The sequence below is a fragment of the Saccopteryx bilineata genome, chromosome 2, assembly GCF_036850765.1.
Source record: "Saccopteryx bilineata isolate mSacBil1 chromosome 2, mSacBil1_pri_phased_curated, whole genome shotgun sequence".
Taxonomy (NCBI): Eukaryota; Metazoa; Chordata; class Mammalia; order Chiroptera; family Emballonuridae; genus Saccopteryx; species Saccopteryx bilineata.
The window spans coordinates 322,254,070-322,326,158 of NC_089491.1; the positions used below are offsets into that span (position 1 = coordinate 322,254,070).

Sequence of the window (72,089 nt, forward strand, 5' to 3'; positions counted from 1 at the left end):
GACTGGTATCTTTATGAGAAAATGGAAAGAAAGATTCAGACACAGACACACACACATAAAATAGCCCTGTGAAGGGCTCATGAGAACTGTATTTCCTGAGTTCTGACTTGATGAAACTTTGCCTGTGCCTTTTTTCTTGAAAGTCACTTCGTATAAAATCCTAGGCTCACACTAGCTTTCTTGAATATCCTTAATATGTTACTCTTCTTTCTTCTGATCTAAAGGATTACTGTAGAAAAAGTCTGATGATAATATAATTTTCTTTCCCTTATAAGTCATATTCCTCCCTGAAGCTGGAGGAATGTCCAAAGGATTTTTTTCCCCTATTCTTCAGAGTTTAGTAATTTTATGAGAATATGTCTTCCGTTGGTTATTTTGAGTCAATATTCTCAAGTATGCAGTGTGATCTTTCAATACGAAGTTTCATATAACTTTTTTAAATTCAGGAACGTTGTCTTGACTGACAGTTTTAGTATTTATTTGTTCTTTTGGTTTGATTTTTGTCTTCAGGGACCCCTGTCATCCATTTTTTTTTATCTTTTTATCATTTTTTTAAATAATAATAAAAATATTTTACTAAAACATAAGCTTTACAGAATTTTCTAGACAAGCCATAGAAAATGGTCACAAGCTTTTTCTTGAGGGAAGGATTCCTACATTTGACAGAAAAGTCACAGCATTATTAGTCAGGGTCATGACATATGCTTTAGTTCCCATTTTGGTTCAATCAAGCAAGTTTGTCCATCTACAACATACAAATAAAGTTAGAATTGGCAAGGAAACATATTCTAAAGAACTGGTCAGCTGCTTTTAACCAATGCAATTAGATCTCCATAAAAGGGGAGAAGGAGCTTATAACATTAAAATAAATCTACCTCCCCTCTCAAAAAAAAATAATAAAGAAAAACACCCACATCCCTGCAGCTAACCCTGACAACCACCTTCATTCACAGAGCTATATACTTAATCATGATGGGGAATGAATAAAGCAGAGGGTCTACTGCTTGTAGGCGTTTCACAGCATTCCAAGTGATGCTTCTTGTCACTGCTCATGCTTTGTAAGAGTGAATCAGGACAAGACACATATTTGCTGATGTGTATATAATCACCAAAGAACTGAAGATTTTGGGGCTTTTATCCTGCCATGTTTCTCAGAACAGTCTGTGTCCATTAAATGTAAACAAAAAAGGAAGCAGTCGTAGCAGAATAGATCAGATCAATGTAAACATCATTCACGGCATATAGCCTCGCCCATGCTCTAGCTGCTTCTAGGCTTGGGTTGCATTGGTCTTCCAGCCTCACTACATCATTTGCTAATGGATTATCTAGACTGGGAGCACTTAACAAAACCTGGATGGGTAGCAGAACCATGCGGATCTGAAGTGCTGGGGACCTCCTGTCTTTCAAAATATCTAAACACGTTCTTCCCAGCTGCCTACATTAAGGGAATAAATTTTGGTCATGAACCACACTTTAGGTGCAGGTATTTTTTGGAAGGAATAGTTCAAGTTTAAAGTCCCTCTCTCAAAGGGGGACTTCTGGGGGCCATCAATGACCACCTGAAAATAATGGGTGTTGCACTCATCTGGTGCTGTTTTATTTTTTTATTTTATTTTATTTTTTTAAAGATTTTATTTATTCAATTTTCAGAGAGGAGAGAGAGAGAGAGAGAGAGAGAGAGGAGCAGAAAGCATCAACTCCCATATGTGCCTTGACCAGGCAAGCCCAGGGTACCAAACAGGCGATCTCAGCGTTCCAGGTTGATGCTTTATCCCACTGTGCCACCACAGGTCAGGCCTGGTGCTGTTTTAAAGCCAGGACTTCCTGCTTGCAAACCTGCAAACTCTGCGCTTCCTGGGTAAGCAGCCAGGCCATTGGCTCCTGCCTCAGCGCGAGTCATCCTATTGGCAATATTTGTTACTTTATCTTCTTTTCTTCATTTTTTAAAAAATTTCTTCTTTTTTGCCTTTCATTTTTCTTAAGCATTACCGGTATTCACACTTGTGCTCTTTTAGTTTATTTATCTATTTATGTATTGATAATATGTTTCTTCATTTCTAAAGTCTTTTTCTTGAAGTCTATCATCTCACTGCTAAGTTTTTAATATTCTACTTTTTATGGTTTCTTTCTGGCATGTATTATCTTTTTAATGTCTTTTAGCTTGTTTAAAAATACTAGCTTACAGTTTTGTTCTGTTTTATGGACACATCTTTCAGGTGTTCTTTCGGCATCTGTAGGGAAGTTATTCTGTTCTATTTTCTCTTTTTTCTTATGATAATTTTGTATTGAATTTGACCTGGACAATTTAATGTTGCCCCCACTTTTATGTGATATTAATTTCCTGAACTTTTATAACAAGGCAGGTTTCAGAAAATCATGTGCCAATTCAGAGAGCTCCATCTTCCCTTGTTTTTATAAAGTATTAAAGAATATAGCATATTTGGGGGATTTTTCTCTCTTCTCCTTTCTGGCTGTGAGCACTTGAAATATGGCTAGAGTGGCTGAGCAGCTAAATTTTAAATTTTAATTAATGTTATTAAATTTAATTAATTCATTAAAATTTAAATAACTGCATGTTATTACTGGCTACCATATTAAAGAGTGTTTCTTTAGCTCAGGGGTCGGGAACCTTTTCGGCTCAGAGAGCCATGAACGCCACATATTTTAAAATGTAATTCCATGAGAGCCATACAACGACCCGTGTATGTTATGCATTATCCAATAAAAATTTGGTGTTGTCCCAGAGGACAGCTGTGATTGGTTCCAGCCACCCGCAACCATGAACATGAGCAGTAGGAAATGAATGAATTGTAATACATGAGAATGTTTTATATTTTTAACGTGTTTTTTTCTATTAAAGATTTGTCTGCGAGCCAGATGCAGCCATCAAAAGAGCCACATCTGGCTCGCGAGCCATAGGTTCCCGACCCCTGCTCTAGCTACTCACTTTCCACCGCCTCTTCTGCCCCTTCCTACTCCATTTTGATTTCCCTCCATGTAGTTCCTTGCTGTGGGACCCTCTCCTAGGAGGGAGCTCTGGAGTGTTAGTTTTTAGATATCACAAGGATAGGATTGGTGTAACCCCTTCAATCATTCTTATTGTTTCAGTTTTAGAAAACATCTTGAGTTCTCCTATCCATCAGACACTGCCTTATTGTTTTCTCCCCCCCACCCCGGCCCGCATGAACTTGTTTATACATATATGTCGTGTGGCTTTTGGTGTTTTGTCTTCATGCCTTGTGTTTTGTCACCTAGTTTTATTGTAAAGGTTGTCTGTGGGTTTTTGGTTTTGTTAACTAGCTGATCTGTTTTCTGTTTTGTCTTGTGTTTTGTTTTTAATTTTCATGTGGATTTTGAAAGAGATTGAAAATTATACTGCCATTGTCTCATCTTCCTACTAAGCTTTGAATAATATATTTTTAGATAAGTTTTTTTCCATTAAAAATATGTCATGATCATCATAGAAGTTTTTTTAAAAGAAAGAAGGAATCCCCATCAACCCACTAATCAAAGGGTGACATTTTAGTGTATTTTCTCATGTTCTTCTTCTATGCAAGGCATTTTGCAGCGTGGTGAGTATAATGCATGTAAAATTCTATATTCTATTTTCTTCCCATAACATTAGAATTGTTTATTACAACAAAAATTCTTAAGTATTATTGTTAAAACTTTATTGTAAGTCTAGCATACAGATCATCCATTATTTACTTAGTCAATTTCTAATGTTTGGTTAATTAAAAAAATTATGGGTAGTTTGCTCTAAGATATGTTGGTGTATTTCTATAGAGCAATGTGTAATCCTATACAAGCTGCTAATAAGCAATAATAGCTATATTAATAGCATAAGTGTTCCTTCAACAGGAAAATACTAAATGAATAACAGCTTTAAAGAGGACTCTTGGGACCACATTAATAAATGAGACAGGTATAGTGGTGTCTATCCCAAAAATTTACCTTGCCTGGTGTAGGAAACTTTCCTGTTGGTGTTTCCTTTCCCTTGTGTTTTTAGTGTGTTTCCTGTGTCTGCGTACACATGTACATATACATTTGTGTCTATATGTATGTCAGTTTGTTTTTATCATCAACTATCTGTCTCTAGTCCAGATCTTTCTCATGATTACCAAGCGCAGATCCAATTGCCCTAGCAAAATTGATACATACGCCAACACTAGACCCACTAATCTTTCTCAATCTTCCTTCTTTTCTGTTTCATACCTTGAGTGAGATGATATATCTACTCTATCAGTCTCCCTGATAGATTCCTGAAAGTCATTCTAGATTTCTTACCTTCCCTCCCTTCAGATCAATAAACTCCAATATTTTTCTATCTCTTTAATATCACTTGTTACTCCTTCTAACTCTCCATACCCATTGCTACTACCTTACTTTGGCCATCATCCTATTACATGTAGGATATACTAGCTAGCATTTCTCAAGTTTACTAATGACTTCCGTTTTGTTAAATCCAGTGGGTACTTGATCCTCCTCCATAGTTTGACATTGTTGATTACTTTTTGAATTTCCTCTCTTGTTCTCTGGGACTCTATTCCAGTTTTTCTTTTTCTTTTTTTCTTACCCTCTGACTAGCCTCATCTCCATTCTGTGCTTCTCCGGCTGTTTTACTCACTTGTAGTTCTGATATTCTCTTATTTTGCAATCTCCCATGCTCATCGTATTTCACCCATGGTTTTCAATTATTTAACTATGTAAGCCTGACCTGTGGTGGCGCAGTGTATAAAATGTCCATCTAGAACGCTGAAGTCGCTGGTTTGAAACTCTGGGCTTGTCTGGTCAAGGCACATATGGAAATTGATGCTTCCTGTTGCCCCCCTCCAAATAAATAAATAAATAAATAAATAAAATTTAACTATGTAGATTGTTGACTCCTAACTCCCCATTACAGTCAGATTCCATCTCTAAGACTGATACTTAGATTCTTCACTTCAATACCCCAACCTGAAACCCAATAGTTTTAAAACTGTATGTACTCTTTATCTCTACCATCTCCCCCCAAAAAGCAAAACTAAACAAAATCTTGTCCCTCATCCTATATTATTTTCTTTTCTTATGCAGGTCAGTATCTACATATGGGATCAAGCCAGAAACAGTTTGCCACCATCTATTCACTCCCCTCTCATCAACTATATCTAATCACCAAGTAGTGCCATAATATCTAGCTTAACACTCGAATAGCTAAGCCTCCTAATAGAGCACTTATATACCTCAATTTTAGTTTCTATATAATTGGTATAGTAATGATCCAGAGAGAAAAAACTGAATTTCAACTTCCATCCTTGCCAGTGACACACACACACACACACAGTGTGATGATGATGAGAGAGTGGGTGGGGAAGAGAGGAAGGGCAGAATTTGATGGTTAACATGTATCCAGATCTTTTTCTTAGTGTAATCCCACCAACCAAACCTAAAATTTATGTTACAACATTTGTTGGATGCCTTATTTAAACTGTTTTACTAGACAGTTTCCATCTACTAATCTCCCTGAAAGAGAACAGATTGCCTTGTCATAAACCTCATGTTCATTGGATGAACTTTAGAGGAGCCCAAAGTGTTAGGATGGTTTGGAGAAATGAGATTGAAAAGTTTTTCTTCAACTGAGTGAAAAAAAAAAATCATGATCCATTTTGGTCATTCCACTTTTAGTTTATTACTAGGATAAAAAAAAACACGTGTATCATAAATCAATATTATGTTGAATAATGTTAACGAATAGCCAAGTAAGCAAAGGGTTGAAAGTATTGGCTATAATAAATTTTGGATATTTTCAGTTGCCAAATTTCCAGAGGCAAAGAGGAAAAATCCTGGACCCAAACATCTACTTTATTTGGACTTTTCCATTTTAAAAGTAGGTGCCAGATTAGGAAATCACCTGCTATCCACCCATTCTTTTTGTTTGTTTGTTTGGTCATAGCATCAAACTGAAAAAAAAAACACTGGACTTTCCTCTTCTACTGAGTGAGAATGCTGTGTTTACATTCCCAAACATGCTGGAGACACTCTTCAAAGACTTAAGAGCATTAACTCATTAACTCTGCCCCAAGAGACTCAGAAATCGAACAGGTCTCTGCACCTCTGGTGCCCTTAGTTTCCTGTAAAATGAGAAATCCAGACTCAATAATCTCTAGGATCCCTTTCAGACCCACCAATCAGATGGTATTCACTCAATTGTTCCTGAATGAGGCCGTGAAAGGGATCCTGAGCTGGTGCTTCAAGTGCTGCTTTTTAGACCCGTGGCACTGCTTCATCAAAGCATGAGACAAATGAGCAGCCTCACATGTCCCAGAGCAGGGACAAAGAACAAGCTTCTACTTCCAAAGGAACGGCACAACCTGTCCCTGAAGTGATTCACACTATACTCACTTTGGAACAATTTCTTTTTTTTCTTTTTCTTTTTTTTTTTTCTTTTTTTTTTAACCATACTTCCAGGTTCCCACTTAGAACTCTAAGGCTTTCAAACCACCCTAGAATCAAATCCCAAGTCCTTATGTTCATTTATTGAATTTATTGGGGGTGACATTGGTTAATAAAATTATATAGGTTTCAGGTGTATACGGTAATTCTTTAATAGATACCTTGCAAGTGTTTGAGACTATGGACAAAAGCTTTTGAAAAAAGGCTATATCTACAATTCAAAGGTGGAATTGGGGTGCAGTGCCCATCACAGGATCCCTAAGAATCTCGGCAATATCTTGTACTTTCTCTTTGCCCTAAAAATAAACCAAGAAGCTAGCCATAAGGTAAATACTCTTCAGGCCACAGGTAGACGGCAAACACAAGTACAAGCCGCCAGAACGGAAAAGGCTCCTCCGGATGCTCATGGGAGGCCGGCTGGGCCCCTAGACGTTACAAGTGGGCGGGCAGACCTCCAACGCCTCCGCGGAGGCGCCAGCCCCTCCACAGGCAGCGCTTCCCTCGGGCCCCGCCCCGAACGCGGCCCCGCCCCTCACCTTGACGGCACCGCAATCGGGCCGCTAAGGTGCGTGCGGCGCGTGGTGATTGGCGGCCGCCCGGCGCTGCGCTGCTGCCATTGGCTGCCGGGGCCTCTTTGTTCCCGTCCCATTCGCAGGACCGCTGCCGCGGACGGGGCGGCGGAAGTTTGACGGCCCTGGGCGAGTGGCCGCGCAGTGGCGCTGGTCCCGCAGGTCGCCCACCACTCCCCGCGGCGCAGCCGGAGGCCAGGCGAGCCCAGGCGTGAGACCCTGGACGGGAGAGGGAGCCGCTCGGACACGCAGACATGGAGCTGGAGCCGAAAGTGAAGAAGGTAGGGGCGCGGGAGGCGGCCGCTTCACCTGGCCGCCGGCAGTGGGAGGGGCGCCCGGGCGTCCGGCGCGAGCCGCCCGGGCAGCGGCGTCGCGGGCACGGCGACCGGTCCCGGGGGCGGATGCCCGACCCCGTTAACTCCTGAACTCCGGGAGCGGCGTCGGCAGCGCGAGCGGGGCGGGCGCGGGGCCTCTGCCCATGTCCGACGGTTGGAAGCGCCGGAAACTTTCCTTAAGGTGTCCGGCAGACCTGGCCTTCCGGAAAGCAGTGGACGAGGTTCGGGACAGCTCGGGCGGACCGCGACGCCACTTCTTCCTGTCCCGGGAAGTCCGGCGGGTTCCGCCCTGGGCCGCGCGCGGTGCGGCTTTGACAGCGCAGACCGGCCCCTCCCCGCGGGCAGCCGCCGGCCCCGGAGCCCGTGCTGATCGAATGCGCGTCCTGCACACTCGGGCTGCCCGTAACGTGAAATGTGATGTTTTTTTCCCCCTTTGTCATTCATTTCTTTTTTCCCCAAAGCACTGCCTCCCTTATCGGACGTTATTTCTCGGAGGAAACGTGCTCCCTGGTGGGCAGCTAGCCCCAGACGGCGGTGTCCCCGGTGCGGTTAGCGCCGCAGGCACTCCCGTCCGGCTGCCCGGGGCGTCAGGACGCACGGCGCCCGCAGCCCGAGCTGCTCCCCAGTCACCTGAGGCTCTCGTCTCCCGGGAGAGAGGGGTGGGGACCAGACTGGGACTCCAAAGGAATTCTGATGTTACATTCTGGTACTGTTCTGTGTGTGAGGTCTCAGTCCAAAGCATTGCTCATGGTTATTTTGCAGTAAATTTAAGCCAGCTGCGCTTTGTCAAACAGGGAAGAAAGTTTTGCAGAAAGAAGAGAACCTAATTTTCTTCTCTTGCCCACTATAGTTGCCAACGTTGCTATTATTTTTATCTCCTAAAGACAGAATTCGTGACTTGAACATAAATTCTGTTCAAGCCCCAAATTGTATTTTTGAAAATGTACAAAAATACAAAATATTAGGTTAAGAAGCTGTTGAAAAACAAAAACTTACAGTGGAAACACAGTTCATCTTTTTATTAGAAGCAGCGCTCAGAGGGAATCCAAGGGCAGGAAAAGATCATGTAAATTTTAATAGTATTGTGATTGCAGTTTAGTCTTTTTCTACTTGGTTGCTTAATTTTTTTATTTGCATTTAAATGACACTGATTTTTTTGTTAATCTTGCTTGTCCCTAAGAAAACGTTTTGGTTGCTTAAGACCTTCTGTTGATGAACACTATTTTTTAAGTGAGTGACAGTTACCGAATTTAGTAGTCCAAAATTTGGGGGGTGGGGTCTTCTTCATGCTTATAATATATGGATTCAAAAACTACTTTTAAAAGTCAGCATCCTTTGGTGGAGGAAACAAAGAATTTTTACTAGGTTAGTGAAATTATTTTGTATGCAGCTGATAATGGGTACGGTACATGTTGTATATTTGTGAAAACCTGTAGACTAAATAACACCAAGAATGAACCCTAAGAAAAGCAGTGGACCTTGGAGGATAAGTTTGTGTCAATGTAGGTTCATCAGTTGTGCCACTCTGGGGCAGGATATTGGTACCCGGGAAAGCCGAGTATGGGACGACAGATGTATGGCAGCTCTGTGACTTCTGCTCAATTTTCCTGCTCTGAACAATAAAATCTACTTAAAAAAAAAATCAACTTCCAAAAGTGATTTTGAAAGTATGTTTGAATATGGTGATGGAAGAAGATTTCACTTTGGGTGGTGGGCACACAATGCAGTGTACAGATGATGTGTTGTAGAATTGTACACTTGACAGGTACATAATTTGGTTAAGCAGTGTCACTTCAATAAACTTAATTTAAAAAGAAAAAAAGTATTTGAGACAAGAAGTAATTCCTAGGGGGGATTCCAAAGTTAAATTAAGAATTAACTTTGCACTTACAATGGAAAAACACAGACATTTTGTATAAACAATTTCCTTATTTTCAAAATTTGGATTATGGTAAGTAATGCCCTTGCTGTATGGTATAATTATTCTCCATCTCTCCTTTACTTTAAAAGGTTATCTTTTTGACTGAGAATCTGATCCTTCTGTCTAATCCTCCTCCTTTCCTTCCATAAGAAAAAAGATCCCATAAATTTAAAACTTTTACAGATAATCCCATGACAATAACAAATCCTTGTTTCACTACCTTGTCCTCAACCAGTAGTTGGTAAAACTGATAAAAGACCCCAAAGATGTCCCATCTGACTGCTAAACATGCCCTCTCTCTTCCTTTGTGGGACCCTTGAAAAGTCTGGTGCTCTGTGGATTCCACAAAAAGGTTCCCAGCCCACAGGTTGAAAATTGCAGGAACACATTTTATAGCCTTAGCTGTAACTAAAAACAAACACAACAACAAAAGAAAACTTTCTGTTCCCCTTAGAAGTTGTTCTTTAACACATTAGGGGAAGGAAGCATTACAAGATTATATCTGATCTACTGGGCAGAACCTTCTCTCCCTGTGTTGGTACCTCGATAGGTTTCAGGTCTCCCTTCTTTTTGACTGGGATATACAAGAAATATAGTTTGAATGTCACTTTTAGAAAGCCAAGTCGGACGTTGGAACAAAGACACAGCCAATCATTTAAATAAAACTAAATTTGACTTCTGTTTAAAGATATGTGGCATTTTTTTTCTTCTAAAACACATATTGTTGATTTCATAAGGAATTTTCCCCAGGTGGATAAAATAAATTATTTTTGTTTCCATTAGCATTTTGTGTAAGAAGAATTAGAGTTGTCTTTATTCCACAACAATATAGGTGGATGATCTTATTATAGGATTCTTGGTTTCTAAAAGGTGAGGTTGGTGTCCACATCATTTGCACACATTTAGATTAATTACCAGTAAAAACCCACTGTCACAAAGACAAGGGGTTTTTATAGTTAGATTTTACTATATTTTGTTTTGTTTGAAGTAAGTGAGCTGTTGCTAGGATATGAGAGCTAGTTTGGTTATACAGAGTTTTTGTTTTAATAATATTTTAGACTAGAACTTGACTTTTATGTCTTTGCACTGTCTTCTGAATTATGCATGTAGATCTCTTCCTTATGTCTTCAGTCTCTTCATTATAATTGACTTTATGTAAGTAGAGCCTCTGTCTACTTGAAGAAAAATAATGGCCTTTGAAAAACAGAAACAGTCTCATTTTGGGGGGAATGATAAATCATTGCCCACAGCCAGCTGTTCTCTTTCATTTCTGTGTTACTCTCCCATGAGAACCACTTTTTTTTTCTTTAAAAATATACCAAGGAAGGAGAACCATAGCAGAAAGAAAGAGAACCTCAGTAATTTCCATATGCTGCCTGAAATAGCTGCAAGGCTTTTAATTTCTTGCCTTATTCATTCTGCCTTCTAACTTCTGTCTTTTGATTCTTTCTAACTTATTGCACTTCTGTCTGATACTCTTTGATTCTTTTACTCTTATTTTTAAAAGATGAAATGCATTTTAAAGATTACAGGTCACTAAAAAGACCCTTGGCTCAGCATACAAACTTGTTTACAAGCTTCTGTCATTAGCCAAAAACAAACAAATAAGCAAAAAACACACATAGGGAAAACGGGATTGCAGTTGGAAAGAGAAGGAACCATAGATATTATTTCTATTAGAAATCAGAGTAAACATTTTCTCTTACGTGGACCTGGACTGAAGTGAAAAAGGCAAGTGTATAGTGACCTTGATGCTCAAATGTAAAGATTTCAGCTCGAAGCCATTATTGGGGTGAGCATCATTGGCAAGGCTGGGGGTGGGGATGGGAAGGCAGGGCAAAGGACTTCTAGGGCCTTGGAGGTGGTTACTTTGTCACACAGAGCAAGTACAGGAGAAAATAAAGTGATACTCAGCTTTTCTCTGTTCTAATCAATAATGTGATTCATTCCATTAATTGGATATGAAAAGTCACTTTCTCTAACTTGCCCTGAATATTATTTTTAAATAGAACTGTAGTAGGTTTGCTATTGATTTTATTCCATTATACTGTACTGTGATGTAGAATTGAGGATTTATGTCTCAGTTGGCTATTAGCTGCTTACCATCACCTCACCTCTTGACTTTGCTTGCCCATCTACACTACTAATCATACTCATCCTTCAAGACACACCTCCACCATACACTATTTTTCATGAAATCTTTCTTATTTCTAAGTTAGATGCAAAATCTTCTACTGATTCCCAAACGTGTTACCTGTAACTCTTAGTACACTTACAATTTCTTTCTCTAGATCAGCGATTTTCAACCTCTTTCATCTCATGATACAAGTAAACTAATTACTGGGCCTGGCTGGTCCGCTCAGTAAATGGAGCGTCAGCCTAGCGTATGGACATCCCAGGTTTGATTCCCATTCAGGGCACACAGGAGAAGTGACCATCTGCTTCTTTCCCTCTCCTTCTCCCATTTCTCTCTCTCTTTCCCTCCCGCAGCCAGTGGCTCATTTGCATCAGCCTCAGATGAAGATTCCTGGGTGGATCATGGTCTGGGCGAATGTGTCACTATCTCCCTCCTCTGTCTCACTGTCTCCCTCCTCTGTCTCATTATCTCCCCTCCTCTCATTTAAAAAAAGAAAAAACAAAAAAGTAATTACTAAAATTCTGTGGCACACCAACAAATACATTTTTGGCTGATCTGACAAAAAGAAATAGATATAATTTTGATTCATTGACGCCAAGTGGCTATTTTTGTGTTGGCTGTTGTCATTTTTTTTTTATTGGATAATGTAAGGGAAAAGAGGTCGGTGTCCTTGACTACATAGTCAGATATTGCACATTTTAAAACTTCTGTGGTACAACTGTTGAAAATTGCCTCTTTATAGTTTTCTTCTTCCTAGATTATAACCTTATTGAGAAGTGGATTCATATCCTATTTATACTTGCATAGTTACTTTGTTTGCTGTTCAAAGCAATCTTATGAAGTAAACTTTATTCTCATTTTAAGGATAAGGGAACAGGCTTAGATTGATTCATCCAAAACCCACAGCACCTATGAACTTGAACCATAATCTTTAGAATTCTCCTTCCATCATACCACCTAGCCTTAATCTCAGTCCTCTCTGACCCTGCCTTGCTCACTAAATATATGGTAGATGAATTATCTTAATATAAAAAGAGAAATAGCATAAGATACATTTTAACATTTTTATTTGTTTAAAAGAATTAGAGGAAGTAGTTTTTATTCCAACAGTTACCACCCTACTGGTGTTTTCTATTTTATTTATACTTTACCCATGCCCTTTTGTATGAGTTGCCATTGACCTCTTTGGACAGAGACAGTCTACATAAAGTAAAAGTATTATGAAAAGGAAGTTTGGGGAGAGTTTTACAGGCAAATAAATTTTGTAAGCTTTAATAATATTCTGGACCACATCTTCTAAGATTCTCCCAACTTTTGTTGGGAGCTGTGGTAGTGTTGACGACTTCTACATACTCAATATGGTCTTGAATAGTAGTGACCCTGCATTTGGCTCTGCACTTTGGGATTTTAACCAGTGACACCGAAACTGTGTATAGACACTCATGGTTGGGCTGCAGAAGAGTCTGTTCTACCTGCTGAACTCCCCAGTTGACAGAAAGCCTTTCACGTGGGCTCGTACGCAACACCTCTCCTGTCTCTAGCAGCATAGTGCTCAGTGCACCACTGGAGTGGCAGACCACACAGCCAAGACTAGTTAAAAAAAGAATTCCATGCTGGGTGGGAGGAGGACTGGTTTGTGGTGGTGTCATGGTTTTAAATTTCTCACTCTTTATACAAAAGCATCTGTTGAGAATCAGTAGAAACAACATGGTCAGTTCTAGCCCGAGGCTCTCACGGAGCTCTAGGATTCCACCACATTGTAAGTATGGAGCTCACACTGCGGACCACCAGAGAGCAACAGGGGTACTCTGAGGAGTCTACTTAGTAGGAAGAGGTTAAGAAGTTGGTGGCCATTCTCCACAAATTCTTATTGAGTGGTAAACTATAAAAGATGACTGTTTTCTTTGTTCTTTTTCTGAGAACTAGAAGTAGGAATACAATGTGGCCTGATGCTAATTTGAGTATAAGTTTTTATAAACCAAATCACCACAATGTGTTAAATTAGAAAAGGCCAGAAAGTGCCCAGTATATGTAAAGAGCTGTGAATATGGAGAGTTCTGTGGTACATCAGTTTTCTCACTTCTGTTTATCAACATATTGTTCAAATCACTCTGGACTGAGAATTGATATGTCTGGTGTAATGTTGGCTATTTTAGATCTGTTTCCATATCTATAAAAATCAGCCCTGGCCAGTTGGTTCAGTGGTAGAGCATCAGCCCATTGTGTGGAAGTCTCCGGTTTCCAAGTCAGGGCACACGGGAGAAGCAACCATATACTTCTCCACCCCTCCTCTTCTCTCTCTCTCTCTCCCTCTCTCACTCACTCTCTCTTCTCCTGCAGCTTGAGTGGTTCGAATATTGGCCCCAGGCACTGAGTGGCTCCATAGCCTTGGTGCTGAAATAGCTCAGTTGCAGAGCAATGGAGCAGTGACCTCAGATGGGTTTGTTGGGTGGATCTCGGTTGGGGCGCTTGCGGGAGTCTCTCTGCCTCCCTACCTCCCCACTTCTCACTTAATAAAAAAAAATCACTAGGAGAACCAAGTGATTTCTAAAGTTTCTCCATATCCTATGACTTTTTCACTGTGGAAAATATTATCAGTCATCTCTGAAAATAATAAAGTTCCACTGCTTAGAAATCACACAAGCCAAGGATATATAAAATGTGTGATTTTAATGAAATGTCATAGTGTACTGAACTTAATATTTTTTTCATAAATCTTAGCTATTTTTTCAACTTGTTTTTACTTAATTAGTTCACCTTTTTAATATTTATAGGGTATTTGAAGATGATAAGTTTAATATAAATCTGTCGTGTTAAGCTTCAAAGGTATAAGGTCTACCGGAAAGTTCTGTCCGTTTCTATCATAACAAGTTTCGACACGTAAGTACATGTTTATTTGGCACATGTGTGCCTCTCTATTTTTATCACTTAATGTATACATACTGATGTAGCAAATTAACTAAAACAAAGTTGATTCACGTTAGTCTTATGTGTGAAGCCATAGTGTACCCATGGCTACTGATAAAGTTTATTTACACCACTGTAATTTTTATGAATTTCAACAAGGAAGAAATGCTACAGAAGCATGTCTGTCGCATCCACCATATTTCCCAGACTTAGCACCCTCCGACTATCACTTATTTTTGTCATTACAAAATTTTTTGAAGGGCAAAAAATTCAAAAATGAAGAAGATATCAAACAAGCACTGGTTCAATTTTTTGCATCAAAAGATAAAACATTTTTCAAAAATGGGATATACAAATTGCCCTCACGCTGGCAAGAAATCATTAATAATAATGGCAATTGTATTATTTAATAAAGTTTATTGATGGTAAGAAAAATTTGTATTTTGTTTTATTCCAAAAACGGACAGAACTTTCCGGTAGACCTTATATATAGACAGATCCATTAGCCCAGGTCAGATAAGCCTGGAAGTGATAAATTACTTTCCTTGATATTTACTTACAGGAAAATGAACAATAATGGAGGGAATTTTTTCTTTAAAAGTTATTGCTGTCCAAATACAATGATTCATTTAAAAACTATGTGCGTACTGTGTGGCAAGCACTGGTGTAGACTCTTGGGTATGGTGTGAACACAAAGGACATAATACCTTGTAACACAGAACTTAATGCTGAGAGGAATGCTAGAGCAAAAGAGTAAATGAGAGTAAATGGTAGAAAGTAAGCACAACTTGAACTCTTCACACGTCAGAGTGTACTAGACTCCAACACAGAGAGAGCACGGGTAGTTTAATGGTGATTCTTATCATCGGTTACTGGTTTTGCAAGCTTTGTAATTAGGGATTCTTATTCTGTTTATGTTAAACAATGGCAAATGGAAAAGAAATGAGAAAGCAGCTTTTATATACTAAAATGCAAAAAAGCTCATAAATGAATAAGACTACATTAATTACAAACTTACAGCTATATGTATACAAGTAAGTCTTCTTCCTGATTAAATATGTATGGAAGAGTCTTTCTTGAGTTGTGTTTCCTGTTTGCAGTCATTACTAATTTTTGTTTGGTATTCACTGCCTTATTAACTGAAACTATGATTTTTAAAAAACTTTTTAGATCATTCATATACAGTACATACAGGAAATTATTTTGCTTTTAACAAATGGTGATGTTCAGAAGATATTATGTAAATTACAAATTATGAAATCAACCTTTTTGACGAGAGGAAAATAGAAAAAAGACTAACCAAGTTGAAATAGGTTTCAAAATATCATAGATTTTCAAGATATTAGGAACAATAATTTGGTCATTGATAGTTCACCCCTGTTCTTTGAATGAATATTCGTGTATTAAATGTTTTCTTAAGCACTGTTAGTTGAGAATTAAATTTAGAGGTTATGCTTTTCAGCTCTCCAGCTCCAATCTTTGACTCTTCTGTAAGAGAGTTCCAATCAGATTTATAGTAGTTTTCTGAACAGGCAGTGGTGCAGTGGATAGAGCCCCGGACTGGGATGGGATGCGGAGATTTATAGTAGTTTGACTTGTTTGTTTTAAATATTTCTAAGCGCCCGATCTATGCAGCTCTCTACTTATGTACTGCTGAATTAAAGAAGTAAGGGTATGTATAAATATTATATAATTTTCTAAGGCAAGTTTATGCCATGATCCTAAAATGACTTTTTAATTGCTTTTCTCTTCTTTCTCAACCAGCCAGTATAATAACTGTTTATTACCAAAAATATTAGGAAAGAACAGAAGGTGGTAGAGGAAAAAGCCACAAGAAACTCACTAGGTGTAATCAGGACAGTGCTGTGGAAGTATTTCTGCTTCTGTCACACTGAGTACATAGTTTTACAAATTGGTTGATTCCTGGAATCACTGCCTTTATTTTAGATGTATCAGGGAGTCTGCTAAGAATGGGAGACTGCTCAGGTTTGAGCCAAGTGTGAAGGAGGCGCTGTATGAGGAGTCAGGCAGTGAGAACTGCTGAGATCTTATCGCTAAATGACAGCAAGGCTACTGCTATGTACATAGAGTTAATCTCTGAATCATGAATGATTTAGCTTGTATTTATTACAGTGGCATTCTGACCACTGGCAGGATTGTAAAAAGGGGTTTTGTATGTCCATTGCATAGCTTTTTATCTGACCAATGAGCCTAGCAAAACACAGGCTGAAAGCCTTAGACAGATGCCTTGGTGCTGAGTCTGTAAGTTTGTAGCCGCAGTAAACTTTCCCTTGCTTTGTTTGAAGATAAAGTGATATCATGTTTCATTGCTAAATGATCATGCAGATGCTGGGTGGATTTTGTGTTGCTATGAGTAACATCATAAAAGCCTGACAGAGTGAGTCACAAAGTAAAGGTAAAAAATCTGTTGGATTTTTTTTTTGTCCATTTCCTTATGGGGTGCTGGCCTACAATAGAGATAGCTGTGGGCTTAACAGAAGAAAGGTAGCCTTTGTTTTTCATAAAGAATATTAAGACGGACAGTTTAAAAGTAAGACCAGAGAGGAAACTCAATTCAGTTTCTATCAACGTCGCCTGTTGAGCTTTTATCCCCCCAAGAGACTGTGGTATCAGCTTTGGCAGAGTAAAAGAAAAAAAGCTGGGTAGAAGCTAGCTGGTGGGCAAGACAGACATGTAAACTAATCACAATGCTGGATAGACAGAACTAGATGCTGTAATATGGTGTTTCTCAAACTATCTGTGGTACGTAATCATTTTAAAAAACCCGAATCTGTCATAGGCCTGTATTTTTAAAAACAATAAGAAATAATTTACTAAAAAAGACAAATACAAGGCTAATTAAAAGAATATATTAAGTGCATCACATTGCCTAATCATTCCTAACTGCTTACTCTCATTCCTTCGTGTCCCATCTGTATTGCCCCACTTCGAGTAGTGCTGCCATAACAGGAATGCAGACTGCTGTTAGGAGTCTCAGAAGCAGGAGTAATTAACTTTACTTGTGTAGTTTGGGAGTATTTTATGGAGGAAACAACAATCAAACTAACTCCTATAAGATAAATTCAGTTTCATTAGGCCAAAAAAAAAAGAAAAGGCATTCCAGGAAAAAGCAATAGCGTGAGCCAAAGAGCAGGGCTGCGAAAAGTCAGTCAACTTGTTGCTCTTCTTACTGTTATATTTGCAGTTTTGACTCTTCTAAAAGCCGAGATCCATGATCAGCAGTACTTTGTCATTTTTCCAGGTCACAGGTTTGAAAAAAGGAAGTGTGTCACAGCTAGTACAGGAGTTGGGCCTACGGTTGAGGGTCTACACCTCTCTCCTAATTTTGATTCTTGTTTAATACACTATGTCAGGGTTGGGGAACCTTTTTGACTGAGAGAGCCATGAACGTCACATATTTTAAAATGTAATTCTGTGAGAGCCATACAACGACCCGTGTACATTACGCATTATCCAATAAAAATTTGGTGTTGTCCCGGAGGACAGCTGTGATTGGTTCCAGCCACCTGCAACCATGAACATGAGCAGTAGGAAATGAATGGATTATAATACATGAGAACATATTCTATTTTTAATGTTATTATTTTTTTTATTAAAGATTTGTCTGCAAGCCAGATGCAGCCATCAAAAGAGCCTCATCTGGCTCATGAGCCATAGGTTCCCGACCCCTGCACTATGTCATCTCTTGAGGTAGAAGGGGGAATATCACACCGGGTTTAGCTAATGCAGGCTGTGCATTGCTCCCCTTGTGAGTTGGGATCCTGTTGACTCAACATATCTTCTATCCCCCTTAGAGCATTGGTCACCTTAAGCTACAGGTTGGAGCACTAGAGGGCATTGCAGGAAGGTTGATTGTCAGCTCTACAATCCTGGGCTCAGTTCTCAGTCCTGGAACTTACTGGCTTTGTGAATTTAGCAAAGTTACTTAACTCTCGAAATCACAGGATCCTTATCTGAAAATCTGTCTTACCAGAGGGATAAAGGTAATGGAGATTGTTGGACAAATAAATTTGTAAAATTTGTGTTATTTGATTTTGCTCACTTTTATTGTTAAAAATGGCGCTGCCTGCATGAATGATGCTGCCCAGGTGATACTGCTAATTACCTTCCTGCTTGGGAGGGGGTTTTGTTATGCTAATGTGTGCTGGAGGAGGGATTTTCACACCAAAATGTTTTAAGAAGAAGGAAGAAGGAGGAGGCCGGAGATCCTATTTTCAGAGTGAGAGAAGGCAGCCAAGATTGTGGGGTGCTGAAGGAGAAGCCAGTTTGTGCAGAGAAAAGGAGATGGGGATCTAGAAGTGACTGAACTAGTGGGGGCCTTTGATTCTAGGAAAACTCGGATGTGTCAGTAGCTTGTGAGCACTGAATGAGTGGGTTTTGGTACCCAGTGTGTTTGTGTTTACTCGCTGGCTGGATGTAAGGCTTGAATAAAAGGTGTGGCCCACCAGTTTTTGCTCTGCTGTTTCTCTACTGTCTGTCCGAATCTAATGGGAAACCTGCACGTGCCTGGCTGTGATGGTCGTGACTACTGGCCTTACAGAGGTGAAGGTTTTAAAGTACCAAGTACAGTGTCTACATATTGACAGTAAATAGACACATCATAATCATTATCAGGAAATCCTAGGTAGAGAGAGGAAAATCCGTTGTAGATCTCCAAACCATTTAGTAGGGCATGTGAATATATTAATTATCAAGCATTTCATGACAACATGTTTTCCAGGAAACTATTGATACTTGGTGCTTTGTGGAGCATAAAGAAATGTTTTTTTAAAGTTGAATGGTTTGGATGTATTCAATTATTGGATTTAACTTTTTCCCTTTTTATAATTTGCAAATCATTTTGATTTTAGTTTTTAAATCATTTATAAGTAATTGTTTCCAGTACTTGTCTGAGTGCATACCAAAGTATTAACTAGGTTCTCTGGAGTAGGGGCATCTAATTTAACATTACCAGGTATTCTGGTCCAGTATTGGGAACAGGTACATTTTTCTGAACAGAATCTTCCTCAGAGTTTTTATGCTAAATTGCAAAAATGGCCACAATTCTTTACAGGACCTCCCATTGAGAAATGAAGTCTATTTTCCTACCCTTTGAATTGGGACTGCTAATAGACATGGTGGAAGTGATGTTATGTGCACTGCAAGCTTGGACCTCAGGAGACCTTTTGCTTCTAACTACTTTCTTGGAGCCCTGCGGCTGCCATGTGAAGCAGCCTCGCGCACCATATTGAAGGATGGCAGGCCACAGGAATAGATGCAACACCTCGGCCAAGGCGCCTCTGGGTCAGCTGTCCCAAGTCCACTGCACCTGCAGTGAGTCCGCTGAACTCAGCCCAAGGCTCCAAACAGCAAAAGCAGGAGTGGAATATCATGATCTGAGACTACAGAATAAACAGCTGAAACAAGCCACTATGTTTAAAGATGATTTTTTAAGCAAAAAATCATAACTTCATACCCATTCTATACTAGCACGCAAGTCTTCTCAACCTCTCACAATGAGCTGTAGAAAGGGTTTTTCCATTCTGAAATATGCTCATAGCCCTCTGTGCATATGAAAGAATCAAGAATCAGGGCACTGTAGCTTCTATGACATCATTGGTCACTTGAGAATGGGCCCACTTTCTAATCTAGTCAAATTGAATTTTGATTTATTTGCTTGTTGTTCCTCAAGATGAAGGAAAATTAAATTAACATGCAACTGAAATTTGATCCTAGTTGTAAAAAGGTGGTGTAGGCATGTTTTGAAAGTTGTCTATTTTCCCTAAATTTTGACAAATCTAAAATGACATCTAGCCTGACCTGTGGTGGCGCAGTGGGATAAAGCATCAACCTGGAACACTGAGGTTGCTGGTTCAAAACCCTGGGCTTGCCTGGTCAAGGCAATAAATGGGAGTTGATGCTTCCTGCTCCTCCCCTTCTCTCTCTCTCTCTCTCTCTCTCTCTCTCTCTCTCTATCCCCTCTCTCTAAAAATCAATAAAATATTAAAAAAATAAAAATAAAAAATAAAAAAATAAACTAAAAAAAATAAAATGACATCTATGTACCTTTTGTGGTGGGGAAGTCTGTGGGCTATAGTCTAAACATTTAACGAAAAACATATGAAATCATACCATTTCTCTAATAGGTGAAAAATCAAAAGATGGTCAAAAAGCAATTAAAGTGCTTATGCTTACACACCACACCGTGCAAACACAATTCAAATTTTTGCAGGAGGGGATGTGTGAAAGGCTAGGCATGAAGTAAGAGCTAAGGCGTCACTCAGGAGAGTCCCTGAGGCTTCCCCTCTTTCTCTCCTTGTACAAGACCCCCCTGTCTGTGCTGTAAGATTTCGTTTTTGTTCTAATTGCCCCTGATGCCAATCCAAGGTAAAAGTGGGAAACAGGACTGTATTTTTGCATACCACACCCCTCCTCCAGTCCTTGTTTCCTGTGCCTTCTCTGCATGGGGTTTTATTCTCCAGGTTCCCTTGGGTCCTCCTAACCCCTCCTGCCCCCCGCAGCCTCTTTGGGTGGCTCTCTCAGCCAGAGCCCGAGCCCTTGTCTTCATTCTTTGCTCTGTGAAAACCACACCTGTACTGTCCTCTTTTCTTGCATGTGCTTTTATTCGATAGAGAATTAGTGGCAATAAGTCACATAATTGAACAGTCACCCACCCCTTGCCCTCACTCACCTGTTATAACAGGTTACTCCTAATGACACTACAGCCCTTAGGTCTGGCACAAATGATGCAAATATTCAAGTTTGGGATATGCAGAATTCTAACACTGGCCTCTCAGTATTCAGCTGTTAGGTCTTCTCTGTGGAGCCAGTTGGAGGTAATGACACAAGATGAAATTAGGATTGTTTGTCACGATTAAAGTCTTCTAAAGGACTCCTACAGATGTCTTTTGTAATCAGTTCTTTAACACCCCTTTTATAGCTAATAATGGTAGGTTTGGAGGGCTTGTCTGTGCTGCAGCTGTCCTTCCGTGGGGCCAGAGCTGGCCAGTCCTCACTGAGCAGCAGTTTCAGCACAGGAGGGGTGTTTGTTGAACATTACAAGCAATTTCCTTTAAGCAATAGTTTATTTTTATTTATTTATTTTGTGTGTGTGTGTGGCAGAGACAGAGTCAGAGAGAAAGACAGATGGACAAGAAGGGAGAGAGATGAGAAACATCAATTCTTCGTTGCGGTTCCTTAGTTGTTCATTGATTGATTTCTCATATGTGCCCTGACCAGGGGGCTACAGCAGACCGAGTAACCCCTTGCTCGAGCCAGCGACCTTGGGCTCAAGCTGGTGAGCCTTGCTCAAACCAGATGAGCCTGCACTCAAGCTGGCGAACCTGGGTCCTCTGAGTCCAAGACCGACACTCTATCCACTGTACCACTGCACCACCGCCTGGTCAGGTTAAGCAATAGTTTAAAAATAATTTGATAGTACTCAATTTGGAACTTGATTATAAGGAACCACCATAAACTGAACAGATAGTATACATTTCTTTTTATCATTCGCTTACCCAAAGTGCAGATCTTTTAAAAAAAATTGAAATGATTTTGCCCCTAATAATACTGTAAAGATACATTATAAGTAGGCAGTAGAAGAAAAGTAGTTATGAACTGCTGACAGTCTTGAGTCAAGTAATTTGCATCTGGATATCACTGAGTGGAGCTATATTTTATTTTACTTAATTCTGTCACCAGCTAGATGTGCGTAATAGCGTAAAGTTTATGTCAGTTTTTTCCATTTTACTTTTACTATGTGTTCATTAAGGAGGACTAGGAATGTATTCTATATTATAAAAATTGTGACATTTTTCTCAAATATATTTCTAGAAATTTCTTACTAGTTAAACCTGATATTTTGCATTCTGACTTGTGATTGAGTTCTATAACACAGGTATGTTTATATATAAGTGTACGCACAAGTGTGTGTGTATATATATTTATATATATGTATAATATATCTATATCTATCTATCTATCTATCTATATATATATGTATTGTCATGTATGAATATAAGGCTTAGAGACTAAAAATCACATTCTACCCTTTCTTTTGGAAGGCAGTTTCCTGGTCCTGAGTGATTACCAAATTGAAGGGAGTAGGGATATTTATAAGAAAAGTGGAAAATTATGTTTTACTATGCCCGTTTGGATGAAGAGCTATATTAATATTTGAAATGGAAAAATAAAGGTGCAGTGGTCAGGAGCGGATTTAATGGCGGGATCACCAGGCACGAGCCCTGGGCCCCGACTTCTGAAGGGCCCTGCAAAACCCCAACTTGACACTTTTTTCTAATGACATCAAGTTCAGTTTCAAATGTGCAATTTTAACATTAATAGTTCATAATATTTTTTATTTATTTAAAAATGTGGTTAACATGTATTTTTCTTTACCTGTCTCTCTTTTTTTTTTAAGGGGCCCAATATTTTCTTCTGCACCTGGGGCCTCAACTGGCCTTAATCCGCCTCTGGCAATGGTGATAGAAAATTACCCCTTGCACTTCCTCCTCCCTTTGTAATATGTCTCATAACAAATCCCTTGGTCTTTGGATTTGAAGTCAAATGGTAAAGAAGTTATAGTAGGCAGCCTCTGAGATGCCCCACTGGTTCCCACCTGCTAGATTTTATTCCTATGTGTTTCCCTGCCCTGAATGAGGGTGAGACCTGGGCAGTTGCTACCAGAGTGTAACATAGCAGAAGTGATGGGATGTCACTTCTGATATTAAAGACATTGGCTTCCCTCTTGGGTGCTCTCAGTCTCCGAGGTCACTCTCCTGGGCTAACCAGTGGCCTTATGAGATACCATGCAAGGGAGCTTAAAAGTGGGTCTCCCTCGTGGTTGAGCCTTGCAATGATTGCAGTCCTAGCTGACCCCTTATTGCAGCCTTGCAAGACACCCTGAGCCAGCCCACTTAGTGAAGCCACTCCCATCTGCCTGACCCACAGACGCTGTGAGATGATAATTGTTATTTTCAGCCACCAAGTTTTGGGGTGATTTGTAACTAATACAGAAGTTTTGCATTGTAAATGTAGAAATTAATGATTTTTAAAAACTGGAAATACTGATATTTCAGTGTTTGCCTCATTATATTATCCCTGGCCACTGCTCACAAAAATTAGAGGATATTTATAACTTCATATTCATTTTGAAATATTCCCTACTTTTGTTAGCTGTATATATAATATCACAAATTGTTCTCAGTACTAGTGATAAGTCTACATTTTTTTTTTTTCTGAAGCTGGAAACCGGGAGAGACAGACAGTCAGACTCCCGCATGCTCCCGACCGGGATCCACCCGGCACGCCCATCAGGGGGCGATGCTCTGCCCCTCCGGGGCGTCGCTCTGTTGTGACCAGAGCCACTCTAGCGCCTGGGGCAGAGGCCAAGGAGCCATCCCCAGCTCCCGGGCCATCTTTGCTCCAGTGGAGCCTCACTGCGGGAGGGGAAGAGAGAGACAAAGAGGAAGGAGAGGGGGAGGGGTGGAGAAGCAGATGGGCACTTCTCCTGTGTGCCCTGGCTGGTAATCGAACCCGGGACTTCTGCATGCCAGGCCGACGCTCTACCACTGAGCCAACCGGCCAGGGCCAAGTCTACATTTTGAATAGATCTTTAACTCGAGATTTAATTTGTTCATATTTGAGTATTTCTTTTTCTCTTACTATAACATTGGATGAGACTTGTTTTGCATCAGGACCCTGGATCTTCCTTGACTCACACCCCATTATTTTGAAGGCCCGTGTGTGTGAGTGTGTGTGTGTGAATTAATCACTCCAGGTCTTCAGTGTTAGTACAGCTGGTATGCACACATTCTGGTTTCTTATAATAATAATCAGTTCTCAGATTTTTCTGGGAAGGAGGAACTCCTAGATAGTGACAAACAGATAGTCTTTCAGATCAAAACCTATTGTTCCAGGAAAGGTACAGATGAGAAATATCACTCCGTTAAATTATTACTTAGCTTCATAGTCTCATTTTGTATAAAAAGACACTATAACTTTATAGTTAAGAACCCTGGATTAGGAGTTAGAAATGCCTGGATTCAGATCTCAGCTCTGCTTCTTGCCTGCTGGGCAGTCTTGCACAATTACTTAATGTGTACATGTCTAAGTTTCCTTGTTTGTGAATACGGATAACAGTTTCCCACAGGTTGCTTTGAGAAGTGAATGAGATGACATATATATATATATATATATATATATATATATATGGTGCCTGGCAGGTAGTAACAGCTTAACAGATGGTGGTTGAGGTATTTCTACTACTACCTGCACCCTCAAAGCCACCAGTACTCATTAAGAAAAAGTATAATCATGCCCTGGCCAGATAGCTTGGTTGGTTAAGAGTGTCGTCTTAAAGCACCGAGGTTGCCTGTTCGATCCCTGGTCAGGGCACAGACAGGAACAGATGTTGTCTCTCTCCTGCTCTCTCCCTTTCTCTCTCTAACATCAATAAAATAAAAATAAAAAAGTATAATCAGAAGTGCTTAAAAATATTCTACCAAACTAAAATTAATTAATGTTCCCTATGAAGAAATTCACACCAGGATCTACTCTGATCTTTTTTTTTTTTTTTTTTACTTTTTTAGATTTTATTTATTCATTTTTATTAGAGAGAGAGAGAGAGAGAGAGAGAGAGCGGGAGAGATAGAGAACAGGGGGAGGAGCAGGAAGCATCAACTCCCATATGTGCCTTGACCAGGCAAGCCCAGGGTTTTGAACCGGCGACCTCAGCATTCCAGGTCGACACTTTATCCACTGCGCCACCACAGGTCAGGCATACTCTGATCTTTGTCAGATATGTTATCATATTTACTGAGGTTGCTTAGATGTCTTAGCTAACCTGCTTATGTCTCAGATTGTAGTATAGACAGTTTGCCTTTGTGATGGTCCTTATGTCACTACACAGCCTTAAGAGATTTAGGGGAAGATGGGGTGGGAGTCATCTATTTCATTTGTTAACATTCCAGAAAGGCTGACCCAGTGCCTTCAGAATAGAATTTTTATAAAGTACTATTAAGAATGAAAGATCACTATTTCCTTTTCCTCCATAACAGAATAGTCTATCTACTAGTGTGTGTGAACAAAAAGATGTCAGTTCATTTGGCTCACTGTGAATTTGGTGACATAGATTCCTATTAGGTTCTGGCTTTGTACAGTACTTCACACACTGAAAAGCTGGAGGGAGGTGGAAATGAACCCTGGAATCTGCAATAAAGTTTTGTTCCCATTTGTTTCTGAATAAGTGGTATTGACGACTAAAGATCTTAAGTGATTATTCTTAAGTTAAAAATTCTGTTTTTTTCTATTTTTAAAAAGACTGATTTATTAAATGTTTTTCTAAACCAAGGTGTTTCCATGTTCATGGCCTGTGTTTAGGCACTAGTGGTTAAGCATAGGTATTTGCAGTACAGTCACCTTGGGCAAGCTAAAAAGGCTTTGCTGTAATTTCTTCATCTGGATGAATGTGGATAATAATAATACCTCAGACTATCATAGGATTATTATGAGGGTAAAATATGATGGTCCGCGTAAAAAACTTAGAACCATGCCTGGAAGTATAAGTGCTCAATAAATAATATTGTTTTGCATATTTGAAAATTGCTTAAGAGAGTAGATTTTAAAAGTTCTCATCACAGGAAAAACATTTGTGTATATTTAAGGTGACAGATGGTAAGTAGGTTTATTGTGGTGCCCATTTCTCAGTGTATACAAATATTGAATCGTTTTATATTTTAAACTAGTCTGATGTTATATGCCAATTATACTTCAATTTAATAAAAGAAAAATAAATGTTTTCTGCTGCATTTATTATTATCACCATCCTTGCCCAGAGCCTTTGTGTATGTGCTTGGAAGCGGGGATTCCTTGGGGTAAAGGTGTGCTATGTTAAAGATCATTTGTAATTAAAACAGCTAATAAATAAAATTCATTATTTCTATAAATCTCAGGCTCTATAGAAATAGAATTTGTATCAAGACCAAATAAGAATTCAGAAGAACATTTTGGTGAATAGATGAAGAAAGGTATCACAGAGTAACTGACTTTCAGATCGGTTCTGTAGAGAGTGGAATTTTGCCAGATGTGGGACGAGGGAGGGAGGTCCAGGCAGGGGGAGCCCCTGGAAGCAGAGCCTGCTGGAGGGGGCGTGAGGAAAGTGTGGTGGGCGCCAGGATGATGCCAGCTTGAAAGGCCCTTTCGTGGCTGTGCTGACCTGAAATTCACGAGCTCATTAAAATACCTAACAAGGAGATTGTTGTGATTATCTTTAGGTTTTACTGAAGTATTTTGGGAGCAGCAATATGACTTCATACAAAGGGAGTAGTCAATTAGGAGGCAGTGGTCCCAGGTTGACATGACAGAAGTTTGAACATGAACAGTGTAGTGGACAGGAGGGACCAAACTGCCATTTTTTAAATTAATTTTAATTTATTGTGTTAACATGGATTCAAGCATCCCACTGAATACAACACCCTTCCCCCCTCCCCCATGTCCCTACCTATATCCCCTTTGTCTGCCTCCCCCAACTCCCACCCCTCTTCCCTCTGGGACCTGCTGTCCTGTTATCTCTATCTATGTGTCATGTATATATAATTGCACTAATCCCTTCACCTTCTCTGATCCCATCCCCTCTGACAGCTGTCTCTCTGGTCCTTGTGACCCCACCTCTGCCTCTATTTCATTCTTCAGTTCATTTTGTTCCTTAGATTCCACTGTATAAGTGGATTCCACTGTATACTGTATAAGTGAGATCACATGATATGTCTTTCTCTGCCTGGCTTATTTCACTTAGCATAATAGTCTCTGGCTCCATCCATGCCATCGTAAAAGGTAAGATTTCCTTCTTGTCACGGCCGCATAGTATTCCATTGTGTATATATACTATAGCTTTTTAATCCACTCATCCACTGAGGGACACCTGGGCTGTTTCCAGATCTTGGCTATTGTAAACAATGCTGCCATAAACATGGGGGTGCACATCTTCTTTTGAATCAGTGATTTGGTGTTCTTGGGATATATTCCTAATAGTGGGATAGCTGGGTCAAAAGGCAGTTTCATTTTTAATATTTTGAGGAAAGACCATACTGTTTTCCACAGTGGCTGCACCAGGCTGCATTCCCACCAGCAGTGCAGGAGAGTTCCCTTTCTCCACACCCTAGCTCCATAGGCAAGTGAAATATAAAGGACGGGATAAACAAATGGGACTATATGAAACTAAAAAGCTTTTGCACAGCTAAAGACAATATGAACAAAATAAAAATACAACCCACACAATGGGAGAATATATTCACCAGTACGTCTGATAAGAGGTTAATAACTAAAATTTATAAAGAACTTCTAAAATTCAACACCAGGAAGGTAAACAATCCAATTTAAAAAAATGAGCAAAAGAACTGAACATACAGTTCTCCAAAGAGAACATAGGGCAATAGGCATATGAAAAAAATGTTCAACATCACTAATCATCAGAGAAATGCAAATTAAAACCACAATTAGATTCCACCTCACTCCTGTCAGTAGGGCGCTCATTAACAAACTGTGTCATTTTTAGAGAAGAGACCAGCAGCATGGGAACATATAGCCCGGCCACACAGCATGAGGAGTGCTGGGCTCGTTCTCCATTCTTCCTCATGAGTTTCAGACTTGAGTATGCGAGGGCAATGGTGAATTTTATTCTTGTAAGTAAAGGATATAGTAATTTTATTAAGAATAATTAATAGGAGTTCTTTTTTTTTTTTTTTTTTTGTATTTTTCTGAAGCTGGAAACGGGGAGAGACAGTCAGACAGACTCCCGCATGAGCCCGACTGGGATCCACCCGGCACGCCCACCAGGGGCGATGCTCTGCCCACCAGGGGGCGATGCTCTGCCCCTCCGGGGCCTCGCTCTGCCGAGACCAGAGCCACTCTAGCGCCTGGGGCAGAGGCCAAGGAGCCATCCCCAGGGCCCGGGCCATCTTTGCTCCAATGGAGCCTTGGCTGCGGGAGGGGAAGAGAGAGACAGAGAGGAAGGAGGGGAGGTGGAGAAGCAAATGGGTGCTTCTCCTATGTGCCCTGGCTGGGAATCAAACCCGGGTTCCCCGCACGCCAGGCCGATGCTCTACCGCTGAGCCAACCCACCAGGGCTAATAGGAGTTCTTAATCACAATAGTTTTTATTTTTGCTTAGGAAAGTTGCCAAATTGTATAAAACTTAAAGGGTACCTCTTTGTTTAAGTGTGGTTTTCTCTATAACCTTTCCTGCTTTGGCACTGTAAGTCTTGGTAAAGATTGGAAAACAGGCAATGAAGTTAAAATCTAAAACAATTTGAAATCTTGAGTCAGAGATGATTAATCAAAATATATTGATTCATGGGAGGGGATTTCATTAATTCTACTAGATTTTTAAGAACCGTGTGCTGAGAGGAATTATTTCTTTAGAAATGTAGTTCCATAGTGCAGAATGTTCATTCATGTGAACAGGGTCTAAAATGCTCTTTAAGAGTATAATAATATGAAAATATATACATACATAATCAAGTGTATGTATATGATAGGCTGATAAATAGAGATGTACACACACAAAGAGAGAGAAGGGTAATATATATAAATTATATATGTATATTTAATCTACTTTGGTCATCTTCATTCCAAGATGATTAAAGAAGTCTTAGTAACACTAGCTTGCTTAGTAACAACATATGACTCCTTGCTCCAGAAAGAAATTTGGTTATGAAAACAGCATGATCGAATGATCTCACCCTGAATTGCTGCATAATATCTTCCAGATCCAAACTGTCTGCAGATCGACTCAGACCACCTTTGAAATACCATATGTACCCTACCCTTCTTTTCTTTTAAAGTATCTGATATACAATACCCTTTTCTGGGTCAGAAGGGTCACTTGAAATGTTGCCAGCCTATCTGGTTGAGTAAAAATTATGACTATGGAGAAACTGATTCCATTCCCATTTCCTGTCCCAAAATAAGCTGGCAAAAGAAGGTGGGTGTAAGTTCTGTCTCTGGAGCCTATAGTTAAGGATATTTAAAAACTTATTTTTTTGTGGCTAGTGTTTCAGGATAAATATTATGATAATTTTTTCAAAGAACCTTGATAAGTATTCCCAAAGCCTGACTGTAGGTTTTCCAAATAAAGTTGATCCAAAGGATCTCTTTTTTTTTTTTTTTTTTGACACTGAAAAAGAAAAACTGATCAGTATGTCCTTGTATTGATGCTGGCCAGAGTATGTTACTAAAAGTAAATGAAGTAGACAGCTTTGGTACTTGTGGTGTTAGGAAAAAACCTGTGCTTTTGGGCACCAAGTGTTAACTCTACAGGAGATACTGTATCACACTTGCTGTCGAAATAATTATTCAATACATTCAACAGAAGGGAATCTTATCCCTCAGAAATTAAATTGTTTTTGTTTCCTTTGTGTATTTCATAAACTATTCTTCCAAGCTAACTTTAGAAGGTCAGAGCCAACAATATATTTGCTTTCTCGAATAATTATTTTCTATTTAGTGTTTAAAACATTGAGCAGATGGTCATGTTGAATAACAAACTAAGGTGAAGTTATTTGAAACATGGTTTGCAGTCATAATTACAGAATTAAGAGTTGTCTTGGAGTTGATCTTGTTAATTCATCATCTAGATGAAGCCCAGAGAAGAAGAAAATGACTTATAAAATCACTGCACTTGGCAATGGCATTTTGGGACCAGGTCCCGGTTTTTCTGAATCTCCTACAAGGACCCGTCTATATTTCCCCAGTTCTCGGATTTGTTCTCTAGTATCTATAACCATGTGATACTTTAATTAAGACATGATTGGCATGCTGCCATGTGATTGTCTGTCATGCCACATCCTAACAGTCGGGATGCTGTGGCTGAGGAGCCTTCCCGGCTCCCCTTCCTCCCCACCAGCCCACCCATGTACCTTCCCTGTTCTTCCCCCTCATCCAGAATTCGTGAGCCCAGACACCTGGCAGAGTCTCACTTAGGAGTTCTAGATGTCCAGGAACAGTCCTGGCTCTTGAGGAAAGGCGAAGGACCATGACCAGAAGGGGTGGTTTATGTTGAGGATAAAGAGAAGGGAGGACACACAGTGAGAAGAATTCTGAGTCCTGAACTGGAGGGAATCCTGACCGCAGTGTGAAGGTGGGAGGGAAATTGGCTGAGCTCTTGGGGCAGGCGAGATGAGGCTGGGAAAAGTGAGTGAATCCCAGCTCCTGGGAACCCCTGCCCCCAAAGGTCTGGGGATCAACCTGAAGAAAATGTGCCTGGGGCAGCTCTGGCTCTGAAACCCACTGTATTGTGAAGTAGAATTAGTGTTTCCCTTTATCTCATGTGTGTGATGTGAAGGGGAGAATGGCAGATGCCTAGATGCCTAAATTGGGGTGGGAACAGAAGCAGAAGAAATTTGCTTCACCCTAATAGAGATTTTTGCTCTGGTGCAGTTTTATAACAGAAATTGGATTTAACAGGATTAGAGAACACAATAGGGCCCTGGCTGGTTGGCTCAGCAGTAAAGTGTTGGCCCGGTATGTGGAAGTCCCAGATTCAATTCCCAGTCAGGGCACACAGCAGAAGTGACCATCTGCTTCTCTCCCCATCTCTCTTCCCCCTTCTCCCTCTCTTCCCTTCCTGCAGCCATGGCTCGAAAGGTTTGAGCAAGTTGGCCCCAGCCACTGGTGATGGTTCCATGGCCTCGCCTCAGGTGCTAAAATAGCTCAGTTGCCGAGCAATGCACCAGCAGCCCCAGATGGGCAGAGCATTGCCTGGTAGGGGACTTGCTGTATGGATCCTGTTTGGATGCATGTGAGAGTCTGTCTGCCTCCCTGCCTCTCACTTAATTAAAAGAGAGAGAGAGAGAGAGAACACAATAGTAGTCTAGATTATAATTCAGTCTGGAACATGTACTGTAGTAAACAGAGAAGACATGAACCACATGTCTTTGTTGAGTGGCCTTGTGCTTTTTTTTATCCTAACAGGTTGATAAAGAGGGTAAGAATGTTGAAGAAGTTCCCACCCAGCGCTGCAGTGATGTGGCATTAGAGACCCTCAGTGGTGGGCGTCAGGTTGAAGTGTTACAGCTGTGTGCCTATAGGGATAAAATAATTTCTCTAAATGAAACTCCCCAAGGGAAGTAAGTATATTACCAGTCTAATAGTCTAGTTGCTTTAGCTACTGACAGTGGCTTTGGAAACTAGGTGTCTTTTTTGTTTGTGTGTATTTATTTTTAATTAGAACTATTTCCATCAGGATATCACAGGAGAGAGGGTACCATATTGTCATGACCTCATTTCACTCTTTCATTTGCTTGTTCCCTCTTTGGGACAGATATATTCAGAGTGCTTTCGCGCCTTATGTCCGAGGATTTGAAGAAGATGAAAGGGAGGGATGTGTGCTTTTCTTAGGGGTCACAGCAGAGCCGGAAGGAGCCCATGTGGAGATTGAGTTGGCCCTCCGGGCAAGCCAGCGGGGCTGAAACAACACTGAGCGAGGTTTCTGCGCTTCCCAGGGTTGGAGATAGAGCCATTTCTCAAATGTCTGCTTTCCTCAATCAGGTCTCCCAGTCTTCCTGGGCCCTCTGAGGCTCCAGCACAGCCGTGAGAGGGGCTCTTGTCCTCTGACACTCAGCTCCACTGCCTGGCTGTTTTCTTTTTCTTTTTTAATTTTTTTTATTAAATTTTTATTCATCTTAGAGAGGAGAGAGAGAGAGAGAGAGAGAGAGAGAGAGAAAGAAAGAAAGGAAGGGGGAAGAGAAGGAAGCATCAACTCCCATATGTGCCTTGACCAGGCAAGCCCAGAGTTTCAAACCAGCGACCTCAGCATTCCAGGTCTAGGCTTTATCCACTGCGCCACCACAGGTCAGGCTACTGCCTGACTGTTTTCTAGCACTTTCTCCTTTACAGTCTCATCCTGTCTCTGGAAATAAATACCTTTTCCTGTTAAACCCGGGCCCAGGACATGGTGCCAGATGTTTGAAATGTATTTCTTCCTTGGGAAAAGGAAAAGGAAAAGGAAAAGGGAGGAAAGGCCCACTCTGCCTGTGACAAGGCCACTCTCCACTTTCAGGCGTCCTGAGATGTTGTTGGCTCCTACCACACCACCCTCGCCACAGCCTGTCCGCTCTGCCCTGAGTCTGCTCCCCTCCTCTCCTGACCTCGCTGCGGCCCCTCCTTTTGATCACAGTTCAAGCATCACTTGTTTAGAAGAGCTTTCCCAACCTCCTGCCAGATTCAGGTCTTCCCTCTGTAAAGTTCTCTGAAGGTCTAATACATGGGGAGGCCTGTGGTCCTTCTGGAAGCAGAGTCGACAGGGTGTCTGCTTGGAAGACTGACGGGCTCCCATCGGACGATGTAAGGTCTCCTGCTGCAGCCCTGGCGAGCGGGAGTCAGGCGCCCAGTTTCGGTCAGCCTGCCGTTGACTGGTGACCAGGAGCAGGTCGCGTCCTCTGGACTTGAGCTTCCCGATCTCTCACCCCAGGGCGCCTCAGCCTGCACAGCACTGGGAGGTGGTGGGCACCTGAACAAGCACATGTTCATGGAACACGACCACTTTTAATAATTCTAATAAATAATTCGGCAACATTTTTAAGAAGCTAAAATGGTAGGAAAGGAACAATTTACTCCTTTCCAAGGCTGACTGACTAAATCAGCAGTGAGCTGCGCCAAGGCCTTCGTGTTAAGTGTCTGCTGAGTGTTGGAGGGTCTGGTGATATTAGCTGAGCTTCCAAGTTTTATTCAGAAACAGAAGCGCGATGGTGTTCCAGTATGTTTGTGGTACTAGAGTACTGAGCCCAATGTTGCTCAGTACTCTAAAGTCAGATTTAAAAGCAGGCAAGAATTTATTTAGGTGGCCACTTAATTTAGAGGCAGAAGTCACCCAGTCCCAGTATTGTCTAGGACAGGCCAGTAAGTCTTTGTTTCAAGATTTACACATGCTTACACACATATAAGTGTGTGTGTGTGTGTGTGTATGTGTATGTTCTGTGTTGCAAGATAGAACATTTCTTAATGTGAATTCCATGTAAGAGAATATAAAAGCAATTGATTTTAACTGATTATGTGATTGAGCCTTAATAATATAATCCTAATTTTCATTTGGGGTCATAGTTTAGCAGGAGAGTCAGGGAACACAGCAGGAAGCAAATCCGCACTCCAGGTGAGTCCAGGATTGGTAAAGCTTCTTATTGCAAGACTAGGAAAGGCTTGGAGAAGAATACACCCATTTAGATGTGCTGTTCATTTTACTGTGGGAGTCACAATGGATGAAACTCTGTAACTGCACAACTCGTTACAGAAGACCTGAAAACTCAAATGGCCAGCTCTCTGGGTCTTGCTCAGCCCCTTTTATCTGTGCACTGTGGTCATCTGGGAAGCAGTTTGATTCCTCACAAGAAAAAAAAGTGTATTCTAGTGTTAAAGTTAAATATACAATTTGGAGAATTATAATTCTTTTGAACATTGGTAACATAGATATGGCAGAAGGGATGCAATTCACTTACTGTTGCTCAGTTCTTGTCACCATTAGAGAGCATGCTTGAGATAGTCTGACTTCAAATGGCGTAAATGGCATGGCCTCTTCTAAGCAGCTGAGTGGACCAGCCTGTTTTGAATATACCCTTAGTTATGGTCAGAGGATGTGGTGAGTTTCTTCAGAAAAACAAGGAAGGCTTTTCTGTATTTAAAAAAAGAAAGAGGGGTTTCCTGTTAATTTAATTATTCAACTTCAGGTTGTGGTCAAGCTGATCTTTCAAGGAACAAGTTAAAGTGTGGTTTTGAATGCTTGGTGACAACCCAGCTTGGTAAGGTTACAGGAGAGCCTGTGAGAAGCAGCTGTCACTTTTTCCAGGCACTAGCAGATAGTGAATGTTTCAGTAGTCACTGATGTGATAGTTAAAACACAAAATAAGCTATTTGTTTTCAAATGTGCTGATGCAAAGCTGGCTGATCATTTTTACTGTAATATCAGGAGTTGGTAAAAGAGCTTATGCTGCTTTCCTGTGTCCTTCCCTCATGTCCTCCCCCGCCCTCAGGTCATGTATGAGCAAGTTCCTGAGAATCGGTATTTAATTTGGTAAAGAAAAACATAATATGGGCAATAGTAATTGCCCACCACCACCTGAGTCTAAAACCACAGACCTCAGGGTTGTCCAGACCCGGACTTAATCACATTTGATCCTAAGCAAGTTCCATAACCTCTCTGAATTTCTTTTGTTCATCTCTAATATGGACAATAATGTCACCTACTTTATAAGCATTTTATAAGGTTATGAGCTAAATGCTTATCTCAGTTCCTTGGCATTCAATATGTTTGTTACTGTTTTTATCATGATATAAAATTCTATTTTTATTGCAATGCCTAAAACCTTTCACACATTTCTTATTTGCTGGAAAATATGTCATCTGGGACCAGGCTTACTTTTTAACTCCTTGTACCTGTTATATACAGGGCGTGTAGTGGCCAAAGGTATCGATTCATGACTTTTTGTAAATTGCAGTATTTGTAGTCTTCTACATAGTTTTATTCTGGTGCTTTGCTTTTCATGAAAAAAGCAATCGGAATGTTATGTTTGTGCTTAGAGTCACCATATACATGCCTGGGTGTCATTGTCGACTAAACAACGTGATACTCGTAAAAGATTTGTTTGAAAGTTTTATAAGCAGGAGTGGTAAGTGGAATTAAAAGAGTGTTTTGTTGAAATTTTTAGGTTTTTAAAATATGGAATAATAAATCCACATTGTTTTCTTTTTAACAGATGGGCTTGGGTCATGAGCAAGGATTTGGAGCCCCCTGTTTAAAATGCAAAGAAAAATGTGAAGGATTTGAACTGCACTTCTGGAGGTAATATTTTCAAAACAACAACCACATTAGGAATTTTGGTCGCTGGCAGTGCTTCCTCAGACAGTGGGCCTCGTACAAGTTCTCTGTCCTCGTTGCAGAACTGCACATCTGTTACATTCTTTTCTAAGAAGTGAATAAAAATAAAACTATCCTGTCTTCCTGTCTTAAGTTTGAGCTAATTGGGCCATAGTGACTATAATTACAATTGTTTGATTTATTTGCTGTTCTTCAGTCTCCCTGGGAGTTTAGAATACTGAGTGTGTCTCTTCTCTGAGTAACAAATAAGTTGGTGGTAGTCTCCAAGGACTGTTTATTAATTTAATTATTAGTCTTTCTATAATTATTGCTAACTTTGCACATTTTGTTCGTATATTTGCAATAAACAATAAAGATGCACGATAATTGAGTATCCAGGTTCAGGTTGTCAGGAAACTTGAATCCGGGCCTCTTCAAAATTTTCAGTTACAAATTCACTGCTGAAGAACTTGGAAGCACTTGAATTTATGATAATAAAATAAATCATTGCCAGTTCTTGATTGGAACCAAATGCCTATTTATGGAGGACAAATGTTAGTAGGTCAAAAATGTAGATTTGACTTGGATGTTTTTGTTTGTTTTGCAACAGAGACAGAGAAAGACAGAGAGAGGGTCAAACAGGAAGGAGATGAGAAGCATCAATTCTTTGATGCGGCACTTTAGTTATTCATTGATTGCTTTCTTATATGTGCCTTGACCAGGGGGCTACAGCAGATCGAGTGACCCCTTGCTCAAACCAGCAACATTGGGCTCAAGCTGGTGAGCTTTGCTCAAACCAGATGAGCCCGTGCTCAAGCTGGTGACCTCAGGGGTTTGAACCTGGGTCCTCCGCGTCCCAATTCGACGCTCTATCCACTGCCCTATCGCTGGTCAGGCCTGACTTGCATGTTTTTAAAAGTAATGTTGTGTACATATAAACCCCAAATTGTATTTAAAACCTGTACTTATGAAGAATATAAGTGTTGTTCATTAATGACTGTCAGGACCATAATGGTAGTTCATAAGTCTGTTCAAAGCTAGAATCAGCACAGTATTATTAGAAGGAAAAAACCAAAAATAATCATTTTACATTATTAGGATGCAGCTGCCTGTTAGAATGAATCATACTTGGAAACTACTTCTGTATTGCCTATTTCTATAGGAAACTATCTAAAGTAAAAATTTCATCAGCTATTGGGGCTGTGTACAGCATAAATTAAAGAAGAATGTAAAAAAAATAGTTGGGATATTAGGCTCTTTTATAATCTAGCTTATTTAGTAAGTTATAGGAAACAAAGGCAGTTGTTTTAAATAGTGAAGACAACAGAAACCCCATTCCTCCCAGAAATGATGAACAGTTCTTTATTTGTAAGGAGTTAAGATTTTCTAGGGAGTTTTTGAATTATAAGACTTTAATAGCTCACTCTCATATTACCTTTTCAAGGGACAGAGAAGTTAGGCCATATGTCTGACATGTTTCAGAAATGTAAACTCACTAGACACCACGTAGTTTTCCTGGATTAGAACATTTCAGCTCAGTCTATGCGCACCATCTCTGGTGTGCTGATAAGGTTTTGTGGAGAGCTGCACTGCCCTCTGCTGGGCATAGTTCTTACCTTAGAATCTTAAAATAGTCTTTACTTCTGCTGTACAGTTGTCAAAACTGCCATGAGATTTTCCAAGCTCATTTCTAAGCACTAGCATTTTTTCTCTAAACCAGAAGATTCGTTTATAGTAATTTTTGTTTGCTTTATATTAGTTTTCTATTGCACATCACTATTATCTGATAGTTTGAGATAAAAATACGTCAGACCATAGTAGATTTCTGTGGTATGAAAATTACTTAAGAAAAATTTGTTTCCCTGCAGAATTGTTTACTTGTCTGGGTGGAGCCTGAGAAAGTTAAGAGACATGAAGACCAGGGCTTTGGCATGACCTGCAGTCAGCATGGCCCGTCCACGTGGTACTCATTCTGTCTTCTTCCTGGCAGGGGTCCAGGCACTTTTTTTCTTAGAATTCTTGATAATTCTCTGACTTTGCCACCACAACTAAAAGGCTTTGAGGGCAGTGCCTTTGACCTCCAGATGAGGCATTGTTCAGTAGTCTCTGAAGTGTAGGCTGGCTCTTCTGAGTGTAGCGAGGATTCCAGGTCTAGACTGAGGCCACAGAAATGCTGTGATTAAGGTGGCGTGGGGTCCCAGAACCCTGCCTCCTGAGCTGCCCTCTCCATTTCCATGGTGACCCTTGACTTCCAGGACCCTTGGGGCTTCATGAGGCACAATGCGAAAGTTAGATCTAAATTATTCTCTACTTTTCACCATCTGTTCTTCCACACAGTGACAGAGATGGTCTTCTGAAGGGAGTGCTATTTTATACTTCCCAATAGCTTGAGAACCTTTGGTGCTATCCTGCTGAACTTGATCCTTGAGGCCAAGCCCTTGGTGTTTGATGCTAAACCTCAGTGTCGGCCTCGGCTTGCTCTCTCAGCCTCCTCTCCCGCTTCCCTTCCAAGCCCTGTGCCCCAGCAGCTTGGACAGCTGCTGCTCCCTGAAGTTCCTGGGCCTTGTAGCATGTCTCCTTTGCCTGGAAAGACCCTACATCTCACCACCAGGAAACAAAAGTGCTTCCTGTTCTTCACGTTCAGCTCAAACACTGCCTCTGAGAAGCCCTTCTTGCCCCAGTGTTAGTCTGCTCAGGTTTCCGTAACAAAGTACAATAGATGGTGTGGTTTAAAGAACAGATATTTCTTTTCTTTAATTCTGGAGGCTAGAAGTCCAGACTGAGGATGCCAGCATGGGTCTGGTGAGGATCCTCTTCCTGGTTTGTAGACGGCCACCTTCTTGCTGTGTCCTCATATGGCCTTTCTTCAGTGTGTGTCCTTGTTAGAAGGCCACCAGTTCTGTTAGATTGACCCCCTACCCTTATGACCTCATATAACTTTAATCTCCAAATCCAGGCACATTGGGGGTTAGGACCTGAACATAAGAATTTGAGGTATGCAGTTCAGTCCGTAGCACCCTCTTCCCCTGCCTTCACCCCCCCCCCCCCACATAAGGGATCATTTTTCCCCTTAGTATGTTGTACACTTGTAGGAAGCCAGGAGCAAAATATACCTAACCATTCATCACTCACATATCCTGCTGGCCCCTTCCATTGCGGGAAGAAGGTAGCCCACTGCCTCCAGGGGCACAGCGCAGGGTAATGAAGGGTGTGGACTGGATCTGTGGAGTGCATGGAAGAAAGCCAGCCGGCCTGAGCATGGTTGTAAAGAGCTAAAAGTGAATTCTTAGTTCATAGAAGTTTAGTGGAACCTGTCACATAACTACGAGCCACACCTCATTTTATGTATCAAAGAACTAAACGCCAAGGCTGTTAAAATGACTTATTTGAGCTATGAGTTATTAATAAAAAATATAATTTATGAACATTTGCTATGTGCTGCACACCAGTAAGCACGTGTAATAACTTTCTATTGCTGCACAACAATTTGTACAAATTTAGCAGGTTAAAACAACACCTACTTTTAATTCAACATCAGAAGTCTGGTCAGGCTTATCTGGATTCTCTGCTAGGGTCTCAAAAGGCTAAAATCAAAGTGTTGGCCAGGTTGGGCTCTTATTTGGAAACTCTGGTAGAAGAATCTGCCCCCAGACTCAGTGCTGATGTTGGCAGAGTGATTACCGCGTGGTTGTAGGTGAGGTTCCTGTTTTCTGCTGGCTGCCAGCCAGGGGCTACTCTCAGGTTTAGAAGCCACTCACTTTCCTCTGCCCAGAGCCACCTCCATTCTCAGCCAACAGTAGTGCTTAGGGTCCTTCCTGCCCCTCAAGCCTCTTTGACTTCCTCTTCTCTCAGCCGAGAAAACTCATTGCTTTTTAGGGTTCATGTGATTAGATTAGATTGGCATGAATAACCTCCCTTTTGCCATATAAAGTAAATAGTAATGGAAGTAACACCAGGGGTTAAAGGTGATAGGGACCATCTTAAAATTCAGCTTACCATAACATTTTATGTACCTTTTTATGGTACATTTTATGTACCTGATTGTACCTTTGAGATAAGTGGTAGTTTTCCCGTTTTATATGTGAGAAATCAAGGACATAGGAAAGTCAAATAATTTGCCAAAGACATGGTTTAAAGATGGCAAAGCTGGAATTTGGACCCAAAGCTTGCTGAAAACTTCCTTATCACCACCACCTTTGTATATGGCAGAGCGGAAGTTAGAACCCAGCTTAAGCTCTCATGAGTAGTGCCTGTCAGACGAGGCCAGGCTGTCTTCTCTGATGTGTGCCACTTGTGTGGCATAGACATCTCCGTGGACAGTGAGCTCTCCCGTCTTCAGTGCACCAGTGATTACAAGATGAGAAGAGAGGAAAAGATTGACAATGCCTGACACTAAATGAGAACTATGACCTTCTGGGCACACTTTCAAGTAATATTTAGACATAACAAATATTTATGAAATGTAATACATAAATGCAACATTTCAGGAAGTTTGTAGCAAGTTATTTTATATTGAAAGCACAGTGACATCATTTAAACCATAGATCATTTATCATATGCATAACAGAATTATTCTTCTTATTGATAAATTCTTCCAATTAAACAGTTGTGTTTTCATTTGAATATAGCATACATCTGTTCAGAGAATTTCTGATTGGTGTAGAGCTGACTGAAACTAAAAATTCCCTACCATAAATGGATTAATGTCTGTGTTGAATTCTACAACAGAGGCCCACGCTTAAGTCCATATATGTGTATCCCTGTTATAAAAGGGCAGCTTCCAGGCCTTCTGAAGTTATGGTTTGTAGCAGAGCCATGAACATCTCTTTAAACCACTGTGAATGCTGGCAGCATGTCAGAGCACTCCAGTTGCCACTGCTTGCCTTGGTATAATATTAAATTTTACAACTTGGGATATAAAAATCATTTCTTTTTGGGGGGAGAATGTGGGGGTAGTTTGAATGCCTTCAGTTTGAAACTATTTTTTGAAGCAATGCTTTTGTAAATTTTGAAACTCTTACAAAAACTCTGAAGTTGTAATGTAAAACTGTGAGTATACAGTTTTGACTTGTCTTGCGTATGTGTCTGTGTTAATGTGCTGCACTTTTTGGTATGATAAACCTTTTAGTACAAATAACCCTCCTTGCCTAACACCTTAGAACTTCCCAGTCTACCAGTCTTCCTTTGCATCTTTTAAAGTCATAGAGGTTACTCGGTCTGCCGTAGCCCCACAGTCAAGGCACATATGAGAAAGCAATCAATGAACAACTAAAGTGTTGCAACAAACAAACAAAAATTGATGCTTCTCATCTCTCACCCTTCCTGTCTGTCTGTCTCTATCTATCCCTCTCTCTGACTCTCTCTCTCTGTCAAAAAACAAACAAACAAACTAATCTGCAGTGGCACATTGGATAAAGCGTCGATCTGGAATGCTGAGGTCACCAGTTCAAAACCCCGGGCTTGCCTGGTCAAGGCAGTTATGGGGGTTAATGCTTCCTGCTCCTCCCCCCTTCTCTTTCTCTTGCTCTCTCTTTCTCTCCTCTGTAAAGTGAATAAAGTTATAGAAAAGGCTACTTTCTACTATATCCTGAATCTCCCCTCACCCTTCTCTTTTCCCCTCTGTAACTTTTATTAACATCCCATGGAGAGTTTGGAGAGAATTGCTCTACAGGACAATTCAGAAGATTCAGAGATTTGGCAACTGTGCTTGAGTATGGGAGTTGATTCATATGCTACTGAAAACCGGCTCTCAAATTATTGTAACTCAACTGAATTTAATAAACATGTACTATGTAAGTTTACATAAATCAATAAGAAATTATCTGTGACTCATATGAGGAAAGATCCTATACTAACCTTACAGACAGCCTCTAGTGCATGAGCACTGTGCTCTCCCATGTCCTGTTTCTGCTTTGTTTCCATTTGGCATAAACTCACCTTTTAAAACGCCTTCATTTTCTTTTTTTTTTTTTTTTTTTTTTTTTTTTATAATTTTTATTTATTTATTCATTTTAGAGAGGGGGGAGAAAGAAAGAGAAAGAGAGAGAGAGAAGGGGGAGGAGCAGGAAGCATCAACTCCCATATGTGCCTTGACCAGGCAAGCCAGGGTTTTGAACCAGCAACCTCAGTGTTTCCAGGTTGACGCTTTATCCACTGTGCCACCACAGGTCAGGCTCATTTTCTTAAGAAGGATGAAATCTGAGTTATATAGACAGGAATTAAGTATGTGGTAAATGCTGTACTTTCTCATGCCTTTTGGACACTAAGATCACAGTATCCTTTTCTTCCCCAGTTCCTCAGTAAGGTTTTCCTTTTAATAAGTTTATTGGATAGCTTTTATTTCTAAAAATAACACTTCCCAATTTAAATATGGGAGATTCAAATATAAAACACTGTTGTAAAGGATTTAAAGTAAGTTTTAAAACTAGATTAGGAGTAATACCACAAGTTTGCACAATGTTTAGCTCTTGGCCCCGGCTCACATTTTATAGGTTTCTTTCTTGCATAACAGGTTGTAGCTGTCCCTTTTTATTTCATACATGAAGCTTTAGTGTCCAGGTCTGGAAGTCATGTGGTCACTCCAGCGGCTTCAGTGATGACAGCTCCGGCCAGAAAAACCCTTCTAACCTTCCTGAGTCCCGTTCCTGCCGGGTGTTCTGTTCCTGCGGGTCACCTGTTAGAGCGAGGATGCAGATGAGCTTTATAATATATTTGTGATTTTACATACTAGAACTAATCAATCATGCATTTCTCCACTCAGAATACTGATCATGAAGCATAGTGTGACTTCTTTAGCTACTTCTTGTCCCTCATCACTGCTGCTGTCGGAGCTCTATGTCCATCTGATTTGTACTTGCATAATAGAGGCATGCTGGGTAGGTGAAGGGGGTCGGCAGGGAAGACAGAATTCCTGAGAGTGAAAGTCTTCCAATAATGGCCGAGACAAATAATAAGAGAAAGTATACAGGTGGCCCTTCCATCACTGGTAAATATACCTTTTTATATAAAACACTTGTAAATATGATTTATTTAACCATGCCACAGTTTGTCACAGTTCCTGCTTTAGAAACCAGCAAGCTTTATTTCACTTACTCTTTTACTGTTTATCTTAGGATTTCTAAAAATCCAACTCTCCATATTTGGTGGTGTACATACATGTTATACAGCTGTAGAACTACACGATAAACATTCCAAAGGAAGCCTGGTATTCATCACATATTCTTGTAACATTATTCTTTAATTAGACACTCCACTAATTATAATACTATGATGCATACCATAATTCACAGCCACATAAGAATCTCTTTATATTAAGAACCAAATTCCCATCCCACCTCTTTCCCCTGAGGATTGTATGATTTTAAACACTCCAGAAGCAGTGTGATCATTTTATGACTAATTATATTTCTGTGAACCAAAGAATGAGAATAAAGAGAACATACTGTGACAGAATAGTGTGCTCATTTCCACTAGGTGAGGGTGTGAGATAATCGGACTGAAGAGTCTTTCAGGGAGTATGCAGACTTTCAGCAGCTTTTTTCCCAATAAAGATTCTGACCAAGGTGTGTTCACGAGAGGCAGCCCCTCCCCCCATATATCTGCATCTGTGTCTCTGTTTCTGTCCGTTTCTGTCTCTCACCTTCTGGAACTGTACAAGTCAGATCGAATAACTTCAAGTTTGCAAAACTCACCTCAAGAAATATCAGAACACAAAAATCTATAATTTTTTTTTAAAATTTTCAGAGATATTTAAGAGTTTTTGTTTGTTCTAACTTTCTGGTGTAGAGAAATCCAATTTTTATGAATTTTAAATCTAGAAAATTTATTAAATTCTTATTGATGCTAATACATTGCAGTTGGATATGATTAGTCACAGCATCTGTGAATAATGATAGTTTCTTTCTAATGACTCCTTGTAACTTCTATTTCCTCAATTTTTTTAATGCTCTGATTAATACCCACAGGACAATATGAATGAAGTGCTAATAGCAAGGTTGTTTTCTTCAGGTCCTAAAATGAATGTACTAAGTATGATGAATGCTGTTTGTTGGGTTTTTTCCCCAGAAAGTGTTTTTAAAATTCTTTCAAGTTCTCTTCTTTAACATTTACTTTATTAGTTTTGCTGTTATTTTTGTCTTTTTTCCTTGTATTTTAGACTTATTTTGCATTTTCCTATTGTCTTGACTTGAACATGTAGCTTATTATCATTGCTTCTTTCTAATTAGAGCATTTAAGCTGTACATTTCCTTCTAAGCATTCCTTTAGATTTGTTCTACAAGTTTCAAGAAGGTTTTTTCTGAAAATATTTTTGTTTTAATTTCTATTGTGATTATTTCTTTCAACATTAAGGGTTTTTTTTTTTGGTTTTTTTGACAGAGTCAGAAACAGGGACAGATAGGGACAGACAGACAGGAAGGGAGAGAGATGAGAAGCATCAATTTTTCACATCAAAGGATAAAACATTGTTCAAAGAATGGGATATACAAATTGCCCTCACGCTGGCAAAATATCAATAATAATGGCAATTATATTATTTAATAAAGTTTATTGACGGTAAGAAAAATTTGTATTTTATTCCAAAAATGGACAGAACTTTCCGGTAGACCATATACATATACATATATTTTTTTTCTTTTTTCTTTTTTTTACAGAGACAGAGTCAGAGAGAAGGGTAGATAGGGACAGACAGACAGGAACAGAGAACGATGAGAAGCATCAATCATTAGTTTTTCATTGCAATACCTTAGTTATTCATTGATTGCTTTCTCATATATGCCTTGACCATGGGGCTACATCAGACCGAGTAACCCCTTGCTCGAGCCAGCGGCCTTGGGTCCAAGCTGGTAAGCTTTTGCTCAAGCTGGCGACCTTGGGGTCTTGAAACTGGGTCCTCCACATCCCAGTCCGATGCTCTATCCACTGCGCCATCGCCTGGTCAGACTGCCTGTATTATATTTTTGCATCTTTAAACTTGCATTCATTTTGTGTCCTTAAATTTTAACTATCTTTCACAATAGCATATAGTTTAATTTTGTTGTATTATCCATTGAAAACCATTAGCTTTTAACTGGAGAGTTGAGTCTATTTATTGTGACTACTGATATAGTTGGATTATAACAACCATCTTAATTAGTGCTTTCTACATGTCCTGATTTCCTATTTAACTCCTTATTGACTAACTGCATTTTACGTATCTATTTTATTTTCTCTGTCAGTTTAGAAACTATAACCAGTATTTCTCTCTTTAGTAATCTAGATATTTTAACACACATACTTAACATCTAATGCTAATCTGTTGTCTTTACTATCTTCCTGATAATGAAGGATATGAGAATGATGATAAAACTCTCTGATTCCCTGTGATTTATATGCTGTTGTTCCCTTGGGCATCTAGTTTATTTTTTAGCACCAGTCTCTTACTTCCAGTTTCCTTGTCACCTTTTCCAGCTTCTGCCCTCTGCCAGACTCCTCCCTGTGCCCTAGCTTTTCCCTCCACTCTTCCCTGGAAAGTGAAGGTGGTCTGTTCAACTCATCGTGCATATGTATCATTCCCTGGCTCTTGAGTTTATATTTTCTACCAGGCTAGTTTTTAACACTAGATTTATGTAGCCTACTATCTATTTGAGACCTTTACCCAGTCTCTTAGGCATCTCAAAATTAACAATAATTCAGTTTTGGAGTTCTTTCATCACCCTCTTGCTTTCCCAAATCACAGATCTCTTCTTTTGCATTTACTATCTGAATAAATTATATTTCTCCTAGCAACTTATTCATTTCAGAAACCTGGATTCATTTTATGACCTCATCAATTTTTGACAAACTAGGCCTTTCTTTCACCATCACTACATCCAAATTAGTCACAAAATTTAGTCAGTTTTACATTCAAAGATATCTTAAGTTTGTTCTTTTAATTATATTTCTACTGTCAAATACTCTAGTCCAAACTCTAGTACATCTTACCTGGACCACAACAAATTCACTACACTTGTGAAGTAGCAGTAGCATCCTTGCTGCCTAGAATCATGCCACTGCAAACTCAATGCACCATTGACATGTTAACTGGTCTTCCTACTTCCAATAATGTGTATCCCCATCTTCTCCCCACATGGCAGGTATTACAGTTTTTGAAAATGATAGATCTAATAATCTAATTCCGTTACCTAAAAGCCTTTAGTGCCTCCTGACAGCTGTTACAATGAAGGCCAGGTTCCTTAAATTGTCAGACAAGTCTGCATAGCCTCCTGGCTGCCTCCTATCCTTGTCACTGCCCCATTTCTCACTTCACTACTGTCATACCAGCCTTCTCTGATCATGGAACCCAAAGGCACAATCCCTTCCTAATGTATTGTAGGACCACTAAATATTCTTTCTAGCCGGAAGGTTCAGAGGCTTTTCTTCTCTTTTCCCCTTCCTCAATGTACACACACATATGCAGTCACACCTATATTTTCCACATCCTTAAAATCTCCACCTAAACATCACTTTCTTATGGAGTGATGTTTTAGAGTTCTTTCCTCATCATTTTCAAGTCAAGATTATACCTTCTCAAGGTGTCCTGTACTTTTCTTCTCTGTCACAAATGTAATTATAGGCACATGGACGCTCATATGTGCATGAATAAATATGTGACTATGTGCTATGCCAGATTGGGGGAGCTGGTGGTCTACTTCAACTATAAGAAGAGCAGAAACTTTTATTTATCTCTTGTTATACATAATGCAGCACATGGTAGGTGATCACTAAGGGTTGAGAGAAATAAAAGAAGGGAGCAGAGAAAGGAGGAAAGAAATAGACAATGGAAAATAGGAAAGGAAAGGAAAGGAAATTGGAAAGGAGACAAGAAAGGGAAGCCTAAATGTAGGATTATGGTTCTTCATAAGAAAAGTTGTTATATCAGTTTTCCTCTCTCTTACTTTAAAAATGCAACAACAAAAACACCTTGAATAACGGTTATGAAATGTGATTATACAAAAGTAATATGAAACCACTTGCTGTGATAGTTTTTTTACTGGTTGTACTTATTCATTCACCTCATTCATTCATTTATTTGAGAGAACAAAGAATACTAGATAGGATTACTCTAAGAAGGCCCCCCTTGAGCATGCATTTTTAAATCAAAACTTAATTTTTTAAGTCTTAAAAAGTAAATGTACATTTTTGTTTCCTTACTTAAATTTATGAATACATACTATTTCTCCCACAAAAAAATTTTTTTTCTTTGCTTACTATTACGTGGAATATGTGTTATTTTATGAATTATAAAATGTATGCACATTATTATTGATTAGGTGTAATGAATCATTGCCTACTTTTCTCCAAAATTATAGAAAAATATGTCGTAACTGCAAATGCGGCCAAGAAGAACATGATGTCCTATTGAGCAATGAAGAGGATCGAAAAGTGGGGAAACTTTTTGAAGACACCAAGTACACCACCCTGATCGCAAAGCTAAAATCAGATGGAATTCCCATGTATAAACGCAATGTTATGATACTGACCAATCCAGTTGCTGCCAAGAAGGATGTCTCCATCAATACGGTTACCTACGAATGGGCCCCTCCTGTGCAGAACCAGGCATTGGTAAATGGGAGTCCCTTTGTTAAAACTCCAGAGCTCCTTAGGGCAGTTCCTTTAGTTTCCTGATCAACCTCAGGTCTGTTATTTTTCTGGGGTTCCCATGACTACTTTGACTTTCAATTCCTATCCAGTCTTTTGAAAGTAAGATTAGATATCTCATAGAATTTTCCTGACTATAAAATATATTTACTTTTTTTTTCTTTTTTTTTTTCTGAAGTTGGAAACAGGGAGGCAGTCAAGACAGACTCCCGCATGCGCCTGACCTGGATCCACCTGGCATGCCCACCAGGGGATGATGCTCTGCCCATTTGGGGTGTTGCTCTGTTGCAACCAGAGCCACTCTAGCGCCTGAGGCTGAGGCCACAGAGCCATCCTCAGCACCCGGGCCAACTTTGCTCCAATGGAGCCTTGGCTGCAGGAGGGGAAGAGAGAGACAGAGAGGAAGGAGAGGTGCAAGGTTGGAGAAGCAGATGGGTGCTTCTCCTGTGTGCCCTGGCTGGGAATCGAACCTGGGACTTCTGCACACCAGGCCGACGCTCTACCACTGAGCCAACTGGCCAGGGCTGTTTACTTTTTTTGAAGGAATGGTCTGAAATCCTTAACTAGATGGAAAGTAGATATTTTGTACAAATCTAGTGACTTTTTGTTTTGTTTTGTTTTTTGTATTTTTCTGAATTGAAAAGCGGGGAGGCAGAGACTCTTGCATGTGCCTGACCAGGATCCACCTGGCACGCCCACTAGGGAGCAATGCTCTGCCCATCTGGGGCGTTCCTCCATTGCAACTGGAGTCATTCTAGTGCCTGAGGCTGAGGCCATGGAGCCATCCTCAGTGCCTGGGCCAGCTTTGCTCCAGTGGAACCTTGTCTGTGGGAGGGGAAGAGAGAGATAGAGAGAAAGGAGAGGAGAAAGGGTAGAGATACAGATGGGCACTTCTCCTGTGTGCCCTGGCCAGGAATTGAACCTGGGACTTCCACACACCGGGCTGATGCTCTACCACTGAACTAACCAGCCAGGGCTCTCTAGTGACTCTTTTACCTTTTAAGAATATTTCTTTTAAGATAGTAAATAATATATAAAGAATAAATTTTCTGTCATTATTTATTTTACTATGTAAGGCAAAAGTTATTTTGTGTGACATTCCTATTATAACTAGATGAGCCATGTGGGAATCTTTTAAGGTTAGTTAAATCATTAGAGTCAGTCTTGTGATGACATTCTTTAAAAATGCTGCTTATCTAGAGGCCATTCTTAAACATGCTGCCTAAATTTTGTGTTCTCTAACAATTTCACCTTTGTATGTTTAGCATAAAAACCTAAATCTTGATAAATTGAAGAAAAAAAGCTTTAAATTTCATAGGGAAAGTGTATTTATTTTTACTGAACTAAATCTATTTGGTGTACCATTTTTAATATGTCAATATCTCAAGATATCTAGGTGATGAAGATAATTTGTCGGTAATAGATAAAACCAGCTCCTTTGCTGAGTGGGTTGCTCCTGACGCGTGCTATACAGTGGTTGGCCTGCAGGGGGCGCGCGCGGTGACCGCTCCTGTCCAACCTGCAGGCCCGCCAGTACATGCAGCTGTTGCCCAAGGCCAAGCAGCCTGTGGCGGGCTCCGAGGGCGCCCAGTACCGGAAGAAGCAGCTGGCAAAGCAGCTCCCCGCGCACGACCAAGACCCATCCAAGTGCCACGAGTTGTCTCCCAAAGAGGTGAAGGAGATGGAGCAGTTTGTGAAGAAATACAAGAGCGAGGCTCTGGGAGTGGGCGATGTCAAACTTCCCCGGGAGATGGTCACGCAAGGCCCCAACAGAATGCACGCCCCCGGCGGGGACCAAGGCACCGCGGCCGCTGTGGGGACCTTGGAGGATAGGGCAGCCGAACTCGGAAGGACGCAGTATGTGAGTAGAGGGGTCACACCGCTGGCCCCAGATGTGTGGTTTACAACTTCTTTCCCTTTCTTGAAACCTTTTTGGAGGCCATTCTGTTTCCAGAAAGGCGTAGGTGAGGGAAATAAATTGAATTAAAATTCAGTTTATGCTGATTTTGGACAATCATCTTGTTTGACACCTCTGCTTAAAGCCAGGTTTTCTGATCCCTTGTTGCCAAGGATAATTGTGAGTGTTAGGTAATCTTAGTTAGCACTGGTGTCATGCTGGCATACAGCACATTAATCTAGGCTCTGTTTCTAAACATAATTTTCGTGTTGTTTAGCTCTCCCTTAAATAAATATTATACACGGTTAGCTTAACTCAGTTTTCCTTGTGTCATTGTAGCTAAAATTCATACCTAAATTTATGCAGATACACGTTCAATCATATTTTTTAAAATCTCTCCTGGGGAGGAAAATTGAAGTCATATTTCATGGCTTGAAAAAAAAGTGACACAGGTGAACAAAAAATGTGAGACCTAACTTAATGTAACATATTTCTCCTAGATTCTATCAACACGCCAACCAATAAGGCTTATTAGTCCTTTTTAAAAACTTCTTTTTAAAGGGACTAATAAGCTCTAAGGTAATCATTTTTAGAGACCCACTTAAAGTGTCGGTGAAAATTACTATACACCTTTTCTATAGTGACTTGAACGCAGGAAGCAGTGCTCGGTTGTACACCGTGCAGGGATGGGTCTCAGCAGCTGGAGAGCCGAGAGACTGCTCCCCAGGAGCCCTGATCACTTAACTCCTCACAGACACGCTACTCAGTTCAGGAGAAACAAGTTCTCTTGAAAGTCGTTTCCCTGCATTTCTACTAAAGCTGATGATGAGACATGCCAGCCTGCTGGTGACAAGGTTGTTTGGGGTGGATTCCCTTTCAGTCCTGCTACTGCTGCAAACAGAGTATGAAGGAAGGAGACCCCGCCGTCTACGCGGAAAGGGCTGGCTACGACAAGCTGTGGCACCCCGCTTGCTTCATGTGCAGCACCTGCCGCGAACTCCTTGTTGACATGATTTATTTCTGGAAGAGCGGAAAGCTGTACTGCGGCAGACATTACTGCGACAGTGAGAAACCCCGGTGTGCGGGCTGTGACGAGGTGTGTTCTCTGGGGTCCCCGCGCGCAGGCGCGTCTCTGTGCCCACATATGGTCCCTGACCTCCTAAGGCTGCCTTCAGGAGGCAGCATGAATTAGCCAAGATCACTTGCTTTATTATTTACATCCAAGGAGGTAAATAATGAAAAATACTTAGTTTTAGTCATTCTGAGTTTTATGTTAATCATGTTGACTAAGGAAAGGTTGTCCAGAAATATAAAAGATTGATTTGGACTAAAAATGAAAACCTAAATTTAAACTTTAGGTTATTTTCAGACAAGAAAGTAAGTTAATATACTTGTGGATCTAAATCCCTTATTGTCTAAAGAACCCAGCTTTGTTTTTTCTTTTTTTTTTCTTTTTTTTTTTAATTTTTTATTTATTCATTTTAGAGAGGAAAGGGAAAGACAGAGAGAGAGAGAGAGGAGAGAGACAGAGAGAGAGAGAAGGGGGGAGGAGCTGGAAGCATCAACTCCCATATGTGCCTTGACCAGGCAAGCCCAGGGTTTTGAACCGGCAACCTCAGCATTTCCAGGTCCACGCTTTATCCACTGCGCCACCACAGGTCAGGCGACCAGCTTTGTTTTTTGTAGCAAAAATACATGATTCATCTTTATTTTTACCCCCTTCCCAGCTGATATTCAGCAATGAGTATACCCAGGCAGAAAACCAGAACTGGCACCTGAAACACTTCTGCTGCTTCGACTGTGACAACATCCTCGCTGGGGAAATCTATGTGATGGTCAGCGACAAGCCCGTGTGCAAGCCATGCTATGTGAAGAATCATGCCGTGGTAAGGCACGCTCTGGGGACGCCACCACTCGCCCTGTTATCCACTGACTTCATGCCTTTACTTAAGCCTCTCACAAGTGAGAAATAGACAGTGCTTACTCAAACAGGAAACGAGATTCCCATCACAGATAATTCAAAAGCAGTGCATGTGTTGAGTGCAGTTAACACTGTAGATTATAAATGCTGCTGATTATCAAATCCTCATGTAAAAAATAGTTCTTAATGGGAATGAGATTAAGTGATTGATTCTGATCATACAGATTGCATTTAAATTACAGATTCTAGGGGCCATTCACATTCTTAGCTCTATGTTGCTGTGTATGATTTCTGTCCACGTTCCTAGACCATCCACTAGCACTTTGTTTTTTGCTGCTTGGAGGCTATATACAGTGACTATTTATTAAATGCTCATGGATTGATTTAGTGTAACAAAATTTGACCTGCAAATTTTGGTTTGGATATGGTAAATGTAAATAATTTACTATTTACCTATGTAAATCTTAATGATTTATTTGCATGGGCCAGACATTGAAGTATTCAGTGTGAGAATATATTTGTTTCTTGGATCTACACTACTTATAAAGAGCTGCTATTGCATGATGACCAAGAGATAATTTAGTAAATTTAAAAAGTTGGGTACCCATGGTCAATCTAAGCCAGAGGATATTAAAGGATAGACATTTAATTCTTCATACACAAAAAAATACACACTAGCTGAAGATCCCGTCAAGTAGAGGAGACTCTGGCTAAGAAGTAAAGTGACATATTTATACAGCTCTAGGAATATGGTACTATGAAAATGAGATAAGTTTTTCTGTCAATGCCAATTTTCAACCTTTTCCCATTGTCCCCAGATAGAATTAGTTATTTTTTTTTATCAACTCTGCCTCATCAGTATATCTCAGATCCTCACATTTATAGCTACTCTACTTCAGACCTTAATTTTTTTGCTATTTGGATTATTGCAGTGGCCTCAAATTTGGTCTCCCCACATCCATTCTTTTGTTTTGTATTTTTCTGAAGTTGGAAACGGGGAGGCAGTCAGACAGACTCCTGCATGTGCCCAACCAGGATCCACCTGGCATGCTGGTGGGTGATGCTCTGCCCATCTGGGGCTTCGCTCTGTTGCAACCAGAGCCATTCTAGCGCCTGAGGCAGAGGCCACAGAGCCATCCTCAGCACCCGGGCCAATTTTGCTCCAATGGAGCCTTGGCTGCGGGAGGGGAAGAGAGAGACAGAGAGGAAGGAGAGGGGGAGGGGTGGAGAAGCAGATGGGTGCTTCTCCTGTGGGCCCTGGCTGGGAATTGAACCCGGGACTCCTGCATGCCAGGCCGACGCTCTACCACTGAGCCAACCAGCCAGGGCTCCCACGTCCATTCTTGATCTTGTTCAAAGCTACCTTCCATAATGATGGAAGATGTTCTTTCAAAATGCACATCTGGTTCTTAAACATTTGCTTATAAACACTTGCCTGTCTAGTCGCTTCTACTAGTTTTCCAACCCACAAGTTACCAGTATTTTCTAGTTTATAAACTGTTCTTTGTCTTCTGCTCACACTTCCTCCTTTGTGTGATACACTCTCCTGTTCCTGTTTCACCTGCCTGCCTACACATCCCTCCAGACTCAGTTTAGGCTACATATTTTTCAGAACACCTTTCCCAGTTCCCTGCCCCAAGCTCCACCCTTCCTCCCTGGCTAGACTGGATGCCTCTGTTCCCGGTGTGTGATTGTTAATGTCACTCATCTGTGTCTCCACTAGATAGTAAGCAGCTGGAGGATAGAGCTTGCATTTCAATTTCCATATCCTTCCTGTCTGTGCCTGGGAAACATTTCAGTGACGGACTTGTGCTATGAGATTTATCTTTGTTTTGGCATCAACATGGAAGAAAGATGCTGAATCACCATGTGACCCGATACATAATTTAGTCAGAAAACTGCTTCTCTGAATATTGTTGCAACAGTTTCTCTGCAGCAGAGGGCCATCACAGTGTGTGTGCTGTTGCAGGGTGTGTGATCTTGGTCTCAGGACTAGAATGCAAACTCGGCAAGGACAGAAGATTTTGTCTGCTTTGTTTCCTACTCTGTTTAAAACACTAGAACAACACAGTAGATGGTCAGTAAATAATGAAGCTTTCTTAATCTCCTACAAGTTTCCCTCCATTACATTGTATCAGATCAGTGGGGAGGATTATAACCACAGTTACGATTTTTAAAAAACAGATAATCTCTAAATTATTTTGCTTTATAATGTGTGATTTCTTTTAAAGGTTTACTCGTCTGTAAGATATATTATTGTCCTTTCCTGACATCAAAATGAACATACCATCACCTAAACAAATTCCAGCTGACAGCAAAGAAAGCATGCAGCACGATAAATGACACACAATTCTGAAGATGCTGATCTAGTTTAGGGCATTGATTTACTTCGATATTTTAGTTTTTTATATACAGGAGAGAGATACAAAGTATTTTTAACCTAAATCCAAGAACTCCACTCAAAATAAGGCATTTCTAAGGAAAAATAACCCATCAGGCAGATAATGGGAAATGCTCTGTCTCTGTGTTTCCGGATGAAATGACCACCTCTGGAATTCACCCCTGCCAGGTTTCACCTGCTGCCAGAGAGCTCTTCACAGCACTGCCATTAGCTGTTTTACACTGTGTATATAAATAAAAGTGGTAGGAGTGCTTGAAGGAAATAAGAATTCTGAAATATTTGTGGTTTTAGAACACAGGAAACACATCATCTCCTTTCAGGATTCTGTGGTACCCAAACTCACGGTGAGGGCTGGGCTGCTCCCAGGGTTAGGAAGGATTAGGGAATTACCATCAATATAAATCAGACCTTGGGCTGAATGTCAATCAAATTATTAGTACAGTTAAATTTTATGAAGCCATAAAGCCTAAATTCAGTGTATCCCTTAGTTATACTTTAAGTAATTAATTTTATGTATAGTTGAATAGTAGTGATCTCTTTTATAAACTGCAGATTAAAATGTGTGTTTTAAAAGATCATTAAAAAGTTCCACAAATACTAGAAGCCTGAGATAAAGACCATAGTTCATGGTCTAAAAGCAAGAGAATAAAAAAATGAGTGTGAAGTACTTCTATCTTACATAAATAAGTGTAAAAGTAATGAAAATTAATATAAAATATAGAAAACCACAAAGGAGAACATTCTAAATGAGTTAAAAAGCTATGAAAATGAATATATACAAAAGCATAGTACAGCTATAAAATAGGAGGGTGGTTCTAATTACAACATTCATTTTTGTTATATTCACACTACTGCATTGATTATGCAGAGAGAGACTCTCCCTTCTCAGGGAAGACTGGGTCGACGTAATGTGTGAATTAAGCAGCTATAATCTCTGTAATTGAAAGCTCTAAGCCAGGGGTAGTCAACCTTTTTATACCTACCGCCCACATTTGTATCTCTGTTAGTAGTAAAATTTTCTAACCACCCACCGGTTCCACAGTAATGATGATTTATAAAGTAGGGAAGTAACTTTACTTTATAAAATTTATAAAGCAGAGTTACAGCAAGTTAAAGCATAATACTAATAATTACTAAGTACTTTATGTCAGATTTTTGCTAAGTTTGACAGAATAAATCTTTATAAAACAATTTGCTGTAGTTAAATCTATCTTTTTATTTATACTTTGGTTGCTCTGCTACCATGAAAGCTTGAACACCCACTAGTGGGTGGGAGGGACCAGTTTGACTACCACTGCTCTAAACAAGGTGTGGGAAGTGCGTTGCAGGCCTGGAACGGGCATCTGTACCAAGGCCTCATTTCATGCCCTGAGCCATCCATGGGCGGAGCAGCGGTCACGTGTCAGGTCTTTTCAAGTAAGGAGGCTCAGGCTAGATGGCCCTTCTCCACCCACCCACCCCTCCTCTCAGGAATTCCTGACAACCATATGAAGAAACCGAGAGTGCCGAGGATTCACTTTCATGTAATACTGCACAGTCTTGTTGGTTTCTTCACTTGTTATAAAATATTTAAAACAAAAACTGGAGTCATATTCAGGACATGAACAAACAAGAAGGCATATGAACAGTTTTGGAGGTCTCAGCTGTGTAGTTTGCCTTCTGGTGTAAGGAGGGTAATTTATTTATTTTCTTTACATACATATTCAGCTAAAGAAGAAAATTATGTGTGTTTGTGGGTTTGGATGTATGGACATCATATATATATATTTGTGTAACATACATACACACTAAAATAGTACAGGGCAGTGGTTTACAACCTTTTTACACTTGGGGACCGGTGAAAATAGAATTATTCAGGGACCACTAAGGCAGAAATCACTTTGAGCATAGGGAAATTTGACTAAGATCATTGGGTCTTTAATCTTCATACAGTATCTGGGTGGTTAACTCTTTTCCAGACCAGGACGAACTAACTGTTGGACCAGTCCACAGACAGGCAGTTAAAAGCCTGACCAGGGGGTGGCGCAGTGGTTAGAGCATTGGACTGTGATGCAGAGGACCCAGGTTCAAAACCCCTAGGTCGCCAGCTTGAGTGTGGGCTCACCAGCTTGAGCGTGGGGTCTCTGGCTTGAGGATGGGATCCTAGACATGAACCATGGTCACTGGCTTGAGCCCAAAGGTTGCTGGCTTGAAGCCCAAGGTCTCTGGCTTGAGCAAGGGGTCACTCACTCTGCTCTAGCCCCTTGGTCAAGGCATATATGAGAAAGCAATCAATGAACAACTAAGGAGCTGCAACAAAAGATTTATGCTTCTCATCTCTCCCTTCCTGTCTTTCTGTCCCTATCTCTCCTCCCTGTCTCTCTTTTTGTCTCTGTCACAAAAAATGAAAACAAAACAAAACTGGTACAGGGGATATAATTACTAATATTCTGTAATATTAGATTATACATAAATTATGACGTATGACAGAACAGAAGCCAATTAACTACAAGTTATATATTTAATGCAAACATTAATCTCAAACACTTTTTAATGAAGTCCTTAATTACTTTGAACATGATTTTCATTTACTACTGTCTAGAAATTAGTGCTCTTAATGTCATGTGTCATGAGTAGTACTGTTAAAATTACTACTTCAAAGCTTTAATGAGGGCAGAAAAGTCTTCTACTAAGACTTTTTAAAAAGCAGTTTTAAGGTTTACAACGAAATTGAAAGGAAGATCACACTCTCCCACGTACCTGTTATCCTCACATGTGCACCCATTATCAACATTACTCATCAGAATGGAATGGCCCTTTTTATTTTAACCAAGGACGAACCTGCACCGACACACAGAGCCCGTATTTACCTTAGCATTCACTCTTGCTGCTGTACCTCCTGTGGGTTTGGACAATGTATAGAATGGACAAATAACACACACACACACACATTTGGACAATGTATAGAATGGACAAATACACACACACACACACACCCTTGTACTGTCATGGGGTGTTTTCACTACACACACACACACACACACACACACCCTTGTACTGTCATGAGGTGTTTTCACTACACACACACACACACACACACACACACACACACCCTCTTGTACTGTCATGGGGTGTTTTCACTGCCCTGAACACCTTCCTGTCTCTATCCCCCGCTCCCTGCCACATGCCTCACCCTGGCAACCACAGGTCTTTGAATTGCAGCCATACTTTTCCCTTTGCTAGGAAACTATAGATGGAATCATAAAGGTGTAGCCTTTCCATATGGGTTTCTTTCACTTAGTAATCTGCATTTATGTTTCCTTTATGTCTTTTTATGACTCAATAGCTCATTTCTTTTTAGCACTGAATAATATTTCATTGTGTGGATGTAGCACAGTTTATCCACTCAGATGTGAAGGAAAAATATATTGCTTCCAAGTTTTGGCAATTAAGAATAAGGCAACATTCCAGGTACAGGATTTTGAGTAAACATAAGTTATCAACTTCTTTGAATAAATACCAAGGACACAATTACTGGGTTGTGTGACAAGAGTGTGTTTGGTTTTGTAAGAAACTGCCAAACTCTTCCAAACTGCATCACTTTGCATTCCCACTGTCAGTGACAGCATTCGTATTGTCCCACATCCTCCCTAGAATTTGGTGTTGTAGGAAAAATGAAAAACTTTTATGTTATCATTGATGTACAATTTGTTAGAATACTCCAAAACCAAATACAGTGGTACCTTGAGATACGAATCTAATTCGTTCTGTAACTGAGCTCGTTAGTCAACTTGTATATCAAATTGCCAATACTGGACCCATGTGCCAACTAACGGCAGCTTCCCGAATCACAACTCGGAATCACAATTTTGGAATTTCGCTTGGATCTCAAACAAAAATACGGACCAAGTTGCAGCTCATATTTAAAAAAAAGAAATTTGTATGTTGGTCTGTTCGTATCTCAAGGTACCACTGTACACCACTTTGGAACTTGCCATCCAGACCCTGCCTTGAATACGTTGGGAACATTTTACAAGCGTAAAATCACCTGCTTCACCATCAGCTGTTATTTCTCACAATGCTCAGCATGTAGATCCCATTAACAGTTGTTGGCTAAAAAGATTAACTGGAAGGTCATGCTCATTCTCCTATTTGTATCATTAACATAACAGGTATGTCAAGGATGCCACAATGCCATTGATCCGGAAGTGCAGCGGGTGACCTACAACAGCTTCAGCTGGCATGCGTCCACGGAGTGCTTTCTGTGCTCCTGCTGTAGCAAGTGTCTCATTGGGCAGAAGTTCATGCCTGTGGAAGGCATGGTCTTCTGTTCGGTGGAGTGTAAGAAGATGATGTCTTAGGAGGAGAGCAGCAAGCAGTACTGAGCCATAGTAATCCAGCGTGGTCCGCATTTCTACTGTCCCGTGCAATTTGGAAAAATTAACTCAAAAAACCAAACTATAAAGGAAATCAGAAGATTTTAAGTATCTTTCTTTTTTGTTTTTCCCTTACCATTTTTTTTCCATCTCAACATTTAAAACCTGCTTTATGCACTTGATTTTAAAATGGTGGGGAAGGTTATCTTTATTTAGCTTTCCAGATGCAAAATCTTTGGAGTTGGAAGTTTGGGTCTGATTAATCTTTATATTCCCATCCCCTGTGTGTGAAACACTTGAAAGTGAGTGTGCTGAATGGAGATGAGCATTTTTAGCCCTGCATTCGTGTTTCCTGCTAATGTACAATGGGAAGGAAATTAAACTTGCCCTAACGCCGAAGCTCTGCAGTCATCGCCTCATCATATTCGCTGAGCTCTGTCCTGATGCACAGTGGATTCTTCTGACAGGAAGTGGATGTGCAGCAGTGTGGAGAGCTGTTATCATTTCAATATCGAGACATCTGCTGCTTCCTAATTTAGGCAGAGGTGGCTTTATTGCATCTCTTTTTTAAAAACAAAAATTTCCCCCACCTCTTTGTAAGCTGGTGACCTCCATATGTGGCCTTGAATATTTTGTCGTCACATGTGGCATCCACACTTTTTACTTCTATAGGGAATTTTCCGCGTGGACTTAAAGGCCACGCCACTCATTTATATTATATTTTCAACCCAAAGAACATGTATACTTTTTATAACCAAGAGACTGTAATTTACTGACTGCACTTGCCTGCCGTGAGCTGGATATATGTTTTGCATGGTTTTTAGTCTTTCCTGATGTTTCTCAGCCTGTTCGTAAGTGTATCAAATATCTTCTTCACTCATATACTTCCATGCTTAGGTATTACTAATGTTTATTTTCCCCCATATACTTACATACACTATGCACTATTAAAATTAAGTGAAATTAATGATACGTGTATTATTCAAAATAAAATCTTTCAGTTTAACAATTGTACCTTTATTTATATTATGTTCATTGCAGAGCAAAACAACTCTTCTGCTATTAAGTACTTGTTACAGCAGGGGGCGCTGTCTCCAAGGATTAAAAATTACCCAGCCGGCTGCTTCTGACAAAACAGAATAGAAACTAGGCTATTCATTTATAATAAAGGGATACGTTTTGTGAAACTAAATCAAGGTCTTTTTGTTAGTTTTTAAGTTATATGGGAGTGTTTTAGAAAGATAAGTAGTGTCTTTTTAATTGAAGGTTGGGCAAACTACTCGTAACTTTAGCAAGGATTACTCTTAATCTCGAATTGCAATCTATTAGGTCTTCTAAGAATTTTTTCATGGCGACCTATTGTGAAAAGAAAGCACATGTGGACTAGCAATAGATTCATTCTTCCTCCTGTTAGCAAGTCATGAGATTGTACTTCCTCAGTGTGTATTTCTTTCATGGAGGAAGTAGCAGTTTTCTCTGACATATGCCCAGAATAATTTGTTTTTGACTCTCTTTTTTTTTTTATTATTGATTTTAAAGAGAGGAAGAGAGAGAGACAGGAACATCAATCTGTTCCTGTGTGTGCCCTGACTGGGATTGAACCGGCAGCCTCTGTTCTTCCAGACGATGCTCTAACCAAGCTATCTGACTAGGGCTTGTTTTCGGTTTCTGTTTGTTTGGCTGATAGTTCTCTCTAAATTCAACTTCCCCCATCCCCAGACATGGTTAAGTGGAACTAACTTGAAACAATTTTCCTGCACACGAACATGACCACTCTTCATATGTCTGCCTGCCTCGCCTCCATTCTTCTGGGGCTGAGGTAGAATCAGACTGGTTGGGGGGTGTAAAGGCCCAAGAAGTTTGACCAAAGCCAAGATTCACTAGATTCATTACCAAAGACGCAATGCATATATATATTAGTAATTTCCTAGAAGAATAAACTACTTTGGAAGATACAGAACCACTAGGTTTGACTCTTACCCTGATTTAGTTTTAGTGTGGTCTTGTAATATAAGAGAATGAATTCTATATGAGAGGTTCCCAAGATCCCTGCATGTTAAATTGTTAAACAGGTAAAAAAAAAAAAATTATTTCAAATACCTTTTCCTGTGAATACTTAACAAGAGAATAAGATAGTTAATAAGTTAAATCCTTTTCTTGCAGTGAAGAAGATAGGAAAGAAAGAAAAGTTTTTTTTCTGGATTTATGTATATTTTTCTTCAAATGTAGATAACGAAGGATAACCTTTTGTTCTTATTTCCTATTGGTCAGTAAATGGAATTCTCTATCCAATTCCCATTTAAGTTCTGTTTTTCAGGGCTGGAGCTTATCATTTTTGTGCTCAAGATAGCAGGTGTTTGACAAACACATTTGTGCAGTTAGCAGTAGAAAGAACCTCACCTGGAAAGGACTAGATGGGGGGGAGGGAGAGAGTACCAGAATATGAGACATGATAAAGGCCACAGAGAGTTAGAAAAGAGTTGTGTCTTCCCTGCTGCGGAAGCCACCATCTGGGGTATTAGTATGGTGATGACTTCTAATTCCCTTATCCCCAAGTCATCAGTGGGTATTCAAGAACTGAGGGGTTCGATGAGCAAAAGGGGTAGAGATATTTCTTTCCTGAGACCCAGGAAGTTAAAAAAAAAAAGATTTTGACATATCAGTTGCTAAAGTGTATTGAGGTGATACATTTGGAACAGTCCATATTAGAATGATTAATCATGAACTCATTCACATAATGTACATATCTCTAAGCAGAAGAATTTTGCTTGTAACTCTTGAATTATAGTGATAGTTTTGAGAAATCATTGGACTGGGATTATTTAATCCCATTAAGAAATACCAGTTGCTCAAGAGACTCATTCGCCTTCGTATTTGTTTAATGATAACCTTTTGTGGAGGGGGGCAAGAGTAGCTAAGAATTTGTGTTTCTTTAATCAAGGTTAGGTGAAATTCTATGATTGAAGTCTTCAAGCATAGATTTCCAAATCTAACTTTGATGTATTCCAGCCCAATTTCACCAAAGGCAAAAGATTTATTATTGATTCATTCTTAAGGAATTTCCAACGGACAGTGTTTAAGCTCATCCAACTTCACCATGGTTACCAAAGAGACACCACCACTCATGATCAGTCTTACTTATGCCTTTATCTGAAGATGCCCTGGCAAATCTGAACTTGCCTCTGGGTGTTCACTTACTTCCTTAGAAAATTAATGACTCTAGTAATGTCTCCATAAAATAACACTTTGCCACAAATTCTCACTAGATGCTCTCTGCCCCTCTCTGACCTCTCCTGATTTAAGTGTTCAATGACAACTTTAATGATTATGCTGAATACTCACATATATGAAAAGGACTCATTGTGTTGGGGTTTACATGTGTATTTTGAATATACAACCTACAACACATTCTTGCTTGACTAATAAAATCTGTTTTTCATATATTTACTATATACTTGAAAGGCTTTAGCTAATTACCGTGTCTTCATGGGAAACAATATGCCGTTGTAGCTTCTAGTTTTAATCTGATAATGTATTTTGAAACAATCAAAACAAGATATTAACCTTTTATACTTATTTTGAATGGCATTTCACACTGAAATTTATGAAGGCTGCTATAAATGTTCTTCAGTGATAATTTTGCCAAAGGTATCTTTACCTTCAGCCAATAACAACAAAACAACTTATGCCCAGTTATCTTTACTAGTCTGCCATTATCAAATGCAGAGACACTTTGAGTTTATGTCCCCAGAAATACTGACTGTGAAGGTATATGTTATAGTTCAAAAAAGGAGGGTGGGGTTTAGGAGTCTAGAGACCTGGCTAAGTCCCATTGGTTTTCCCTCTTCAGTCACCACTGAGAAGTATGGAGGAAAAAATTATTAGATTCGAGAAGTCTATGGAATAACAGGCCCAAGTGTGGGACAGACATCTATCAAGCTGTTGAAGTTACCAAGAATAACAGCTGGGAAAATGGTGGAGAGAAGAGTGAGCCAGAGGCTAAAGTTATCAAGGACATGGAATGTCCTGGAATTTGACAAAAGCTATCAACTAAGGGTAGAAATGAGTGGTAAAGTCTGAGGCATATACTGTAGTATAAAGAGCTTTAATTATTAGGAAACAGAAGGGAATGAGTGGAAATAACAATGGAGAATGAGGAAGACACACACCCCACAAGACAAGCACTGTGAAATGCCCACATGGGAGAGAAATGACTGGTCTCAGAAACACAGGCAAAACAGAGTGTACGGGATAACCACGCACCAGCTGGAGTGAAGGGTGTGAAGCAGCTGGGAGCACAGCATGAGTTCACAGAAGGTGGACTTCAAGGGCACAGAGGCAAAGTTAGGGAGTGTTGGAAGGGACAGGGCCAGATTAGGGGATGTACGCAGCAGAATGGATATCAGGTTTCTAAATGAGGCCAAAAAATATGGATGCCTGGGGTAAACAGGACTGAGAGGCACACCAAGGTTAGCCCTGACAATTCCCTAGAGAAGGATGAGTAATCAGGAATGCTTTTGGCTATAAGTAACTAAAAACACAGCTAAGTGCCTTAGAGACAAGACATACGCTAGCACAAATTTGGCTCAGAAAAATCCTTAACTCTCTGCTCTGCCCTCCTGAATGTGTGCCTTCATTCTCAGGTTTGTCCTTATAGTCAAGCACTACTCCCTCACATAACAACACCGCAAGTATAAAGCAGAGAGAGGACAAAAGGGTATTTTACTCTCGAAGGAGAAAAATCTTTCTCCGGAGCCCCCAACAGACTTACCTAGTGTTCCATTCCGTTGGCTAGAACTAGGTAGGTCACATGCTCAGAAGAGAAACTGTAGCTATGGTTGACTTATCCAATCATAATTAATACCTGAGGGCTGTGCATATGGCTACCCAGAACAATAATTTTCTAATGTAGGAAGAAGAGAAAAAATGGCTGTTGAATTGGAAAATGACTGGGACCACCATCCTGCACAATCATTTAGAGTTCAGTCTTGAACTGGAGAATATGGGATCACCAGGCGGATGTTAGTTTTGAAGTTTGGGGCCTATGTTGGCTTGTAAGATGAGATAGGCATCATTTGGGCACCTCTTTCTTAGCCAGGATGCTGCTTACAGAGCCAGGGATGATGTGGAGTCAGAGCGAGGGACACTATAAAGTCTGTTGGGTGACTGGTTCTGGATTTTGCTTGGCTTGCTCCCCTCACCATCTCATTCTCATTCTTATCTGATCCATTTTCAAACACAGATTACTTCTCTCTCTCTTTTCCTACTACACACCCCCCACCCACCAAAAAAAACCCTGTAACTTACTCCTTGCTGCTCCCACCACGCTGACTTATCTGGCTATCTGATACACTCCTACCTGCCTCTCCAATACCATAACCAAAACTTTAGTCGATAACCTGTTGTTTCCTACCAGGGATATTTAAGTTCCTGTCAGGCTTTACTGTCTGTAGTCTCATCCTCTCAACCTCATTCTAACTCAATGGTTCTCAAACTTTAGTCTGCAACAAAATCACCTGGAAGGTTTGCTAAATACAGTCTACTGGCCCCCACTCCTCTGTGTTACCGATTCAGCATGTTTTGGGTGGGACCTAATTATTTGTATTTCTATCCAGTTCCCAAGTAATGCTGATACTGATGTCTAGGTCCACTTTGAGAAACATTGATCTGTTCCATTCTCTCTTTTTCTAAAAATTTAACAATGATGTAGGCTCTTTCCACTCCTCCGTACCTACACATTGTTATCTAGCCATACCCAGATGCTTGCAGTTGCTTGAAGTGAGTAAATTCTTTCATACCTTCTTGACCTGCAAAGGTAGCTACCTCAGAGAAGCAGATCCACTACCCTTGTCAGCCCCACCAAGTCTGTGCCCACCCTCTGCGCTCAGAAAGGACTTGCCTTATATTACTAGTCTATCTCATTGCTCTATCTGAATACAGAAATACAGTCTTGTTTATTTGTTTGTTTCCCTGGGATCCAACAGAGCACTGAACACAGGAAATCTATTTATGAAGGAGCTGGGTTGAGAAGGAAATGATGAATTTGCTTCAGGATATGCTAAGCTTAAGACAGATGGAAGGTTATATTTTGGAACCTGTAATCCAAATCTCAAATAATAATAATAAACCTTTGATTGGAAATGTAGATAAAGAAGTCAGTGAGTGAAAATCATCTTAGCATCTCATACCAACTTCCAAAAAAGGGTCTTGTTCTTCTTATGAAATGTGCCTATATGTCAATGACACTTTTGAAATGATTTTCATGTTACTCCATTTTTCACCAGGGTAAAATTAAGACAAGTTCAGTACACTTTCTCATTTCTGGAGAAATAAAATTTTTACTGGCAGCTTAATAATGCTTCCACAATAGACATGGAAATTTCTGGACAACCACTTAACTTCTGTCTTGATAGCTCATCCATAAAATGGGAATATCAATTCCTGTGTGGCAGATAGCATTTTCAAAATAGCCATGGTATTATTTCTGGTCCCATATGCTCTTCCAGAACCTTGCCACTCACTGTCTGGAATCTACCTTCCGTCCCCTTGAGCCTGAGAAGGGCTTTGTGACTACGTGAATGGACAGAACTGCCCGCGTGCCTTCTTAGCCTAGGACTAGGTCATAACTAGGGTACGGCCTGTCCAGGCTCTCTGTCTTAAGGCATGAAACCCAGTTATCACCCTGTAAAGAGGCCCAAAGCAGCTCATTTGGAGGGTCCGTGTGGAGAGACCCACAGGGAGAGGAACTGAGGCTCCATGCTCAATACCAGCATCCGCTACCAGACAGGTGAGTGAGTGACTCTTCAAGTGATTCCATTCCCGAGCCCCATGTTTTCCGGTTGAAAGCCCTGACATCAGTTGAGACAATCTGAACCCACTGTGTCCTGCCCAAATTCTCAAACCATAGATTCCATACACTTACATGAATGGTTGCTTTATGCCACAAAATTTTTGGTAACTTGCTATGCAGCCATAGTGTCTGTGACACCTATTTAACAGAATTATTCGATACCTAAAAGAGAATTTCTGCAAAACGTGAATTTACCTTCCATGAAACAAAGTGCTATTTGTACAAAAGCACTTTTATTTTTTTATCCACTCGTCCTCTCCCTTTGCTTAAGGGTTTATACCGATGTGGCGTTTTAGTAAACATAAGTCCATAATCTGTATCTGTAGAGTTTATAAACATCAGGAACATTCATAATAATCTAGACGCTGCAGACCTGGTGAGCACTATTTTCCTATTTCAGTATGCGTGATGCGAAACGAGCACTGACGAGCACCAGTGTTCAACGCAGTAAATTCCAACGTTTAGAATCATGAGCAGGAAGCAAGCAGGAGACTTACATGCCCATGGGGGAGTCCTTAGTTTTTTGAATTGTTTCTGGCCATATGGAATCCTCAACATTCCAGTTGCCAAGGCGAGAAACACCTTTAGTGCTGCTGAAGACTCCAGGGGAGAGAACGTAGACTACAGGGCCATGTTTCCTCTCAAAATTCCAAGACATAAAATATTAAGAAAAATTGTGTGTGTGTGGGGTCTATCCATCACCTGCAAGTTCTCAAGTCCTGTGGGTATAAACCTAAATACACCATACGCCTTGCCCTCAAGAAGTTTACAATCTCGTGTTTCATGAAGAAGACAGGCATTGAAACCAATGAGCAGCCCACTGTGGTGGCCAAACAGAGAGAGAATCCCCAAACAGTGTTCACAGTCTGCCAAGAATGATGGTGTAGGATAGTATTCATAATCAGTGGCTTACCCTATTTCTTGAAATGGCTTTTTAAAATAATTTTTTTAATGAATTACTTTCTTTGAATTGCAACTTATATAATTTATGGATCATGCCTTCAAAGTGCGTCGGTGTAGGTAGGAGTGAGTAGGGAGGGAGTGTGGATAGTCTGGCAGTGCTGCTTGACGGAGGCAGGTGGTCCGTTACTTGTTCCCACACGTCTTCCATCTCCCTGTTCCCGGGAAAGTTCTGCCCACAGGCGGGGAGTGGGAGTTGGGGAGGGGGAGAGAGAGGCTGGAGGACAACAGGACCACAGTGACATGCGACCTGTGGAGCTTCGTCCTGATTTCCCGCCATACTGCTGGGCACCCAAGGTCTTCCAATGGCCGGTAATACCCTGGAGGGTTTCACAAAATCTCCTGCTAACTTGAAGGCACTACTGTGAAAGCATCATCGTCACTGAATAGTTATTAGGGTTCCCTCTGCCCACTCCAATGGCTGCATCAGATGAGAGCAGGCGGGAAAAGCTCACCTTCATCCTACCCCCCGCCCCAGCCGGGAGGAGGGTGTTCAGTGTTCCCATCAAAAGCCGGGGATAATTCTTGCTTCTTATAAAAGGAGCATGTGAATTTCCATTCCATATCTCTAGCCAAAAAATCTTTGGGGGATAATCGCAGAGCCCTTATCAGAATACTGACTATGGGTTTTCCCAAAGGAAGAGCTTATGGCTTTAGAATGTCCTTCCCTGTATGTGTATGTCTAGGACAAGCATGATTGTGTGAGAGGAATTTTGGCTGAAATGTTTTTTAAAAACAAAATTCATTCTTAGTCACTCCTTCCTTTTTAAAATTGCCTCAACGTTCTTCTGAAGAGCAGAGCTAGTCACTGTTCTACATGCTTTATGAATCCACACACATTTCATCCTCACCAGAATCCTCAGAGGCAGGTGCTTTCATTAGATCATTCTATAGAATAGATAAGGGAACTGAAAATAGTGGGTTTATGTAATTTGATGACCAAAGCCACTCAGCGAAGAAGCGTGAGACCTGGGATTCGAACTCTGGCAATTTGGTCCTGAAGTCTGAGTTCTTCATTTCCCCATACTGCCATGCTGGGCACAGGTCTCTTCCCTTTCACACAAACTATGTCAGAACCACATAGAATAATTTCTTTCTGTTTGTTTGCCCCTCTACAGAGACTCCTCCATGCACCTGGGCATCTTCTGGCACCTTCGCTCACGTTTAAGAGGTCTCCCTCCACACCGCAGTGCTTCCCAGCTACGCGGCCGTGGCAGCCCCAGCTCAGCTGCCAGACAAACCCTTCCACTTCTCAACCAGATTGCTCATGTTCTGAGATGAAAATAAGAACTGCCCTGTTGAGGTGCCAAAGGAAACATACTTACATTATGAAGTGTTCCTAACAAATGTTTTGGAGATTTTAAAGGGGCAGCTTTCTAAATATCCGAGGTATTTGCAAACAACCCAGACACAGGCCAGCTTGCACCCCAAGAATTGCTTCTGGGTTGTATAATCTTGAAAACCAGCAAAGCTGTTACATTGCCCATTTCTCAATTGCCCACGATAGCAACAAATGTTTTCTAGGGTCAAAGTAATCAAAATGGTACTCCAGGTCTTTGATTTGAAGTGGGCATTGTTAATATAATTTTGGCATTCTTTCACAGGTTTCAAAGTGGAGTCAGAGGTTTACGTTTATGAATTTTACAGTCACTCCACAAAGTTCAAGATGTTTGGCAATGCTTGGGAAACTTGGAAAGCGTAATAAAAGGTTAACATGAGGAATTCAAAGCTGCCTTGTATGGTAATGCTGATTCAAACTAGCACCTCCTTCAACATTACAAGTTCAGCGGTGATTCCAGGGATGGGCCAGCATGCAGCTGCAGAAATAGCTAAGTGTGACACTGTGGCTTGCCCGTTACACAGAGAATAAGGAACGCTGGGAAATTTCCAATCAATGTCTCAGCTTTGAAAGCACTTTAGAGACATGAGAAAGACAGGGAAAGACACAGAGACAGAGACAGAGAGAATGATGACCTTATTCACTTTTGGGGCTCATTTACTAATATTTACAGCTTCCTTGACTCTTTTTTTTCAGCAACAGCCCCGCCTTGCCTCGTAGTTTTAATCGGTACACTTTTGCCAAACAGGAATGCACACTGTGTTCCTGCCCAGCCCAGCTCACTCTGAATACACACTCTCAAGCCTGCTGTCCCAAGCTCTTGATGTGTTGGCAGCCAGTAAAAGGGGTTTCCTTATGAATCATAGTGCGTGGGGAGGCTGAGTGGTATAACCTACAGTTGTGCCATAATCTGGATGGAATGTATTTGAAATAGAAGACAGAAATCTCAAGTTTAGTTCAACATCTGACTTCATGCACATTCTCAAGAAATTGGAGTAAAATAAGGAAAAATTGCAGTGTCTCTCCTGCTGTGGAAAAATTTACTCCCATCAGATTGCCTCCAAGGGATAGGAACCGAGTTGAACAGGTTCGGGTGCTGAGGTCTCTGATTAGGAAAGTCTGTTTCATGACCCTTTTAGATGGCCCAGCCTTCCTGTTTGGGTCATAAAAAGCAGTCCTTCCACTGGTGAGCTGGCGTGAAAAGAAGTGTGGTTAAAATGCACGGTGGCTGTAGACAAAGTTTTGTTGTTTTTTGGGTTTTTTTTTTATCAGTTCTGTTGAACAAATGTAAAATCTAATGCATCTCATCTTTAATGGCAAGAAGAAGGCTAAAGAATATGGCAAGACAGGAGTGTTTATCACAGTCAGAACCGGTGTGGGAAGACTGTTTCCCACCGTGTTTCTTCATTTGTTTCCAGTAAGTTGAAAACATGGGTTTTCTTATCAGTAATAGGCACTTATCTGGCAAAATGAATTAAAACACTTGCTGATTTTGATTAATATTTATAAAAACAAGTGAGAGTATTTACCTTACACACCTCGTAAAATGTATTTCCAAATATGGTGAGTGATGAGAAAAGGGGCATGAAAGATCAGTAATCTATGTGAATACTTACAATTTGTCTTGATACAAAAGTCCCTTCAGTATCTATAAGCTGATATGGTCACTAGGTACAGTTGATGGCAGCAAGTCAACCAGAGAAGAGTCTCCTGTAGAGATATCAAGCTTGCGATTATTCACCTATTCAACAGTCACTTCCAGTTTACCAAAACTGTGATGTTTACAAGGTGTACAAGAGCCCAGGGCCTCAGTAAGCTCACCTGTGGGGAGAGAGAGGCAGACATGCAAACAAGTACTTCTCATACAGTGTGATAGACCAGCAGTGATAAAAAGAGCAGAGGAGCCTGACCAGGTGGTGGCGCAGTGGATAGAGCGTCGGACTGGGATGCAGAAGACCCAGGTTCAAGACCCCCAGGTCGCCAGCTTGAGCGCGGGTTCATCTGGTTTGAGCAAAAGCTCACCAGCTTGAACCCAAGGTCGCTGGCTCAAGCAAGGGGTTACTCGGTTTGCTGAAGGCCCGCGGTCAAGGCACATATGAGAAAGCAATCAATGAACAACTAAGGTGTCGCAACAAAAAACTGATAATTGATGCTTTTCATCTCTCTCTGTTCCTGTCTGTACTTATCTATCCCTCTCTCTGACACTCTCTCTGTCTCTGTAAAAAAAAAAAAAAAAAAAAAGAGCACAGGAGACTTCAGAGAGTAAGGCGACGTTTGAACTGGGTCATTAACAGGAGTGTAAGTGACATACAACAGTGAGTGTTCATGACACAGATTCTAAAACCCTTGGACTTTCCTAAGGAATGAGAGAATTAAAGGTGTAGTTATTCCTAACAAGTCCCTTTCAACCATACCTGAGTTTTCCAGAGGACCCAACCATGTGATTGGAGGGTTGGAATAATGAACAAAGGTAATTCTGGAGTATGGACACAGGGAGAGAGCTGACCCAGGGCCCATCACTAGCTGCAGGTAGCTGGGAACAAGGTGTGCCACAATATAAGAAAGGTGTAACAAAATGGTGGTAGAGGTAGACTTGATTATAAAAATGGTGTTGATAACCATGCTACTACTAACAATGACCAGTATTTTTAGTGTGTTCACCCAAAAGCCAGGCACTAAGAAGCCCTTAAAATATAATATCTCATTTGCATGTTATTTAATTTAATCCTCACAAAAATCTTATTATATTTATTTCTTAATTTAAAAAAATTTTTTAATAGTGAGAGGAGGGGTAACAGAGATAGATTCCTGCAGGTGCCCTGATGGGGATCCACCCAGTATGCCCACTAAGAGGTGATGCTCTGCCCATCTGGGGCCCTTTCTCTTTTGCAACTGAAGCCATTTTTTAATGCCTGAGTTAGAGGCCATGGAGCCATCCTTAGCTCCAGGGGCCAACTTGCTCCAATTAAGCCATGGCTGCAGGAGAGGAGGAGAAGAGAGAGAGAGAGAGAGAGAGAGAGAGAGAGAGAGAGAGAGAGAGAAATGAGGGGGGAGAGGGGGAGCAGCAGATGGGCACTTCTCCTGTGTGCCCTGATCAGGAATTGAACCCAGGACATCCACATGCCGGACCAATGTTCTACCACTGAGCCAACTGGCCAGGGCCCAAAACTCTTATTATAATGATAATAATTTCATCCCCATTCTGCAGATAAGAAAATGGAGGCTTAGAGACATTGAGAAATTTAAGCAGTTTACACATTAGTAAATAAGTAAACAGAGCCAGCTGGACTAATTTTTCATATTTCTAGCATCAGAGTTCATATACATTGGGGAAACTCTCCAGGTAAATTCTATGAAATATTTATTCATTTTAGTGTTCAAACCCATTTAGATATCAAGGAATTTGTCAAGAAAAATTGTTTCCACACCACTAGACTATGGGCAATTCAAAAAGGGAGGAGGTTGATGTTATTTAATTCTGCATCCTTAGCAACCAGCACAGAGTCTGGCTTCTTGCAGTTGCTCATAAATATTTGCTGAGTGATTCAGACCTGGAGCATGCCACCCCGGGGCTGCCAGGTGTCCTGTTAGCAGTCACAGGCCAGATCAAGAGGTGATTGGGCAATTGGAATAGACAGTGAGAAAGAATTTCAGAATAATAAAATTCAACTGCAAACATGACTTTAGTATTCTGAACACATAATAGCAAAGCCCAAACTGGGACTGGATAGATAGACTACCATGCTTGGGTCTAACCTTAAACAACTAATGGGGCAAAATGGGTTACTCCTTTACTACCAGCAACAACTCAAAACTCAAAGGGCTTTGTGATGCTTTACACCTTTTTAGGAAAGTCTGGAGGTAGAACTGATAATGACATGGCACACTCTTTCTGGTTAAGCAGTTGACTTACACACTCGCCCACTACTGAGGATCTAAGAAGCCTCCTTTGATGGATGATGAACAAAAGGGTAGCAATAGGCTATTTTTCTGACATTCTTGCCAAGTAACTAAACCGTAAGTATACTGAAGAGATTGCATGGGCCAACTGGAGATAATAGTTGTTTTTCACCAACTATTTAAATTTTTTTTTATTTATTGACTGGTTTTAGAGAGAGAGAAAGGGAGAGAGAGACATTAATTTCTTGTTCCATTTACATATGCATTTTGGTTGACTCTTGTTTGTGCCCTGACTGGAGATCGAACCTGCAACCTTGGTGAATGGGGACAATGCTCTAACCAATTTAGCTACCCAGCCAGAGCCCTTTACTAACTCTTTTGACTCCCATAAAAATATACCATTTCATAGAAAGATTTTCCTCCAATTCTTACCAACTATGAGGCCAATACTGTCCTTTGATCTGCAGAAAAGTAAAAATGAGTGGTTAAAGTGGATTCCCGCCCCCCAAATCTTTTACTAATTAAACACATTGAAAATACATTGAAAGGATGTGTGTCCATTTGGAGATTTTGGTTGATGGTTTACTAGAAAGGGCACAGCTTTTAGAATAGTGTGATCTTTATGACATGGAGTCAGATAAAAGTTTAATTTATCAGAGCACCAAGTTTCATTCTGATAATGAACATGACTTCTTGGGCACTTCATAATTTTCCATGAAAAAGTCTCTACTTTTCTTAAATGACATATTTGGCTCCTATGTTACTCTTATCTCCTCTATCTTAGCATTTGACTCTCACATAACTATTGCACCTGGACTAAGCTTTGCCCCTGCCTGGCAAGAACCTATGGAATTTTGAATTCAGGCTTTAGAAAATCTTTTCATTTTTCTCTCATATTAATTGTCATGCCAGATTCAAAATATTTCCCAGCTCCAGGGTTGGATGTTTTCTTTTCCCCTACATTTCCTCTCTGTACCTGACTATTGTGAAATTAAAAGTACAAATGCTACTCAGTTCCTTAGTACATGGTTTAACCTACACAAACATATATCCTGTTAAACTAGCATTGCCATGGATTGTCCTCCAATGTCCTTGAGTGAATTTTAAATACTGATATGTACACTCTTCGCTGAACTTCTAGTAACCCTAAAACAGTAAGTGCTATAGGTGTATAGAGAAAGCAGAATTTGTGCCCATATAAGTTTTTCATTTGTTGGTGCAGTTTCAGAAATTGATAAAATGTAGCTTTTTTTCCTGCTACTTCCATACTTTTGTTTTAAAAAGATCCCAGCTTGAGAACACACTCTCAAAACAGAACCAGTGTATTTCAAGAGAAAATAAAAGCTTCATAACTCCATTGTTTTTGCCTTAAAGTGATGCTTTTAATCACCTAATTAGTTTTATGAATGCTTCTGATTGAATCACATGCCTAAATCCTAGATGTGAAGGAGACTGGGAAATACAGTTACGACTTCCTTAAGTGTACAAGCGTATTCAAAACATACAGGTCAACCACAAATATGAGGCATGCTAATGTTAACTAGCCTTTGCTGGCCAATGCCAACACTTACCCCTCCTTAGTTAACTTCCAAAATGCTGTTTTCTCATACAACATTATGCACTAGTAATAAGGTGAATAAAACACTCTCACTCTATTAATAATTAATATGAGACAGTCCAAATCTCATCCTCCTTCCCTTTTAGTTCC

General features: G+C 40.4%; 1 protein-coding gene across 1 annotated transcript; it reads left to right on the plus strand.

Annotated features, from left to right (window-relative positions):
* Nucleotides 1–7,067: 7,067 nt before the first annotated feature.
* On the plus strand, nucleotides 7,068–58,341 carry TES (testin LIM domain protein). The gene is made up of 7 exons (XM_066262153.1): nucleotides 7,068–7,282; nucleotides 35,042–35,127; nucleotides 46,470–46,722; nucleotides 48,284–48,619; nucleotides 49,536–49,751; nucleotides 50,383–50,541; nucleotides 57,129–58,341. Exons 1-7 carry the CDS (start codon nucleotides 7,256–7,258, stop codon nucleotides 57,315–57,317), a joined length of 1,266 nt encoding a protein of 421 aa, XP_066118250.1. The 5' UTR covers nucleotides 7,068–7,255; the 3' UTR covers nucleotides 57,318–58,341.
* The last annotated feature ends 13,748 nt before the right edge of the window (nucleotides 58,342–72,089 follow it).

What these genes read in the sequence shown, in the direction of transcription:
- TES (XM_066262153.1), top strand. Translation starts at nt 7,256, where the DNA reads ATGGAGCTGGAGCCGAAAGTGAAGAAG. An exon ending in TTTGAACTGCACTTCTGGAG is followed by an intron (nt 35,128 to 46,469) that starts GTAATATTTTCA and finishes CCAAAATTATAG; the next exon opens with AAAAATATGTCGTAACTGCA. An exon ending in GGTGTGCGGGCTGTGACGAG is followed by an intron (nt 49,752 to 50,382) that starts GTGTGTTCTCTG and finishes CCCCCTTCCCAG; the next exon opens with CTGATATTCAGCAATGAGTA.